We start from the raw sequence: 72,089 nt of genomic DNA on the forward strand, positions 1-72,089 counted from the left end.
TATGTCATGTATGTCCTATCTGTGAAATTTAAACGTTAGCAGTGTCCTCATATTCAAATTATGCAAGGAAACCCATTTACTTGCTAGACTTCACTGTCAGACACTATTGAGTGACTGACTGGCTTTTTTCTTCTTTGGTTAAAATACATGAAAAGAGTTGTAAAGGGTACATGAGCATTTGTCTACATCAATAACCCACTTCTTGTGATGGCCAAGATTAAACTGATTGAATCTTTGCGCAGCATGAAACGTATTACCATTCAGTACAATTGTCTGAAAATCAAGACTATTACTTTTGGGCTCTATAGCCCTAAAGTCGATTTGACAACCAATAGTCGTTATTTTTCCACTTGAAGACATTTTCAAGCCCCACCTTTTTTTAGGGAAGTTCTAAATTAGTATTATCTTTTAAATGCAGTTGGAATTTAACTTTTTCATTTTTTTGGCCTGCAAATGGGACATAGTACCTTTAACACCAGTATTGAATAATCTTGCACTGAAAACAGTTAAGTATTTTTACAAATTTAAATATACATCATTTTAACATAGTTGTACATGACTATTGTGCAAGACATAGGAAATAGGAAATAGAAAACACACCACAGTTGGAGGTGACACAGGTCAGTTTAATACAGGGTTGAGGAAAACCAGATAAGAGAGAGAGAAGCAAATAGATGTAAATAGGAGAGAAAACTTCGAGAAAATTCAAAACTAATTGATGGTATTGAGAGAAAATTGAAGAGAGTGATACCTAAAGAGGTAAGAAAAATAGAGGTAATAGGAGATGGAAGAGTAAAAAAAATATCACCGTGATGACTCTGTTAAAGGTACTATGTCCCTTTTGCAGCCAACCTCAAATTCTGTAGAACTTTGCGGGAATTATGAATATGTCATGTATGTCCTATCTGTAAAATCTAAACGTTAGCAGTGTCCTAATATTCAAATTATGCAAGGAAACCTGTTTACTTGCTAGACTTCACTGTCAGACACTATTGAGTGACTGACTGTCTTTTTTTCTTCTCTGGTAATAACATACATGAAATGAGCTGTAAAGGGTACATGAGCATTTGTCTACATCAATAACCCACTTCTTGTGATGGCCAAAATTAAACTGATTGAATCTTTGCGCAGCATAAAACGTATGGCCATTCGGTACAATGGTCTGAAAATCAAGACTGTTACTTATTGGCTCTATAGCTCCTAAGTCGATTTGACAACTAATAGTCGTTATTTTCCCATTTGAAGACTTTTTCAAGCCCCACTTTCTTTAGGGCAGTTCTAAATTAGTATTATCGTTCAAATGCCATTGGAATTTAACCTTTTCATTTTTTGGCCTGCAAATGGGACATAGTACCTTTAACCATCCATGCTTTCATTCTCCTTAAATTGAAAGGTTTGTTTCCTTTTCGCCCAATATAGCTCACAAATTTCAAAAGGCGAAAAATGAGAAGGATCTCGTCATATCGTACGAATAAGTCCTCCACTCAGCATCAATTAAAAATCGAGTTCAAATTTGTATAGACATAAAGCTACCAGATACTGTGCATATTTGCGCAAATCATGAAGAATTGTAAGTAAGAAAATCACAGAATGCACTCCTTTCCATATCAAATAACTCAGGGAAGAATTTTATATAGAAAAATGAAGAGGAAAATGAAAGGAGTGAACCTTTCATCATTGAATAAGGAGAAGAAGAAGAAGAAGAAGAAGAAGTCAACTCCGACTGTGTAAGGGTTTTACCCCATTTTTTGAACAGCAAATTGGTCTTCTTCTATACAATATCGATAATTTGATCTATATAGATATCACTACCGGCATACTTTTTTTCTTGGAGGGGAGGGGGGGGGGGGGGGGGGGGGGGTTATGGTTGCTACCGCCTCTAAAGTTCCATGATAATAACAAGAAATTGGAATTAAGGGAAGGGAATGAAGATAGAGAGAAAGAAAGTAAGTAAGAAGGAAAGAAAGGAAGAAAGAAAGAAAGGAAGAAAAAAAGGAAAGAGGAAAGAAAGATAATTTTATTTTACTTTGTTTACCACTGCCACATTCTATCCTCGTGCTTAAGACATAAACAAATCCTTCCTAGATCAGCCACCTTAATTTTCCGGCTCATTACGCCATTGCTATTGTAATTGATATAACACACAGTAGGCCTAACACAATGTGGTACACAATTCAAGAGCAATGCAATTCACTACTTATAACATGTCCAAATCTGTGTTCATTACTCTCCCAGGTACCCGCTCACCTATGCTGTCAAATACTTGGTGCATTATAGTCATCAATTAAGAGGCGATAATGGCTTTAGTACACCTGAGATGTGTCTTTATTAAATTAAGTGTCATTGATTATTCACTGACATTCATCTATCTGATGGCACAGGGTTGTATAACGTTGTTGGGTGCATGCAATGTCATGCAAAATAAACAATGCCAAGTTGCCAACGTCATACTCGATTGTAGATGTCCTTTCGGGGGATATTTAGACAAGATATTACGCCTTCGACAGAAGAGAATGGCTAAGGAAATGATTATGGAGACAATATACAAGAGAAAGAGAGAGAGAAACAAAAAAGGGTAGTTGCACTATCAATTTGTAACATGATTGATGATTTAATAATAAATTGTTCCCTTGTGCATATTTTGTCTGACAATCTTCAGGTGTAAACCAAGGGTGTCGATTTGTATCCGTGGTTGGGGGGGATGATAGGTGCCAAAATATTTTTGGCAATGGATCAAAGCAACCAAGAGGTAGAAGCGTGTGGCAGGTTGCTACCCCTCCCCAAGCGCGTAGCCAGGATTTCATTTTTTTTTTTTTTTTTTTTTTTTTTTGGGGGGGGGGGGGGGGGCGGTAGTGAGCACGCGAAGCGCGCTCCCTAGGGGGTTGGGTGCAGGGATGAAGGAGTTCCCCCTCCTCCCCCGCGAAGCGCGGAAGCTCTGACGTTTTATTAGATTATTAAAGAAAGAAGACGATTCGATGTACCATTCTCGACTCTCAATCCTTGTCTAAATTCAGTTCTCCCCACCCTCCCGCGCGAAACGCGGAAGCTTTGATGTTTCATTATTAAAATTATTAGAGAAAGAAGACGATCCGTTGTACTGTTCTCGACTCTTAATCCTTGTCTGCATTCAGTTCCCCCCACTCCCGCGCGAAGCAGGGAAGCTTTGACGTTTTAAATAATTATTACTCTTATTCCTTGTCTGAATTCATTTTCGCCCATCTCGCGCGAAGCGCGGAAGCTTTCACGTTTCATTGAATTATTAGAAAAAGAAGACGATTCGTTGTATCATGTCCTTGTCTGAGTCAAGTTCCCCCCGCCCTCCCACGCGATGCGCGGAAGCTTTCACGTTTCATTTAATTATTACTCTCAATCCTTGTCTTTATTCATTAACGCCCATCCCTGCGCGGAACGCGGAAGCTTTCGCATTTCATTACATTATTACAGAAAGAAGACAATTCGTCGGATCGTGTCCTTGTCTGAATGCAGTTTTCCCCCTACCGCGCGAAGCGCGGAAGCTTTGACGGTTCAATAAATTATTACTCTTAATCCTTGTCTATATTCATTTTAGCCCATCCCTGCGCGAAGCGCGGAAGCTTTCGCATTTCATTACATTATTAGAGAAAGAAGACGCTCGTCGGCTTCGTGTCCTTGTCTGAATGCAGTTCCCCCCCTACCGCGCGAAGCGCGGAAGCTTTGACGGTTCAATAAATTATTACTCTTAGTCCTTGTTTATATTCATTTTCCCCCTCCCGCGCGAAGCTTTACCGTGTCATTAAATTATTAGAGAAAGATGACGATTCGTTGTACCGTTCTGGACTCTTAATCTTTTTTCTTCCTACGTCCTCTTCCTTTCTTCTCTCTCTCTCTTTTGGCCGGCGTTTTTTTTTTTTTTTTTGGGGGGGGGGGGGGGGGACCGCCCCCATTGCCACCCTGGCTACGCGTCTGTATCCTCTCTGTCTCTCTCTTCCACTCTCTACTGTTTTGCACTTTTTCGCTTCGCGCTTAACATTTAGCTCGTTATTTTTTGACGCTTCGGCTTAGCATTTGGCGCCCTGCATTTCTATGATGCTGTTGATTGAATAAATTGAATAAATTCATCAATTCCTGATGAAGCCGTATGACGAGAATTAAATATATTCTTGTCTCATATACGGTTGTCTCATTTACGTATGTATTATGAAAATGAGATAGCAACATGTGTATATTGATGGTCATCTTGCAAGTAATAACCATTAACTACTCCCATCTGGCTTTCATCATTAATTTTTCTCCTCATTTTTAATTTTTTTTATGGTGAATTATTGGGGGGGGGGATGATTGTACAGGCCATCCCCCACCTGAAATATTTGGGGGGGGGGGGATATATCCCCCATCCCCCCGGGATCGACACCCATGGTGTCAACAACGGATTATGCTAAAATATTCGCTGTTTGTGTCTAATCGGCAAAAAAGGAAAGACATAATGATGGACCCTCTAAACCACCATTTCATTTTTGTTGACAGCTAGCAAGGTGACTTTAGTCTAAAATATAAAAGAAAGAATCGGGATATAAAAAGGGGGAAAGTGCAAACAAGACATTTAGACTAAATGCTCCTTTAGCATATTAGGGAAATTAGCGATTTTCATGATTAAATTGATAGTTCTGTTTTATTTGGTACACATTTTAATGGGTTCTTTTGGTTATATTTTACAAAATTAAACTGGTTGTATTTACCAATCGTTTTGAAAGAGTGCACATAACGGTTGTCTATTTCTGGATTTTGCCTGTCTGAGAGTTTTCAGAAATCAAGGTAATATTTCCATCTCCCTCCCCTCGCCACTTAACAGATGTATGAATCCGTCCTTGCTTCTCTTTTAATAATTAAAATCAATTTATTTGTAAAATTTGGTTTTAATTGGAAAACAGCACATGAAAAAATCCAGAGGACCAATGCTGTCCTATTTGAAATTATACACCACTATAGATGTTTTACAGTGTACTTTACATAAACAGTTCGTAGTAATCAATGATATGTACAAATCTTCGTATGGCTTAAAGGAGAACATCAAACGCCAGACTGGCGATAATTACATATCGTGAAAAAGAACATTCGGATATTTTAACTGTATTTAAAACGATAAAGAAAAACTGGGAAGGTAAAAGAGTCACAGTATTAGAAAATAGAACTAAATGTGTGGAGGTAGGTTAAATCTCAAATGGACCATATTGTATGAATAAGAAATGTATATCTGAGGTACATGTATAATTATGTTGTTGTTGTATTGATCTTGTTGAGTTAAGAGGCGGTTATTCCGCATAGGTTATTAGTGTTTATCAAATCACCTTACCTGTTTTGAGATGGCCTTGAATATGCTGCGGTACATAATGCACATAGCGACAAACGGTGGTATCATACCGACAAAGAACAGGAAGGCCAGGTAGTCCATCCTGACAATCTCGATCAGGACACAAAGATCCTTGGTAGCATCACCGTTGTTCCAACCCATCGGCATGACCAAAGCCATGGAGAGCGGAACAGCCCAAGCCAGGAACACATGGAGTATCACCCGATTCGGGGTGGTGATGGTTGAATAGTGGAAGGGTCGGCAAGTGGCGTAGTACTGGTTGAAGGTGTGTGCCAGGAGAGAGTACATGGAGCACAGGTCGAGCAATAGGACGATGGTCAGAAGCGTCATGCAGAGGCCGTAGTTCCTTGGGTAACCGTTGAGGGCGAGCAGCAGGGAAGGAATACCAACAACACCCATGCAGAAGTCGGTAATTGCCAGTGAGACCAGGTAGGTGTTGGGTATGGTGTGGAGCTTCTTGGTGACAGCTACAGCTAACACTATGGTGGCATTACCAACGGCTGCACAGACCCCTAGGATCACCTCACAGGTGTAGTAAGCAATGGTCATCCATGGCATGGAAGGCACTTCATTGAGGCCTTCCTCAAGATCTCCCGATAAAGTAATCGTTGTAGGAGAAGAAAAACCCGGTAACGTTGTGTTTGCCATTTGATTTTGATATCTTTAACTTTGTGGGTATAATCAAGGTTCTCAACATTTATCTGCAACGCTAAAGCCTTGATTTAAATTGATTATCAAAATCAGTGATGAGTTGTAATCGTAGCGAATTATTTTGAAAGACAACTGGAGTATAAGTTATGTTCAGGGTTGAATGATATTTTGAATTGACCACGAAGTAATAATCAGTCTCCAAACATTCATCAAGCTGACGTATTCAGTTATAGTACCCAAAGTCGATTACAACTTTTGATTGATGAATATCGATGACTGTAATCTACGGCTGATAAGTCCATTGCAGCAGTAGGTATAGAAGACCTAAACCCTACTCAACGTTTTTTTTTTAATCGAATGTCATGCGATGCAGGTTGGCTAAGGATCGCTTTAGTCCCTTCATGTATTCTCCTGAAAACAATGATGGCACAATCTACAAAACGAGGATTTTCCAGTTTAGAATCAGATTAGAATACACTGTATTAGACGATCGCAGGTAACTATACCTTAGTCGTTTAAACCTAATATCAGTTCAGGTTCCTTAAGTTTAAAGGAATGTATCGGGACTATGCCACATGCTTATTGTTGCTTCTACACACCTTGTTTTTCGCTCATGCTCAGTGAGAATGAGTGCAAAAACATCTGTTGGAAAGTGAAAAATCCCACATTTTCTAAAAAATTCTCTTTTTTTTACCTTGTCAGAGTTTTATGACGGGAACTACAGCGTCAAAAAGGCGCCACGAAGGTTGTCGTCCTGAGTTAACCGTATCAACATACACTGGATTCGAGCGTCTTGATGTTTAAGCGAACGTCAAATGTTAGGATCTGGCGCCAGATTAGTAGCCCCAAGTTTGCAAACCAAATCGGTTCCTCCTTTTCGAAGTTTGATATCTCAACGTTGAAGTTTATGAAGCGACAAAAGCGGCGTCGTCATCAAAGCGTTGTGATGAGCCCGTCGGTTTTTGTCAGTCATCTTGTGGATGAACAATCGACTGACAGATGTAAGATAGCTGGCATGGGATTTATATAGCTCGCCAAATGAGCGACAACGCTTGATCACATAATCGGGAGCGCGTGAAATGATTTACAAAATTGGTGCATAGCGGGTATGAGGTACAATTATTTGTGACCTTTGAAGCTTCGAAATATAATTTTCCTTTTCAAAGTTTGAGAGTTGACTTTACATTCATCTTTTAATGAGTCATTCTATTCTTCTTATATCATATGGATTCATTTAATGTACGTTGTATTCTACCTTGAAAGGCTTTGAAAATATTTTAATTTGTTGTATTCATTTGGAGGCTGGAGATCGAAAAGATAATTAAGTTATTATAATTATATGTATTTGAGGTGATTTTTAGTAGAGGCGGATCGGATACTGATCTGTATGGAAAAGGGAGAGGGGGGGGGGGGGGGAGGGGGGCTGGGTGGCACGTTTTTTAACAGAACATTTTATTTTCAAACTAGCAAGCAAACAAATACGGAATCAAGAAAAAAAATATAAAAAACAAACCTAACCAAAGCAGTTTAAGAAATAATCAAAACAAGACTAGAAAACAAACATTCACATTTTTAGGCGGAAAAAAAAAGAGAAAATCACTTAAATTTTAGGAAAGAGGAAGACTGGGGTTGTCAGTTGGAGACTAACTTTGAAAAAGGGGCACGTTATCGCTTAGTGTACTTAGCAGATGCCTGTTTGAGTTTTGAGAGGGGGGGGGGGGGGGGTGGGGGCTAATTTTGCTTCAAAAATATGTCACTGTTCCATTTTCGCGGTGATTGGATGGAATTTAATGTCGCCCCATAATTTCAAAAGCAATTATCCAAGCGGCTTTTAGAGTCACCCGACAAAAGGGATGCCATCGTTTAAGTGTCACTCGACCAGGAGTTTCCTAAACCTTTTAAGAACCCGACATACAAAGGTACGAACTTCGTGCATTACTCTATACAAAGCAAATATAGGTTAATAAACGCGATAAATACATCCGTATTGGTCGAGGAAAATAATCCTTAGCAGCCGTTCGATAATATACCGCAACCCATGTACCTTGACATTTTCCAGCACATGTTGATTGCGAGTAAGATATATATTTGAACAATAATCTATAAAGGGATCAAATAAATATGTTTTCGTGAGAGACTGGGAGAGATAGATTAAGAAAGAGAGACAGTGAGGTAGACAGAAAGAGAGAAAGATATATATATATATATATATATATAGAGAGAGAGAGAGAGAGAGAGAGAGGAGAGAGAGAGAAAGAAGAGAGAGAGAGAGAGAGAGAGAGAGATAGAAAGAAGGGATGCGAAGGTGAAAGAAATAGATAGACAAAAGTTAGATGGGCTTTTATCATCTTAAAATTCATAGAACAAGAAGTTTCCTATAAACACAATAACTTTTTCACGGAAATCCTCCAAGAATGGGAATCTTCAAAAGAAAATACAAATATAAAAAGGAAAGAGGAAACAAACGAATAAACGAGGTTATTCGGGATCGATATGATTGAGAATTTTTTTGTCTTAAAACATCATTATTTGTGCTTTTGTATTCTGAATTTAAATTTGTTAAGTGGGAGCAACTGTTTAGACGTACTCGTGTGATATATTTGAAACTTAAGGTCCAACGCAAATATAATATTTTAGGACAATTTGAGAGTGGAAAAAAAAAATCCAAATTCTCCCACTTCCCCAGAATATCCCGAGACTTTTCATGCGAGGACGATTTCTTCTTCGCTCCAATCAATGTCCAAACCCTCCAATGAGTGAGTCTTGGAGGGCCTAAGCGATTCCTAAACAAAATATCCCACCCCTTCCTTTTCTGACTATTTTGGATCCGCCCCTGAATGGATCAATATTTATGGCATATCATTTAGTATATACTTCAAAGGAATCAGTCGTCAAATTGGACAATAATACTTCCAATTTCAAGTCGTCTATTCAAATGTTTCTGTATAGATACAGGTATCAAACAAGGTTTACTTGTAAAGTCGGCCTTGAGCAGCAATTTTGACGAGGCAGGCTTTGACGATCTGATATCAAGAGGATTTGGTGCTTTACAGATCTTAAAAGGTATTAATTTCAATAGGTATACATGATGTGAATAGAGAGAGCCTAGGATTTTCGTCATTTATGACGTCTTAGAGGAAAACCCATATTTTTAGTTTTAAATTATATGCAATCTTAAGTAGACACACGAAGAATCAAAAGTGTTTTGAATTGATGCAAAACTCATATCATTGCGAAGGGGAAGCCTTACTGATCAAATACAACAACTCTCCTCTTCAAAATATATTTGGGGCCCGCAGTAATCAACTCTCAAAAATGTTAGTTTTGAGATCCAGATTTTCTGCCTTCAGCGGTCCTTTGTAGAGCGTCAATATTTGTGACGTTACGCACGGGACACGGCTGGCTAGCTGCAGACTCCGGTACCGAGCTGTTTGTCCAGTGTGTGACGTCACTATTCAGAGCTCGCTACGCTCGTGTGTTTGGCTTACGTTCGGGGGCGCTTGGGGGTCTAAGAAGGGTCTTGAAAAATTGCATTTTACGCCTTTCCATGATATCTATATGATTTCTCAGCAAGTTATTCGTGTTTTTTAAGAGAAAATCTTTCCATCCATATGTAATTATTAGTTGTTAGTGAATTTTCTTTGTGTAGCTCCTTTAAGAATGCCACATGACACAGGTATCACGACATGGTTTACAAACGCTTAAAGGCACACTGCCATACTTGTAGCTACTTGCTCCCTCTATATAGAAACTTCCCCAATCGGTGCCTGTTGGTCCCCCATGATCCTCTTTTTCTTATGTTAAATGAGAGCTGAGTTAATGAGATAGCCACCTGTCACAGTGACCTCGACGGCTCGCTGTGTGGTCTAATCCCTTCTTGCCCAGTAGTGGTGACGGTCTTTAAAGATAAAGTTGCGTTCTGGTCATACGATTGCAATAATTATGAAAGAAACGGAGTGGAATCGATCAGAAAGGTTGATCACATGATGTAGCATATGAATATTGGTGTGTAATGCAAGGTCCTGGAGCCATCAAAACGATAAGAAAGTTGACCTAGTCTTGGTAAAGTAACAAGCACTGTACATAGACAAATGTATAGGGGATTACACAAACATGTGGCATAAAAATTGGGCCTCATTTTAAAGTTGTTACTTGTCATATTTAGAATATGAAGGCATTTGAAGAGCCTTGCTTTTTAGGGGACATTTTTCATCTGATGTCCTCCACACTTGCATAATAACAATGATAACGCTCACAAATTATTTTTCACCTCTCCCCAGAACTCATTCTTCTCTTTTAAGCTGCAAAAACTGTGTTCTTTTGTCCTTAAGCAAGCCATTTTTATCTACATTGCTTTTTTCCTCCAGGTGTTAAGCGGTACCTGCGAAAGTCATTGTAGTTGGCTCAGCATTGCGAACGTCTCTCCAGGGAGTCGAATATTGTGCGGGCAAGCCTGTATACAATGAACTGGGAATTAATATCTGAAAGCGCTTAGAGACGCAACGTTCTACGGTGTGTTTCTTTTAAAGAAAAGAAACCAAACTCAATCCATCAACCTTTTTGGCAAATAAACATTGGTGATTGTAATATATCATAAAAAGGCAAAATGTCCCCCTTTCATACAATTCAACATTATAGAGCCTGATGGGATCATCGAATTAAGACAATTTTAAACCACCAATATGATTTGTTTTATGTGCACACCAGAGGGGGTTCTATTAATCAACATAAAATTATAAAAAGGCCATTTATTGAAACTCCTTCTTCTTCTATTTCCCTTTTGTTTTTTAATCCTGCAGCCCTGTATAGTGGGGCAAAATATAGACTCTTATTCAAGATTACAAGATTCAAGATCCCTTTTCTTTGCATTGTGTCTTTGCATTTTGTTTTTATATTGAACATGTAAAATATATTATGCCCATGACGATGATATGTTGCTTAAAGACCGTCAATAATACTGGGCCAGAAGGGATTAGACCACACAGCGAGGTTACTGGCAGGTGGCTATCTCATTAACTCAGCTCTCAACTAACATAAGAAAAAGAGGATCATGGGGGACCAACATGCACCGATTGGGGAAGTTTTTTTTATATGGAGGGAGCAAGTAGCTACAAATAGGACAGTGGGGCTTTAAGGCATTGGTGATTTTGTTGACCCTTTCTGGCAGCGTTATCTGTTGTTGTATTTTTGTTGGAGTTAAACCTAGTTAACAATGATTCGAAGGTTCTGTAAATGTTAAAGCGGAAACTGTTTGAAATCCAACTACCACATCATTCTGTGAATATTGATGTGCATCCCCTCTTTCTTTTTTTCTCCTTTTTCTGTCTTCTTCCCCTTTTACCAATATTTTGTTCCTCCATATTTGTATTATTATGTATCCTTTGAGGGTAGTCATACTATCAATCTTTGCTTATTTTGTCAACCCTCCTGTTTGATGTTTTCGATTAGTTACAGCCAGCCTTACTTTATTCTACATATATTCTTTTGTCATGTGTAAATTTGCAATATTTGTTTGTTATATATTTGTAAAAATGCAAAAGAAAAGGAAAATCAAACAGAAATAAATAAATCACATCAAATCAAAATCAAATATAATTATGATAAATGCAATGGGATAAACCAAGAACAATAAGTAGGTAATGCATCTTTTACTTAAATACAGGACCCAATTCACTTTTAATAAAGCAGTCGTTTAAATTAGTTAAATAATATGTACAACCTTGACTTAATTCCAATTGAGATTTTGAGGTAGATCTTATAATTATTCTATAATATTTCTATAGTAATCAAAATTGGTGTATGGTTTTTAGAAACAGTTTCATCCTGACGTCCAGATAATTGTAATTTCAGCAATTTTCCAAATTTCCCTGTTCAATATGACATTAATTTCTTCTTATTTTTTTGTTTGTTGTTACCATCAATTCATTCATGTTGTGCAATTGATTTTCATAATCAAAAGTAAAATAAAAAAACAACATAACAACAACAAAAGTGAAATGGTGAAATACTATTTACAGTATTTTATTTTCTTAATAATATTCGTTAAATTACTTTCATCCAGCAAAAACCGAATCTCTCTTGATATCGTGATGACCAGAAAGGGCAATAGCAATGATTTATATTGATAATTAGTGAAGTAAATGGGAACATGGCAAGAATTAATTCCTTAAAATTCTAAAGCGCCGTATTAAATGATAGCCATGCTATGAAAAGCCAGGTTAATAATCGGGAGTGCCAGGAGTGTCAAGTCTGACAGATAATGTGCGCTATACCAGAAACCACTATTATTATTATTATTATTATTATTATTATTATTATTATTATTATTATTATTATTATTATCATTATTATTATTATTATTATTATTATTATTATTATTATTATTATTATTATTACCATGATATATGATGATAATTACTTTGGTCAATGGACATATTACGAAATAATTCTTTCATTTTGGGGTGAATATAATAGAAACTTGGCATATGTTTAACAGGATATGTATTAATATAAATATGTTTATTTATAAGACACGTTATAAACTCCAATTTATTTCTACTTCAAATTAACAAATCACTCCTAGTAACCATTGGTCAATATGACACTCTCATAGTTCACAAATATACCATGCACTGAGAGGCTCCAGTTGAAATTATGGATCGACGTGGCAGGAATAGTGCTATTTCTGTCGCCGAGGAATTCGTACATTCACTAGTGGCTAGAAGTAGTGCATTATAATTTGTTTTATATTTTTCAAATCAAAATTCATTAAAAAAAAAAAGTTCTGTCACCGATCGATCGCACATCTATGACGTCATCCATACTATACGATGGATGTTGTCACGGTATAGCACATTTTTTAATGGGTAACATCATAGCAATGTTATGTTTGGTCACATGATGTTTTGTTGACCAATCACTGAACAGACAGACCAGGGAATGGAGCTCCTTGAGAAGGCTAGAAACTGAGAGTTGTGGAAAAAGCATGATGGCCAAGTGTCGATGAATAATTATCCAGAGAGAGAGAGGGGGGATAGAAAGAGAGAGAGAAATAGAGATAGAAAGAGAGAGAGAGAGAGAGAGAGTGAGAATCGCTTAGTGTGTGTATAATCATGTTCCCTCTGTGTCTGTCATAGCGTGTCCAATGTCTCCCTTCCCTCCATCTTGGACTCCTGAAAAGGGGAAATAAAAATAACTATGTCTTGTGATCGTAGAACAAGAAAAAGAAGAACAAGAAGAAGTTTACTTCATGATTTCTCTTCAGGAATGTAAATGTACCATGGAAAGGCTAATTCCAAAGATGAAACAGGGTTCATTTTCGGAATTATGAACCTTTTTTCAATTTCGGAATTATGAACCCTTTTCTCACTTTCCGAAATACGAACCTTTACAATTATGAACCTTCGGAACTATGAACCCTAATTCATTTTTTAGGAATTATGAACCTTCGGATAAACGAACCTTCGGGAAAACGAACCTCCGGAATAAAGCAACAAAATTAATGTTCGGAATTATGAACCCCAAGGCACGGGAAATATGAACCTTCGGAAAAAACGAACCTTCGAAAAACAAGTGCCCCCCCCCCCCCAATACATATAAGGTCGTACAAATACAAATATGCTCAAATAGTTTAAATAGTTTAAAATAATCGTTGTTTCAATTAAAGAATTAATGTTTTTAGAGGAATTCAAAAGTGACCCAAAGAAAAGAAAAACACAGAGGCTCTCATTACACGTTCATTGATGTATTTATGACGTGATTAACAACAGGTCATGAAAGCTTAGGGTTTAATTGTTTGATTGTGATGATAGGGGAATTTACAGAGTTTAACAAATTGTTCTGTATTCTTACGATGATTCGAATGGCATCAGGCAAGACATAGGTTATGCATTCAATATTTTTGGTGGAATTTCTCACCTTTTTTGCTTTTCTTTTTCCACATGATTGTGAGCGCTGTATTGAAGCCCAGTGAGACAGCTAAAAGTATTGACAAAGAGGTCAATCCTGCTATGACTGCGGCAGACATATATTCTGGGCAAACACACGGAACATCTGAAATATATATATATAAAAGTTGGACAGACCTATTAAAGACGTCCATTTTGACGAATACTCATAATTTCATGTTTATATTAATGATTGAAAACTATTTGGTTTTCCCAGGGTGTAGCCACATCAGTTACTGTTCTTCCCTGCGACCCTGTAATCATAATCACTATTACCCCTGCAATGGCCAGTTACACATTTACACCTGGGTGAAGAGTGGCACATGCGAATTAATGTCTTGCCGAAGGACATAATTGTGCTGGGCTGGGATCCAGTAAATAAAACATGGTCTAGTCAGATCTTGGGCCCCATTTCACAAAAGTTGTCATCAATGACAAATGATAGTTTTTGTTATAAGCTAGTATCATCCTTGCTTCTGATTGGTTATCAGCAGATTTGTCACTGATTTTTGTCATTTGTCATTGAAATTTTTCTTTTTGTGTAACGGGCCCCTGGTGTGATAGGGTGAAAACTATGTGGAAAATTACTGGTTATGTTGATGAGATAGACAGTACGACTTTCTTAAGAAATAATTGCGAAAGCAAATCATTTTTGTTGGACATCGTGCTGCTGAAGAAATAGCGGGTTGTTTAAAAAATTGAATGTTGCCCATCGGGAGACACCGGTGAGAAAAACGCATGATGGCTCAGTCGTTAGAGCGCCCGCCTCATGAACGGGAGGTCGTGGGTTCGAACCCCGGCTGAGTCATACCAAAGACGTATAACAATGGGACCTTCTGCCTTCTAGCTAGGCGCTCAGCATATTAGATTGGAGAAGGGTAGTAATAACATATTATGTTATGCAGGGCCCGCTGGAAGAACAGTTTCATAACTGAAGTGGCTACCCTGGGTAAATAAAAGTTATTATTATTATTATTATTATTATTACTAGTACATGAGTGATATAGTGTCTTTCTGGCTCTTATCACTTTCCTTAATTATTATTTTGTTGTTGTTTGTATGATTTAATTTCTGCATTGTTCAACATATTAAAGAGTAATGTACAAACTAGGTTCGTATATAGCAAAAGTTAAAAAACATAAATGTAATCGTGTCATAGAATAACTAAAATTGAATAATAATGCCTTTATAAAAAATACATAGTTGACAAATTATTTCAGCTTTAGAAAAAATATCGGTTCCGATTTTAACCAGTCGACTACCGAATTCTCTATTTCCGTAGGCTTAACACGGGGACCACTATGTTCTAGTTTAGATTTGCGTGGACTGATACGTGAGACGTCCATTCAAGGCAGTGTATTAGAAGGACGTCGACCGTAGCAATCCACATTGTCTTCGTGCGAATCTAAAAGTCCCTAATTACTCTATCGTGGAGAACAAAGGGGAGAATATTCTTACATGAATCCAAGGTATAATTGTTGTTGAAGATCGGCAGGATCCAGTCCTCGAAGCGAGTTACTCTGGTATAGACACCGGGGGAGTCTGCGTCGCCACACCCTTCACCCCAGCTTACAATCCCAACTAGGTAGTACTGGTCGCTGTTACCCTCTCCCAGTGCTACCAGTGGGCCTCCACTGTCCCCCTTTACAAAGAAATAAACATAGAGAATGATATCAAAGGACAAAAATGTATTAATGTGTGCATGGAAAAGTATGTGATATTGAAATGTGCAGGCGCGTAAATAGGCTCAGTGGTAGAGCAGTGGTCTCGTGGGCGGGAGATCCCTCGTTCGAAACGAAGTCAACGCGCTCGTGCCTTTCGCAAGGCATTAACCCTCAAAACCAAGTCTATCAGAGTGGACCTGCTAGGTGTGACTGCTATGCCTTAAAAGGACGTCACACGTAGCACTCCACGCAAACCTAAAAGTCCCTACTGTTGCGGCCCACTGACACAATAATGTTTTTGTATTCATATTTAATCATCTTTTCGATTTTCCCTTGTTAGTTTAAATAAAAAGTGAAATATTAAAGATATTTCATGGTAAAAAAAAATCACTACTAACTCAAGCTTTCCAATGATATTGGTGGCATCGAACCTCTGACATCAAAGGTAACAGCACACCTGTAGATTCTATTGTGGAACATTAGAAAACGGCAAACAATTTGTTGGCAGTTGGGGCTCCAGCTCTTAAAACTCCTTGGTCAAACAAATGACGTCTTATGTGCAGCACTGCAGGGGCGGATCCAGGGGGGGGGGGGGGGTTGGGGGGGTTGCAACCCCCCCCCCCCCAAAAAAAAAATCCGGGGACCATTTTTTTAAATCTTATCTTTTTTTTAAAACTTGTAATTTTATTTTATTCTATTTCTATGTATTTATTTCATTTATTATTATTATTATTATTATTATTATTTCTTTTTGGGGGAGGGGGGGGGGGGGGGGGGTTGGGCGAACAAATGTCACAGAGTCCCTTGCCCCCCCCCCCCCCCATCAGCTTTTTTGAGGACACGGGCCACCGCCGAAGTGACAAGCTAGGCCAGCGTTGCCGATTCTCATCCCCAAAATCCCCACATTTAAAAAAAAAAAAATTGGGGGATTGTTGAAGTATTTGGGGATGAAAAATAAATATTTGGGAATGAAAATAATATTGAGTTTTATGAAAAACGAATTTGGGGATTTTCTGTCAAAATTTGGCAACTTTGGGGATATTTTAAGTGTCGTTTGGGTGGGGATTTTGTGAAGATTTAACCTGGCAACGCACGCTGAGCTGGGCTGCTCATTTCCTGGATTACTTGTTCAAGTTGCTCACTTTTTTATCAGTCTGGTCTGAGTGTAGTGACAAGCAATACATGATAACTCTGGATATAACTGTGTATTTAACTGTTACTTGATTTAAAAAGACGTTATCATGCACTGCTTTTTATGGTCTCCATTGTGTTAATAGATGCCAGGAAAACATCACTTACGGGGTTCAAATAAACACCCCCCAAAAAATCGGCTCGCCGCTTCGCGGCTCGTGGACGATGCTCTGCATCGTCATTATTGGTCAACCCCCCCCCTTAGCAAAAAGCTAGATCCGCCCTGAGCAGTGATTTACCTGACAAGCATCGCCTCCTCCCTCTGGCAGGCCAGCGCACAGCATGTTGTCCGTGATTTCACCGTTGAGGGACTTGTTACACTGCTCCTGGTCGTAGATGGGGACGTTCACCTGGTACATCGTGTCAGGGAAATCGGATTCTGGAGCACAGGGGAGAAGTATTGATCAGCTTTGAAGAGGGTCGCAAAGACTTTCGAAAGTCAACCAAAGGCATTAGACCTTCAATTTGCAATCAATTTGTTCACCGAAATGCCCTTTATTTGGTTTCTCTAAAGTCTTTGCGAGAGTGTCGTTCTTATCTTTTTAAATATTAAATATCAAACTTATGTATTTCCAAACGAACGACATGATAAACTGTTTCAAACATGAAAATATAAGCGTTATTGCTATAAAAGGCACAACACAGATTACTTAAAATACTGAATAAATATCGTTACCAGGCGCGTACGCAGGGGGGGGGGGGGGAGGGTGGGGGTGGTGGGGGGTTAACCGCCCCTTTGGTATTTTAATGTGTGTTTTTTGTTATTTTTTTATTATTAAAAAAAAAAAATTATGCCTAGGCTGACCTAAAAAAGGTGACCTCACCCCCCCCCCCCCCGCCATGATATATGTTCATTGTTTGACACGGCCCCAATGGAATCCTGTCATGTCACTGTTTAGAAATATTATCGTGTTTATATTAATAAATCAAAATCAATTGACAATAAATAATCATTTCGATGAATATATAGATAAATGAATTAAAAACAAATATAATGATTTCATTTTATTTGCTCACTTCCACTCTGAAGGGTACCCCAGCCTGTGACCGTAGCGACCTTTTCAGCACCGAACTCATCATCCATATCCTCCGTCGGAAGACAGACCGTATTCACGCGATAATCGTGGGTGAGATTAAAGGGCTGCGACATCCTGAACAAGGCGATGTCGTGGTCATCCTCCTCGTCATCGAGGAGATCGTACTCGGGATGGGTGAAGATTCTGGATGCGCGACGGACCTGGGTGACGTCGGTTTTCGATGTGAGGCTGATGGAGCCGACTCGGAACTCAAAGACGTGCGGCGTGCAGAGGTAACACGGGTCCCTGAGAGGCAAAGAAATGATAAAGATGACGACGATGACGACGACGATGATGACGACGACGATGATGATGATAATGATTAAATGCTATTTATAAATACAAGTTAAATGAGCAATCAAATTTTCAAATAAATAGTTGAATGAAACAATCAATTAATATTAATAAGTGAATAAATTATACATGAATACAAATAAAATAACTTTGAATAAATCTTTGAATAAAAGAATAAATGAATGTATAGATAAATAAATGCTACATAATTTAATACAAAATGAATTTAAACAGATGATTAGATTAACAGGCAAAATTAATTGATCTGGCAAAGGAAATGGTATAAAACTAAAAATTGCATCAATTGAAAAAGAACCAAGATATCGACGTTCATGAAGAACACATTTTCAACAACAAAATATGGAATTATAAACGTGTAACTGACGTAACGTTGTCATACTTACACACAATGAGCAGCAGTAATGACCGTAACGTTGTCATACTTACACACAATGAGCAGCAGTAATGACCGTAACGTTGTCATACTTACACACAATGAGCAGCAGTAATGACCGTAACATTGTCATACTTACACACAATGAGCAGCAGTAATGACCGTAACGTTGTCATACTTACACACAATGAGCAGCAGTAATGACCGTAACATTGTCATACGTACACACAATGAGCAGCAGTAAAGACCGTAACGTTGTCATACTTACACAATGAGCAGCAGTAAAGACCGTAACATTGTCATACTTACACACAATGAGCAGCAGTAATGATCCACCACGGGTCGATCAATGACGCCCCACATATATGTTCTCCATTCTCAAGCATTGCAACCTGCCAGGGCCAGGCATATTCCTCTGCGGGCTCACCCCCTACGATCTGCGTGCTAATCCCAGCATGTTTTCTACCACATTCGTCGGGTCTTGCTATATGAAAATGAAAGGGTGAGTCCGAAAAATCAACTGAATCCTTTAAAGGAATTATATTCTACTAGCTGATACTACTTCAGATTTACTTTTACTGCCATGATTTCATCTGCTGCTCATAATGTCCCAATTTGTCGACACGAAAGTCCCACAATGCATTATCATAATACCCTCATATATATATATATATATATATATATATATATATATATATATATATATATATATATATATATATAATACCTTTTGGGTTTGTGTAATTATGTATACACAATAAAATAACTATGAGGTGAAAAGAAGAGGAGGAGAAAGGAAATAAATGATCGAGATTGGAAAGTTGCGAGGAGATCACAGAGGACGTATTTGTTCATGATGATGATAATAGTGATGATAATGATTGGTGACATTAATGAGGATAGTCGGATGGTGTTGATGGCGTTGATGATAATAATGATGTTGATGGTGATCAGTGCCGTACGCAGGATTTTTTTAAGGGAGAGGGGGGGGGGGGGGGGGGGTTAAAATCGGGCAAAAAATTTCGGGGGGGGGGGGGGGTTAGAGGACACTTTTTTTTTTTTTTTTTTGTCTCGAAATTTGAAAAATTGACATTTTGTTCCGTTGGGGGGGGGGGGGGGGGGTAAGTAGGACACCTTTTTTTAGGTCAGCCATTGGCATAATGTTTTTGTTTTTGTTTTATTATTATTATAAAAAAAATACAAAAAACAAAACAAAAAACAAACTCAAAAGGGGGGGGGGGGTTTTAAAAAAACATACACAAAACATACACTTACAAAAAACTCAAGGGGGGGGGGGGGGGTTAAACCCCAAAACCACCCCCCGCGTACATGCGCCTGATGGTGATAATGCAAATATTGAAGACGATGACTATGATACGGTTGATGATGATAATCATCATAATCATGCTGACGAAGAATGTTCCTGATGATGAAAAAGATATCGATGACGACGATGATGATAAGGACAACGTGAGCTTACCCTGCCAGTTCTGAGTGAGAACAGGAGAAATCACCGCCAGCAAACACACCAGACATAGCCGTGTCAGCATAGTCTTGCCTTTTTCAAATGGAGTGCATTCGTTTTCTCGAAGTTCCGAAGAGAAAATTTCGGATAGAAGGGGATTTCGAAAATGAAGTTGGGTTCTGTGTCCCAAACGTTAGTTATTCCAAAAAATAATACAAGGTTCGATGTGACGGAATGACGAACCTATTTCATTTTTAATTAATCCTATTTTCCATTCGGATACACGAACTTTCAGAATTACGCACTTTTTGGAATTATGAATCTTCGGAATAATCAACCTTCAGAATGAACCTTCGGAAAAACGAGTTTCAAAGATAATCACAGGAAAATCCAATCTTGATAGACAACTGCTATATAAAAGGAAGCATACAATTCAGAGAAACAGACTGGTGAAAGGTGTGAATGCAATCGGATAAATAGAAAGTTATGATTAAACAAACAAAAAACTACTATAATTATGATTAAAAGTTTCCCCATTGCGATCCAGAGGGTTTCTTTGAGAATTGCAGCATGACAAGAACTCGGCTTTTAATAGCTTAGAGTTTGCATGCAGTCAAACTAAGGAAGCAAATGCATTGAGTATACTAATAAGCACCTTGGCCCATTGGTATAATAATACATTACCGGGTCAACTTGAAAAAAGCTGGTCATTCTTTCATACAAATGGACATGAATTAATGTATTCTCATACCTTTAATCAAATTTATTTTTAAGTTTCTAAGTTTAGCGAGGGAGGAAAGCGATTGAGTAAAATTGAGTCTATTTGTTGTTGTTGTCGTTTTTGTATAACTGAGACACTTAAATAAGTACATAATGTATATCTGAAACGTTCAAATTAATTTTGAAATTTAAGTTTGGCAGTGCATTAGGCATAATATGGAAGATGAAAAGGAACATTATACATTACAGAGACCATGGCGCTGCCGGAATAGGTCAATGTTTTCCGAATAATGGTAATTTCAAAGTATTCAATGAGCCTCGTTTCAACCAATGAATTTTGTTACTAACAATTCGAAAGAGGAGATTAAAGAGGAGACATGACATCAGCATCGGGTTTTTGTTGGTAGAATAATAATACTCACATGCACATAATTGTGGATATAGTTTCCTTTTACGTTACCATTTATTCCGTACTATGCAAAATCTCGTACAGTCATGTATGTATGTTAATCCAATTTTAATCTTCCATACATTATGCGCAAACTCTCATGTCCTCCTATAGTAATTAGACATGCATGAACAAGAATAAAAACGTATCGTAGTCAGTCCACTTTAAAACTGTAAGTCTGTTGATAAGCTACACAATGAATCATGTACGTATCGTGGACATCGTGTGTTTCTTAAAACGCGAAGTAAGGTATCATGCATCAATATTTACTTAAAGGTTGATAACCCTGTGATCTTGACGAATGAACTGGTTACAATGTAATGCTAATGAAGAGAAAATTTATAATGGTCCTGTTAATCGTTGACAGGGCTGTTGTGCGTCCCATCAAGAAGATGATGTGTATTGGAATCAGGCGCGTACGCAGGATTTTTTCAAAGGGGGGGGGGGGGTTTAACATTTATAAATCGGGCCGAAAATTTCGCAACGGCTCAGCCAGCCGCTGAATAAGCGGGGGGGGGGGGGGGGGGGGTAAGAAAAAAAAATCCAAAGGGGGTTATGGGGGGGGGGGGGGTTTACACACAGAAAAATACCAAAGGGGGGGGGGGGGGTTAACCCCCAACCCCCCTGTGTACGCGCCTGATTGGAATGGTGTGTATCAGCATTGAGGGGTTATTTTCTTGTTATTTGTTAGCCAAAGTGAAATCAATATCTTAAGTTTACATTGAACAAAGATGATGATGACATATTATCGTTGTGTATTTTGTGTTTATGTTACCAGCAGTAAATACATAAATACCGCGCGCACACACACACACACACACACACACACACACAAAGGAAGCTTGTTAGTTCGATCACTGCAATTTATGTGACACTAAATTTTTTCATTATATTTCTTATGATGTTGATGTTGTATAATTCCCAAAATAACGTAAATACACCTTATTCTTAACAACTAAAAATATACATGCCAATTAAAGACTCATATTAATTGTCTATCGTCAAGATATTGATAAATGTGAATGTTATAGAGCTTCTATATCTATCATCTATCATAAATAAAAAGTTTTTTAAGTCTAATTTGTCAGTTATAATTAAGTAGATCGAAATCCTCAAACTCCTTTTTAAGGATAACAATTGTAACAACAGCATATACAGTGTGAGTCAAAAAAAATTTTACATCTAATTATATAAAAAAATCATCTATGAAAAGTAAATTAGTATACAGCTTATGAAAGAGAGTTTTATCCCAAATCATTTAGAATCATTTTGTGTGGTATGTGTTCACGCTTGAATGAACATGAGGCATAGACTTGCGCCAAAGTTGCTTAGGTGACTGATGTTTGAATAAAACAATTGGGATTTGGGTATTAATTCGGTCTTTGCAGATCCAAATAACACCCCTAACAAAATTAATCATATGCCACACATATCAAATATCTAATATCAAATATCAACCAACATTAATTTGTGCGCGCGCGTGTGTGTTTGTGTAACTTTGCTTCTGCAAAAAGCAAAAAGCATATGCAATGCATTTCATTTGATACATATTCTCTCACTCCGCTAATCCCAACATGATACATACTAGGCTGTAGGCAGACACTGTATAGACACGAGTCATTCCTTTAATTCAAGGCCTATATATTCATCCTTAACAATTAAAGAATATTCTTATTAGTAAGTTTTAGGCATGGAGTTTGTCACAGTTTAGGGAATAAGGAAATAGTGATATGCTTTGTACAGGCAGGCTCAGCCCTTGCATTAAAATTCACATGAGAATTGCTATTGAAGATGACTATATAAAGAAGGACTCTGACAAGACGAGTGACAGATTTTAGAGATTTGCCTTTTTGTTATGGGGCACCTATATAGATCTATCCTACTACAAAGCATATTTAGTTACACCTATCTAGTATCCGATGTCGAAAATACGGTCTCAAATGCTAACTGAATGTGCTTCGTAGTAGGATAGATATATAGGTGCCGGATACTAGTAGTGAGTTGGTTGAAGAACGAAGCCACGTACAAAAGTATAATCGATTACAACAGTTGTGGGGCCGATATTCATAGAATATAGGTTTTAAATAAAATATTCACTTCTACTTTCAAAAGGGCTGGCCCATTTGCTTTAAAAAAATGTAGAGAGTTATTATTATGTAATTTCTAGAAAAAATGTCTACTACATGATTTACCGAGTTGCTTCCTTTTATCAAATCTATACACGTAAAACAATATGAGGACAGACTGTGCGGATAGCAAACCGCACGGATCGTCCCTCGGACGATCCGGTCACACCGGTCACACCGGCCTCAGCTCATAACCAAAGAAAACAAAAAGGCAAATCTCTGAACTCTAGCTTCATGCACTCGTCTGGTATACTTTTGGGTTTTCCTTTTCTTACAATTTATATGATGTTTAGTTCTAGTTTTGTTCAAAAGGAAACGTTAATTCAACAAGCAATATTCAGCCGTATGAGGAAAATCACCCCCTGGACATGCAATCACCCCCAGAAAATTACCCGGAAAATGACCCCCCCCCCCCCCCCCCCCCCCCCCCCCCCCCACCCTCCCATGACACTTACCCCCGGAAATTACCCCTTATAAGGACAACCACCCCGAGGACAATTACCTTCCTGAAAATTGCCCCCTAAGATAATTATTGTCGAGTATAAATTTGTGTGACAACCAATTTCAATGATAAAAAAAAAGATATTTGATCCAGGGATGTCTCGCCTCCATGGGTGATCCAAAGGCATCCTCGGAGCGGCTGCTCAATTTTTAGTATCGCCAGGCCATCGCAGAGCTAGATCGAGCACCGAGCCGATCGACCTCGGCGGCGGCTGTAGCCGCGCCGCTGTACTGTTACGCTAACGTCCTGGCAAGCTAAGAATGGACACGTTGATATGTCGAGAAACTTACGGATCTAAGTCAGATCCAAGAGACTATTTGTGTAAAAATGATGGCACAATATCAGAGTCACGATCCGGTAACAGAGGGCTGTCATCTATTCTGCACTTCTTACGGGTAAGGCTGACATTTTGATATCAATCATTGTCAATTTTCAATGCTCAGCCCCACATGTGGTTATATTTGTTAGTTTTAATGTAACGGGTGATACGATAATGTTATTTTCTACAGTAGACCTACAGTCTACCGCTCGGTATTTTCCCTCTTTTTTAGATTAAGCATTTTCAACGATTAGGTTGACTAGCAGTGAAGAGACCTCTAATTGTGGGAAATTGTGGTAATGTTATGAGCTGAAGTTATGCAGCACTCCTAATTTGAATATAACTTACAAACCTGTAGGCTGTAGATCTATGTGCTCATTGTTAAACAGCCATGCACATTCATTCAGAAGCAACCATGCAGAAAGCACTCTTCAATACAATACTCTTGGCACACAGAGTGTGTGATGTATTTAATGAGTAATTAGCCATGCACACATTCAACCCTCATAGCATGCCTTATGTACTGGACATGTGAGAGTGGTAAGTTGCACTTGACCACTAGCATGCACAGCATAAGCATGATGTTTTAGTTACACCAATAAACTCCTGAACCTCAAGCAAAGATATGTGGAGTTTTATTACTTTCTTGACCCAGCTACATTTAGTAAAGTACTAACCAAGAAGTCAACATAACAAACCCACTATTTTTGACATGGTGGCAAGCGGTGAGTGCAGGTCACCAACATGCCAGTTTTTTGTGCCAGTCTACCAAGTACCAGTACAGTACCATGTGCTACACAGCAGCAGCCATCTTGGATTTTGCAACACAGCAGCAGCCATTTTGGATTTTTCCTTGTTCAGGAGAAACACACAGGAATTTGTTAGACACCATAATTCCATGAACAGTTAGTTTGTTTGATGCCTAAGGGTTAGTGGCGACACATTCCAGCATTTTGTTCCTTATTCTGAAGCACAGCATTGAAGTAACATTAACATGGCTGATCATATACCACGAATGGATTGGGGTGCACCAAACCTTGCTGAAGCTTTTCGTATGTTCAGACAGAGATTGAGCCTATACTTTTTGGCTAAGCATACGCCTAAGGAGGATGAAGTACCTATCATTCTACTTGCTGCGGGTTAAGAGGGCCTTCATCGATACAATTGTTGGACATTATCAGAGTCTGAACAAACAGCAAAGATCATCCTAGATCGTTTTGAGGAGCAATTAGAACCTCAAGACAATTTTCGAGTATGTCGGCTGAAGCTGTCGAGGACCATGCAGAGGCCAGATGAAAAGCTGGACGATTTCATAAACAGATGTCGACAGATAGCTCGTAAATGCGATTTTGATCACAAGGAGTTGGATGAGCGAATCCTTGAACAGATTATTGCCAGCACACCCATTGCAGATTTCCGGAAAGACCTACTTACTACAAAGAAGGACTTTACACTACAGGGTGCTCTACAGCTAGGAAGGACATATGAAGCATCAAAGTCACATGTCCAAACCCTCCAGTCTCTGTATCATCCAACACAGAGCATAGATGCAGTGCAACGGCAGAAACAACCTAAGAGTTTATGTAAGAACTGTGGGAGACAACATAGATTCGGCAAGGAGTATTGTCCAGCAGCGAGTGTTACATGCTTCTCGTGCAATAAGCAAGGACATTATGCTCAATTGTGCCTATCAACCAAGCTCAAACCATCACAGAAGTATCATACATCGTATGCATCTTCCCGGAAGAAGAGGGGAGTGGGTGAACGCGAACGCCCATCACAACGTTCCAAACAGGTGGATAACGTGCGAGAGGAACACACCGAATCTGAAAGTGAACTGGGTACGTTACCACAACGATTTGACAGATTTCATTTTGACACGATTGTCATTGACTCGGTGAAGAGGAATGAAGCTATTGCACACTTGGACATTAAATTGAAAGACGAACCAGGTGTCCATGACCTGAAAGTAAAGGTGGATACAGGAGCAGAAGCGAATACACTGCCACTTCGAACTTTCAGAAACATGTATCCAGAGCAGCTTGATCGTCAAGGCTTTCCACGAAATTTACCAGATGCAGGCACAATCCTTTCAGCTTACAATGAAACGCTGATTGGTCAGTATGGAACAGTTGTTATTCCCTGCAAGTATAGAGACACAGCATGGACTGATACCTTATTCTACGTGGTTCAGTCCAACGGCCCAGTGATACTTGGTCTCCAGTCATCTGTGGAGTTTGGACTTGTTACTCTCCATTGCTCTTTGAACATTGGAACGCAAGTCAGTGGTGTCCAGGCTCTAGTACAACTCTTTCCACAGCAGTTCGATAGGATTGGAGAATTTCGTACCACACATCACTTGACAGTTGACCCCAACGTTCCAAGTCATGTTGACGCTCCTAGAAAGATGCCTATTGCCTTGAAAGACAAAGTCAAGGCAGAACTGGACAGTATGGAGAGCCAGGGTGTCATCAAGCAAATCATCGAACCAACCGAATGGGTGAACTCAATCACATATGTCACCAAGAAGGATGGAAGCATTCGCATTTGCTTAGACCCTCGCAGATTGAACAAGGCACTTATCAGACCTCACTACAAACAGCAGACCTTGGAGGAGTTGAATCACAAGTTTCACAACATGCAGCACTTCTCCAAGTTAGATGCAAAGTGCGGCTACTGGTCAGTTAAGTTAGATGAGGCCAGCCAAAGACTTACCACATTCCAGACACCTTTTGGAAGATATGTCTTCTGTCGCCTACCATTTGGACTCAGTGTAAGTCAGGACATTTTCCAGTTGGAGATGGACAGAGTTCTAGAAGGCTGTAAAGGGGCAGAATGCATAGCAGATGATATCGTAATCTTTGGACGTACAGTAGAAGAGCATGACCGCAATCTTCTCGACTTCATGCAAGTAGCAGCAAAGAGAGGCCTCACACTGAACTCAAACAAGTGCCATATCAGGCAAACGAGTATCAACTTCTTTGGTAATCGATACTCAAAGGATGGTATCCAGCCAGATCCCCAGAAGGTAGCTGACCTCGCAGGAATGCCGACTCCGAGCACCAAGGCTGAGTTGCAGCATTTCCTAGGTTTCATTACCTACCTGTCTCACTTCATCCCAGATTTCAGCACAAAGACTGCAGTTCTGAGAGATCTCCTTAAGAAAGAGGCTGATTTCATCTGGGAACCACATCATCAAGCAGCCATGGAGAAACTCAAGCAAGAAGTTTCAGAGAAATCACTACTCCAGTTCTTCGACACAACATCCCCAGTGTATTTGCAGTGCGATGCAAGTCTTCAAGGGTTAGGAGTTGCACTCCTACAGCATGACCAGGAAGGTAGACTCCGCCCAGTAGCTTACGCAAGCAAAGCCCTATCTTCAACTGAAACACGCTATTCGTGTATTGAACGAGAGCTGCTTGCTATTGTGTTTGGAGTAGAACGTTTTCACACATATCTCTATGGCAGGCTATTCCATGTAATCACAGACCATAAGCCACTTCTGATGATTATGGACAAACCTCTCACAGCAGCCCCTCCAAGGCTACAAAGGATGTTGATTCGACTACAGGGATACAACTTCCAGATCACACACCGTCCAGGACTAGACAACCTGCTCGCAGACAGTCTCTCACGATTACCAAGCACTCACAACAATGAAACAGTTGAACTTGATCTGAGAGTAGATCTGGTGCAGTTCTCGTCAAGGAAAGTAGATGAACTGAAACACGCTACAAGCCAAGACAAAGTCCTAAGTGCACTGATGGAAGTTATTGTGACGGGCTGGCCTGATACGGTGAAGCAAGTGCAACCAGAGTTGAGAGAGTTCTGGAGTTACCGAGATGAGTTAACAGTAAGCGACGGTATAATTCTCAAGGGAAGCAGAGTTGTAATTCCCAAGCAGATGCAACCAGACATCTTGGAGATGCTCCATACCAGTCATCTAGGCCAACAAAAAACCAAGTTGCTGGCCAGAGGAAAGGTGTTCTGGAGTAACATGAACAAAGACATTGACAGAGTGGTGCAGTCATGTGTGAGATGCCAGGAACATCAACCAGCACAAACGCCAGAGCCACTCCAGCCACACGACATTCCCACGATGCCCTGGAACACGGTGGCAACCGACATGTTTGAATTCAAAGGCAAACAATGGTTAATTGTGGTGGACTACTACAGCAAGTACCCAGTGGTTCGCCAGTTACCAGACCAAGCAACAAGCAGTGCTGTAATCACTATGATGCAACAAGTGTTTGCAGAGCATGGCATACCAGCAAAGGTGGTGAGCGACAATGGACCCCAGTATGCCAGTTACCAGTTCAAGTCATTTGCAGAATCATGGGGTTTTGAACATGCTACATCGTCCCCAAGACGACCACAAGGCAACGGATTTGTAGAGAGACAAATCAGAACCATCAAGGGTATCATGAAGAAGACTTCAGACATTCAGCTAGCACTACTTCTTTGGTGTACAACTCCCATATCAGAGAAACTACCAAGTCCAGCTGAAGTTCTCATGAATCGCCAGTTGAGAACTACACTCCCAGCCAAGTTGCAGAGAACACAGCCAGATGCTGATGACATCTACAATCAGCTGCAGGAAAGACAGAAAAGTCAAAAATTCTATTTTGACAAACATGCCAGAAGAGCTGACTTGCCAGAGCTTTACCTTGGGCAAGATGTAAGATATCGCGACCCAGTGTCCAGACGGTGGTGTCCTGCGACAGTAGATACCAGGGCCGAGGGACAGCGCTCCTACATTCTCCAGAGCCCTGAGGGAAGTTACCTACGAAGAAACAGGCAGCACATAAGACCTGACCATACCGACCAGTCTACAACTGAGGTTCCCAGGGGTGATGATAGCAACGGCCAAGGTGATGAAGGTGCCTCATCCACTGACCACGATGAGCAGTTGAGCACTCCACATCGTGCATTCCCCGAACCTCGAAGCAGCCCAGGACGGGAGGAGGCTCCACCTCGAAGCCCAGGACGGGAGGAGACTCCACCTCGAAGACAACGTTCATCGCGAAACACTCAACGCCCTAAAAAGTATGATGATTTTGAGATGTAACTGATGAAGAAGCACAAATTCAGACTGAACTTGAACTTTTAAGACAATAATGACTCAGTTGACATTCAGTTATCAACCAATTTCAACATTGGATCACATCAATGTAGGGACACGGGTGGTAAAGACCTGTGATCGAAGGTGAAGTTCTGGAACCTCTCCCTTCTTAGTCGCGAAGAAAGTATATATTTATATATATATGTTGTTGTTGTTTTTTTACTATTTATTTCAGTACAATATATTGTTCCATTGTTTTCATACAACTAAAAATATTGAAAACTGTTGTCTATTATTGTGCAAACTCACACAGGAGATAAATGCATCAAATGTTAAGGTAAATCTTAATTGTGCAAAATATGTTCACACTAACATCATTTGAAAGTGGTATTAAGTAACGTACAAAAATACCAAAGTTCACATGGATTAACTGTGAACTGTATACTAAAAAGAAGTAACTTTATTTGTTTTAATCTTCATGAATGCTAACGGATTTTCATTGATTTATACAGTTTGGTATACAATGTGACAAACCAGTCGTTAGAAAATGATATTGTTTTGAAGAATAATGAGAAAAACTGTATTTCTGCTGATGATCAAGGTAACCCTTTCCAAGTGAAAAGCATCATTTTTGTTTTCCGACTTGTATACTGGATGTGTAAAACCAGTTGATAGGTATCATCCTCACTCTTTTGAGGATTCTAGTTTTTTTAAATTTGTTTAAATGGGGAGTAGGGGAAAGGTTGAACAGAATTTATTTTCAAGACATTTGTCAAGTGCTAAACTTGTAAGTAAAACAAGAAGCAAAGATGGACGGGATGAGAGGATGAAAAGTTTTTAACTTTCAAGAGTAAAAACTTGTATTGTTATTTTGAAGAAAGGGAGATGTAATGTTATGAGCTGAAGTTATGCAGCACTCCTAATTTGAATATAACTTACACCTGTATGTGCTCATTGTTAAACAGCCATGCACATTCATTCAGAAGCAACCATGCAGAAAGCACTCTTCAATACAATACTCTTGGCACACAGAGTGTGTGATGTATTTAATGAGTAATTAGCCATGCACACATTCAACCCTCATACACTGCCTTATGTACTGGACATGTGAGAGTGGTAAGTTGCACTTGACCACTAGCATGCACAGCATAAGCATGATGTTTTAGTTACACCAATAAACTCCTGAACCTCAAGCAAAGATATGTGGAGTTTTATTACTTTCTTGACCCAGCTACATTTAGTAAAGTACTAACCAAGAAGTCAACATAACAAACCCACTATTTTTGACAGTTATATTTGTTAGTTTTAATGTAACGGGTGATACGATAATGTTATTTTCTACAGTAGACCTACAGTCTACCGCTCGGTATTTTCCCTCTTTTTTAGATTAAGCATTTTCAACGATTAGGTTGACTAGCAGTGAAGAGACCTCTAATTGTGGGAAATTGGGGTTACAGTCTAGCTACTGTCGAAATGTCAAAGCAATTTAGAGTCTATTTAGATCTATTTTATCTATTTTTGTAGAATTTTTAACAACAAAAAAATAAAGCTTCTAGTTGGCCTGATTAGAACGTCACATGAATAAGGGTTGTAGGTTGTAGAGAAGGAAGTATACTGATTTTTTTTTCAGTCCCGAAAAATGGAGAGGGAGAAACATTGAATGAGAGAGAGAGAAAGAGACGGGGGGGGGGGGGGGGGGAAGAGGAAGGGAGCATGAGAATTGAGAAGGGAGGGAGAAAAATGGAAAACATACGGCTGAATTTGGATCGAGAGAAGGGTGAATAGGAGTGAAAAAGAGAATGGAAAAAAGGAAAACTTGAAAGAGAGAGAGAGAGAGAGAGAGAGAGTGGAGATGAGATGGAAAGGGAGGGGGAGAAAGCACTCCTACAGGAGGTCTAACCGTAAACAGTATTGACCAGTCTATGTAACTGATTTTTATGCTTTCCTCTAGAGTAGTTTGCCATCAGGTTTGATTTTCTTTTAATATATCTAGACCTACATGTATATTCTAGAACTAGAACTATTCTAGAACATTCTTCACTCAATTGTTTTTGATTGATCTGCTGGAATCCTTCTTTTCCTTGTCATCCTATTATTATTGCAGGTTGTATTTCTACCCCAAGGGTATCCAGACAGTGTGAGCAAGGACTACCTAGAATACCAGATATGGGACACTGTACAGGTAATACTCTTCTGGCTCTCTGCACTATAGATGACAACCTTGTTTCTCGTACAAAGCTGTACCTGTGAAATTTTCTACATTAGCTGTAGTGTAGAATGGTACAAGAAATAGATGTATACATGTATGTACTAAATCCAAGAGGAAGGAGGAAAATATTCATTTAGATAATTAATTTTCATCTTGGAAACTCCAAATTTTATAACAAAAAATAGTATTTCAAAGGACCCTGACTCAAGTCATCTGACAAATGTATGTAAATTCAATCCTACATTGATTTCAATGTTTCTTTTACTAGTGCAGCAGCGATTCTGTTCTACATACATTATTGCATGAAATAAGTAGACACTCTCACACTGTGTCACGTGTGACTGCATGTATTCCATAGAATTTGTAACCATGAGCCTTCAACAGTTTTCTTCAAAAGTCTGATGCTGCTCCCGAATGGATTTCTTTGCATACAGCATCAATTTCTAACAGGGTCATTATGGTTTCAAATTAAAAACAAATATTAATGATAATAATAATAATAGAAGTAGAAGATTAATATCACGATCCTTATCTCCTTTTCTGTCTGTGATTTGTAGGCTTTCAGTAGCAGCATCACAGGGACCCTGTCAACCCATGCCATGCTGAAGGGTGTAGGAGTAGGAGATGAGTCTGCCTCCGCTGCTGCTGCTACCATCACATGGCTACTCAGGGGTAAGGCATGGGACTTGGTATAGGGCAATGGTTCTTAAGTTAGGGGAGGGGAGTGGGGAGGGGGGGGGGGGGGTTGGATGATGGTTGGGGAAGGGGAAGGAGAGGGAATTTGGAATTCTCTCAGCTATGGGGAGTGGTAAGAAGACTTTTGAATTCTTTGTGAAGTGAATAATTCTCACAATATTGATGATGTATAATGGTAGAGGAAGAGGTCTCCTTTATAAGGGTACAGGGACGTCTCTAGGCCGTTGTGGCGTGCGCCTGTAATCCAAATAACAATGGAAGTTACAAACTGATTTAGCCGAGGACGCAGGTTCGAATCTGAGTCACGTCTTTCGGATGGTGACGTTTAAAGTTCAGTCCCCAGACGTAAATAATCATATCTGATTGATACACGTCTGTAAAAACCAAATACACACACACACACACACACTCTCAAAATGATACGATTGCTTTTCACTTCTGTCAGTACCGGTTGATAGTTGTTCACCAAGTATAGCATGATTGCAATTTAGTGCAGATTAACGCTTTTCTGTGCCGGGAAGTCTCACAGCACCCTACATTTTCAATTTTACTGTTCATAAGCTGGTCTCTGACCTTCATCAGGAAATATTTATAGATTTTGAAATTCCATGTATACATGTACAGTGTAATCCTATTTCATTGTCTCTTTCAAAACCCAATTATAGTTGGGTCTTATTTATTGGTAGCTCTATGAGATAATACAGAAGCATTTGTTCAGAATAACAATGAAAGTATTGATTATATGAAGTATTTTGAATTTGATAATGTTTCTCTTTCATAGATGGCACAAGTATGACTGGCAGAATCGCATTTGCTTGGTACCAAGGGTCAGTTACATTCTTCTTTCGTACATACCTCATTCTAAGACAAATTTATGAATAATTCAATAATTTCATGACTATGTCAGAATGTTAAATAGTATATGTGACAATTTGAATACTGAGTCTGAGATAAATCAGGCTTGAGTCGATGGGAAATGTGTGGTATATATATCCAAATCAAATTATTATATCCATTCGGGTGAATTAATCAGGCAGTATTCACTAGTGTCAACCAAGACATTTTGAGATGTCCTGTATGGATTCTCATTGACAAGTCTCTCTTTTCTCTTTTCCATAATACTTATTCCTTTTCGATGCAGTGCACAACATATCTGATGTGAGAAATGATTCAAATATGTAGAATAAACAATGATGCATTCTACCCCCCTTTTGTCTTGATAGGTCAAGCCTGGATAGTGATGCAAAAAGATGGAGGTAAGCATTTTTTTTTTTTTTTTTTTTTTTGGGGGGGGGGGGGGAGGAGGGGGGGGGGGTGGGGAGTTTTTTTCTTTTTCAGTTTTATTCTTATCATCTCTATCTCTATTTTCCTATCTGGTTTTCAATGGTTTCTTGAGATCCCCCATTTCTATACTCCATCTGACCCTCTCTCTCACTCTCATGAATAGCCAGTTGTATCCATAGGGTTGAAGAGTAACTAAAAGGGTGAATTTATCAAAAAGAGGTAAAACTATATCAAATTATGATTAAAGGTATTACAAAGTTTTGGGAAATTTTGAAAATGGGTGGATAGTGAATCTTTACAATTTTGATACATTTGGATGCCCCTGTGGATGTATTAAAAGCACTAGAAACTTTAGCCCCTAAAACACTTCTGCTTTCGAGAAAAATTGAATATAAAGATTTACCGGTGCTCCCGGTAAATTTTGATAAATTTAAAAAAGCTCCCACGGCCGTACAATGGTAGCTGCGACCATGAAAATTTCAGAATATGTAGTTGTGGTATATGATTTCCGAACGGGAATATCTAATCGGTCGATTTTAGTCAATAAACATTGTTTTATAGCTTAATTAATATATTGACCTTGAGAGGGAGCTATGCAACATAAAGTGTTTATTATTTACAATTTCATAACTTTAGAGTCGATTTCGACTGCGACAACGATCACTGAATATTGTAGGATCGCATATGCTTCCAATATGTTTATTTGAACCAAATTCATGACCCCATACCAAAACTTTGTATTACCTTTAAAATTATAAGTAGACATCATAGTGCTCTTACAAAATGTGTCTTCGTGTTATAATAGCAAAGTTGTATTTGCGCTCATTGATTTTATCAATTTTAAGACTACTTTTTTCTTTCTTCCATGCAGATTGTTTGCAGACATCATGAATGATGCGGCAATGTGTATAGAGCTTATCTCCGTTTTCTTTCCGCAGTACTTTGTCATCATTGCATGTGTGTCATCACTTTTCAAAGTAAGTATACTGCCCTCTCTGGGAGTATTGAAACAGTTTAATGTGGTTCACTTCTTCTGCCTTCCTATTTCCTTTGTACTAAAAAATCTGAAATGTCTATTTTTGCCCTCAAGAAAGATTTCAAGGCACGCATACACCCTAAATATATTTGTTGGAAGTATGTTTTTATACAGCCCCTGTATGAAACAAATCCATCTTGTTATCAATAATAAGAAATTAAGAAATAATTAGAGTTTTTGAAATTGTCTGTACAGAGCAAATGGGAGGGGAGCTTGCAAGGTACATATATGTCCCAAAGTTGCCAATTTGATTGCAACTTCAAAAACTCATAACTTGCTTATTTTGAAATCTGATTTTGCTTAAAATTTCACTGATTGATCCTCTCCTTCTGCTTCTATTTAAACCAATCCTATATCAGGGTGGACTTCCTTATAACTAGAGCGACATGATATTATATGGATTATGTTTTCTTAACTTTCAGTCGATGGTAGGGGTCGCCGGGGGCGCAACGAGAGCCGCTCTCACCATGCATCAGGCTCGGAGGAACAACATGGCTGATGTGTCTGCCAAGGATGGTAGCCAGGTAAGCTTGCAGGGGGAATTCCCTTCCTCGTAGAGGGGATTCCCCATTCTTATTCAAGGTATTATCGCAATCCATGGTAGGGCTAGGGGTTACAGGGAATGACAAAAGAGGAACCATGGCCTGCCAAGGATGGTAGTCAGGTAAGCATGCAGGGGAATTCCCTAAAGAGTGTATCTCACTGAGCGGCGAATGCTTACGAACGTTTCAAATTTTGGATTCGCCAACTTTTCTGACGAATGTTGACGAAAATCAGAGTACGCCTCTGCAACATAGTGACTTTTAGCGATGTTAAGCAGCACTTAGCAACATTTGAGCAAATGTTTGCGAAATTTTTTGCGAACGGCAGCTGGCGTCTATTAGCAACTGTAAGCAAATGTTTTTCAAAGATTAGCAACTATTTTAGAATCTTTTGCCACTATTTGTAAATGTTTGGGACCTTTTACTAACTCCTGGTACTTGATGGGTCGATTTTATATAGGGACCATATTGTCACAAGGTTGCTAGCATTTGCGAATCAAAAGAACTTCAGCACACTGTCTTACAACCATTTGCAAAGGCTTACAACAGTTTTGCAAATGCTTGCAACTGTTTGTGGAAAAATAAATTTGCAAAGAAATTTTTAACATGTTCAAAATAATAATTTCAACGAGAAAAACTGGTTGCGACAATGCAAACTGTTTGCAAACTATCTTGCAACCTTTTACAAACCTTTTGCAACATTTTACAAACCCTGGCGAAACCCTGAATTCGCTAAGTTTGCAAGCATTCGCCACTCAGTGAGATACCCCCTTAAAAGACTTGATCAGATGAGATGGCAAAATCGTGGCATTGTTTTTTATTTTGCTTAAGTTATTAGATGGATAATGTGTCTTGAAATGTTATTTTACGACTCTGTTTGAGAAAGTTGCCTTCAATTATTCATATATTTATGCTTAGAGATACTAAGTTAGTCTTTATCTCTTTCTCTCTATCTGTTTTTTTTCAGGAAACATTGGTGAATTTAGCAGCTCTTTGTGTAGGCCTCATCATAACTCCAATAGCTTCAAAAAACATTCTGTAAGTCACTGTAGAACTTTTAATGTACTTTCTGCAGTGTTAAAACTGTGGCACAACTCCTTGTCTTTCTTCTAGCATGTGTTGGTGCCCATCTGCGTTAAAGGTATAGACCAGTTTTGGAAATGCCCCCCTCTCAAAAAATGAAATGGAAGCTTTTATTAAGGCGAGGCGTCAAAAATATCGATACCAGCAGGCTGCCGCCTCACGTATTGGCGCATCGAGGCTGCAATTACGGCCGAAGCCTGGCTGGGGCAATTATTTTTCACTTATTAGCCCAGCCGGCTTGCGCCAGGCCGGGATCTGAGGCTCGGTTTCCATTCGAAAGGCGGCAGTCGGCGCATGCTTTTGAATGCCATTTCCTACCGCCAGCGGTAGCCGGCTGAGCTAATTTAAAAAATGCAGCCAGGACGCACAAGTGCAGTGCTGCCGCTGGCTGGTATATTTATTTTTGACGCCTCGCCTAACAATCATGTGAAAGAATATGTTTTGACTAATACGTGATGATACAAATTTTGCCGGGAAACTGCAAAAATTTAATGTAAAAGATACATAAATTAGATTACATTGATAAAATTGTAATATAAAGCATATAAAAAAAATTGTAAAAAAAAGCATTATCATCGCATACAATTAGCTTGCAGTTCTTGATGAAAAATATTGCACGATAGTAAAAAAAGGTCTAGGAAAAGGAAGGAGTGTGTTTCTAGACAGGTAAGTACTGGCACTGTAAGCTTTATTCAAATTTTTAAAGATCTTCTTTTCGAGTCACTACACAAGTCCCGTCAGTGGTCCACACAGGCTTTGGCACTGCAATTAACGGCCAAAACATGTGATGGATCAACTTCTCATCGCATGACCGTACAATACGCACATTAAAAGATTGGCAGTTTGTGGATCCAATTCATGCAGACACAGAGGTGAACATTGATATCTTTCTTTTTTCCTTTTCAGACTGACATGGTCTCTTTTCTTTCTCTGCACCTGTCTCCATCTCTACGCCAATTACCGGGCGGTGACGTGCGTCGTCATGGAAACGCTGAATCAGAACAGGTTCCACATCCTGGTCCAGGACTACCTCCACAGTTCTCATTTCAGCATGTCTGGACCTGATGCCGTGAATAGTAGAGAACCTGTTATATGGAGTAAAGTTTTAACAACGTGTATAATTCATCTCCCTTTCAGTAAAAAATGAATCAATGTGCTATATTAAAAAGATATCCTGGGGATTGTTTCACAAAGACTGAGATCGACTTTAAGTTGGACCTAACTATGGCAGGCCATTCATGCCACTGGTTGCTCTCCCTATTGGTCTCTTAGTCATGATCTTTAGACAATATTTTTTCCTTCAATAATGAACGATCACAAAAATGTAAATTCTTTAGATTTGTGACCATGATTTTCTACGTCCCTTGAGAAACCAGTGCCAGGAATGGTCAGAGGAACTAGTGGCATGAACGGCCTGCCATAGTTAAGTCCAACTTAAAGTTGATCTTAGTCTTTGTGAAACACTCCCCAGGTCCTCTGCCAGAAGAAGAAAATGATTGGAGCAATGTAAATATTTGCTCATTTGATGACTAACAAATTTTCATATGATAAACAAAATTTTTGGGTTGAACTATATGTAATTTACAGAAATCATAAATATTTGCATACTGTTGTAGATATAAATGCCATTATCAGATACCATTGTGATAAAACTGATTAGATTCTCTATTATTTTTTTGATAATTTTTGTTTTTCTCTTTCTTATTCAAATCTTTTTTCAGTCAGAGTAAAGTCAGGTAATTTTGAAGAAAAAAAGAGACTGAAATCAGGGAATTTTCTTTGCCTCCAAAGTATTTAAATAGTCATAATACCTTCATTACCTTGTCCCTTGTTTATCCAGCGGATAATTGCCTATGTTAGCATCTTTACACTTCACTTGCTTTCGTCGCCTCTGCACAGTCCCTCGTTTACCACCTGTGTAATTTTGCACAAAACAGTAGGCACCAATTGACGGAAAGATTGCTTTGTGCAACACAATTGCTATGCAAAATTACCCATTTCCGGTCTTGAATAGCTCCATGACGATTAATCTTACACTAGTGGAAATATCGATGGTGTCTTTGGTATGCATGTATCTTTGCCATGATGCATACAATGCGGCGTAGGGAGATTCTCAGTTTAGTTTGTAATGAGTTAAACTGGAAACAAGTTTCAATTGTGATCCAGGAATTTGGAACTCCATCAGGGAAAAACTCATAGAAAAATCAGGGATTTTGTTTTCACAAAATGATTGGAAACCTGATATCTGATTGTCCTGTGTATATTTGACATTGGCCATGGCTTTGACACAATTATGAGTACCGGTATTCAAGACAAGACAGTCGTCAAAGAAAAAACAATAGAGTAACATCACTTATGCCGTTAGTGCAAATTACATTAACCCTTTACCTACAGGCACTGGGTGGAACTGTATTAAGCCTATGGGAATGATAGAATCAGTAGTCAATGGGTTAAACTTAAACGAGCATATTTTCACTTGTTTGACCCACTTGTTTCTTTATACAGGGCTCTCAAGACCTCTGAAGCTCAATCTTGGTGTGCCATTCCGTACAGTAGCCAAAAGGTAAGTACACCGATATGTCAATAGCACATTCCAATATTCATGTTAAAGTGACTCGGTAACATTGTCTCAGATTCTGAAACAAAATCCTGGATTTAGCTCATGCTGCAATGATAATTATAAACCTTAAGGTCAGACAGGAATCCCATGATTTTTACAAGCCGATCGCCTGTCTGATTATCAAGATATTTATGATTGGAAATCGAAATCTAATTTTGCATTTTCCTAACAATTTTGATAACACTACAGTCTATAAGGGAGAATGAGTATGGCTCTGGCTCCTAATGGTTAGGAGCCAGAGCATATAACACTGAGTTCCTATAGGAAATATATTCATTCAGATGGTCATATCTCAGCCAATACTCCACATATTCAATTGGTTTTCAACATTTTGACATTATTTTTGATGCTCTTTCGGAAAATGAAGAAAAAAATTGAGAAATTCTAAAAATAGATTTTTTATGACATCACACTTCATCACTCTATTTGACACACTTGATGGATTGTTTTAAAACTAGTTTTTAACAAATCATGATTTTGCTATATAGAAGTGAAGTACGTGTAAAGTATATATGTAAAATGCTTGCCACTTGCATCAGTTATTGACTTGTCTTTATCAAATAAGATACAAATTCCTGATTTTGCTAGATAGATAGAAATTATGAGGAATGTGTTTATATTCAAAATACTTGCCAATATCCATGCAGTATTTTTAATGAAATGCTTTGCATTTTTTTTGGTCAATAATAAACTCATTTTTATTTGATTCATTTATTCATTTTTTTGTTTTGTTTGTTTCAGCATGAGGGACATTGAGATGTGTTTACAAAGCAATGGACAGGAAAAGTTTTTGTTGAGTTTGGATGTGAAAAAAGGTAAGCCCTTGTTTCTACATGTATCTAGTTGCTTTATCTTTCATTGGTGGGTCAATTTGTCAAAACGAATGTATCTATCGATCCGTGGAATTCATGAATACATTGTGACTTCTTGTAGCTAAACAGTTGTGAAAATTGCTATTTTCTCATCATGCTATTCGTTTCTAGTCACTTTGGTATAAATCTTTTTCTGAATAATTGATACTGGCCATGGGTTGTAAGAACCCATCTATATTACTTCATTGAATGACCCTACTCTCTTTTCCTGTTGTCTTTATTTTTATTATTTTTTTTATTACATTTTAATTTATCTCTTTTATTATCTCTTTCTCCTCCTCATAGAGGTATTTGAAATATGGGGAATGCAAAATGACTGTTGTTATTTATTGGTGCTGAAAAAGAAATATAAACAAAAGCTGAAATAAACTAGTTTCCAGTGCTTATTAAATGTTTTTGAATTGGATAGATGTATTTGAAATGTGGGGAATGCAAAATGAAGGTTTTTAGTTATTGGTGCTGAAAAAAAATCCTGATTTAATCTAGTTTTCAGTGCTTATTTATGTTTTTGTATGCCTTTATTTCCTAGGTTGTATTGATATTGTAATACATCATGATAGTACATCAGAGGATTTTATCAAAGCATGTCTACAGGCTGAAATCATCATGTATACTACATTCCATCTCCATGACAACAGGGTAAATATTCTCCCTTCATTACATGATATTACATCTTCAGTGAAAGGGCATTGCACTGTGTAGATAGTACTACTATCTACACAGTGCAACAAACTTTTCTTCTCCCATCAATGATGGGCGAACCATCTTTCATCACATGATCTACTTTTGACCCAGCTTAGAGCAAGATTCTTAGTATGTGGAATATAATGACAGAAAACTCCTGCACAACTGCTGAGAACAATAAACCAATGAGTTGGTTTTCCGCTTGGTTATTGTTAAAGGGAATTAAGGTAAATTTTAATCGGGTAGTTTTTTTTTTTTTTGGGGGGGGGGGGTGGGGTGGGGGGAGAAGAGGAAGGGACTGTTCCTATGGGGTAGTTGTCCTGATATGCTATTGAACAGATGGATAGGAAAGTAATCATTGTATTCATATAGTATTCAGTTGACCTTATGGGACACTTAGAAACTAGAATATGACACCTGGCCGGGACCCGTTTCAGAAAGCCTTCTTTCAATGACAAATGACAAAAGTCAGTGACAAATCTCCTGATAACCAATCAGATGCAAGGATTTCAGTAGCTTATAACAAGAACTGTCATTTGTCACTGATGAAAAGTTTTGTGAAATGCCCCCTTGATCCAGTCAATTAAAGAGGAGAAACATGTGCTCTCCATACTCATGTTGTTAAAGACACCAATATATTAAGCACTCATAAGATGAACCCTTGTAGCCAGTAAAATTAATATTTGCAATACTTTTAAGCTATATATTCCTTTCTTTTCTTTTGATTTGTGTGGTACTTTCAGGCGCATGGTGACAATTTGTCTAGAGAACTGACAGATATCTTAGAAAGAGGTAAGATATGAAATGATAATAAAAATATGATCTTATTTACCTAGGGTTGCCTTATCAGTAATAGAGGGGAAATCCATCCTGCCAATTACCTGATATTGATAAAAGGAGAGGAGCAGGTCAGTGAAAGTTTTGAGTAAAATCCAATTAAAAATTAGAAAGTAATGAATTTTTGAAGTTGTGATCAATCAAACAGTCTTCGACGTATCTTACAAGGTTTTCTTCAGTTTGCTGTGTACAGAAAATGTGTAAAATTTCATTTTCTTAGTTATTGATGACGGAATAATTATGTTTCGTTCAGGGGTTGTATAAAAACACAATTGTAATAATTGTATTAAACTAGTGTGCATGTATGACCGGAAAATTTCTTTAGGGAACATAGAAATTCCATGACGAGGCACCATTTAGGAAATTCTTTGTACAGTGTACCCATATGTCTTGCCAAAGGACACTAATGGCAAGGCAGGGATTAGAACCCTATAACATGTGCTTCATACATCTATGATTTGTCATCTAAACCACTTCACCTCCAAATGATATACACATTGAAGTTTTGATATTTATTATTTTGTTTTCCTTGTTTCCATGGTAATCTATCTAGGTGTGTACATGAACAGAGACGATGCCTGGCAAGCAGTCAAGGTGTCCGGCCAGATATGCAACAAACTCTTCCCAAGGTTCCTTCATGACCTAGGTCAAGCTGGCTGGGTCAAAGGTCATTCACAGCTGGGCGCCGATGAATGGAGAGCAACGTGGAGTATCAGTGGGGTCGATGCCAGGAAAGTGTTCTAAAGTACAGATCGTAGGTCAACACAAGGCAATGTCACAGGGTTCATGAATATTCATGAGAATATAGGCAGGCATTGTTGAACTTTGTAAACAGTTTTGATTTCTGGGTACGGGGGCGTGAAGTCATGTGACCCCTATCTCACGTTACTCCTTTTGGTATCTCATTCCATATGCATTTCCTTGTATATTTTTCCTTTCTTAATCTTTTTGTTATCTTTGTTATCCTTTATTTCATCCTTCTATCATATTTTCCCTGTTTTTCCTTATGTTATACTTATGTTATATATATATATATATATATGTTATGTTTTTTTTTATGGTATCGTCCTCTTTGCTTTCCCTACCGTTTTAGAAAGCTCACTATTTTACCTTGATAGAACACAGTGTAGTATATCATGTGCCCATTAGAAGGTTTTAGCAATGGTTATCCTAATGTAGTGGAGGGTATTCCTGTACTATTTGAAATTGCTATGCCAACATGCACCTTCTGGCAAAGCTCATAATGACTTGAACAACTCAGCACTGGAATGTTCATAGAATACTTGTGCAGTGTACAGTCTACAACTAGATTATTCATACGCCTGGTAAACGTGATGTTTTTTCTTCTTTTTTTCCCCCGTAACTCAAGATTGAAAGGTGGACTGGTTGAACTAGGCCTTTTTAGATATGTCACATTCTCAAGAAAAATAGATCGAGACAAATCTGTTTTTCACATACTTAAAAATCCTACAAAACCTGGTAAGGATATGAATAATTTTTGTATTAACTGTGTTAATGTACATGCACTGTATTTATTGCATTTTAAAACCAATAATATCTCTGTACAAAAGATAAATAAATAAAAAAGACTGTTTTGTTCACATCATCAGATGTACATATCATTTTCAATTGTCACTCCAGTGTATTTCAAAATGTATTTTGCTGAAATTATGTACACTTAATTTTGTATCACATGACCATATAGAGAGAAATACCTATTAAAGTTACTAAATACAACCAAATACATAACAATGTGTATCTGTTCATGGTGTATATGTACACTCAATTCTGGTTGAAAGTTTGTGGCTGGGATTCACAGAGAAAATATTTTCCTACCCATTTCAAGACAACATTTTTGGAAAGAGCTAAATTGATCTCAACCTCTTCATATTAGCAACAGTGATATTATTTTTTCTTTTATTGCTACATCGTTCTAATGATATTTCATGTCTCTGAAAGCAGTATGCAAGTTCATGAACTATGCTGAAGAAAAAAAACTGTCAATTTTGTTTAAAAATAGTAATTTTGAACTTTTCACCGTGTTGCCAATATAAGGAATTTTGATGCTTATCTCCTTATTTAAAGGTAAAGACCAGTATTGGAAACGCCCCAATTTCAAAAAATGAAATGGAAGCTCTCATTACCAATCATGTGAAAGAATATGTTTTGACTAATACATGATGATAAAAAATTTGCCGGGAAACCGCCTACTAATTCATATATTTGGTAAATTTATTTCTCTCTTGGTCTGTGAGAGATATAGGGTAGTCCCATATACATCTTCCTGTGTATAGTGCTTGTAACTTTACGAAGAATGGGCCAAATTTCTTATCATTTTGATGACTCCAGAACCTTGCAGATGATCAACCTTTTCTGATCGATTCCACAACGTTTCTTTCACAATGCAATCGCATGACCATAACTGGTCTTTACCTTTAAAATTCATGGCATAAAATGTGGCCATGCAGGAAAAATGGATGCAATGTGTGCATGAATATTTCCCTTTCTTTACGTGCATCTGCTATGCACATTATTTCTCTAGAAATTGAACTGAACTGAACTGAAAAACCTTTGTTTAAAAAGTATGCACACAATTTGAATATGTTAGTAAACCAGACTATTGCCTTGGGTTTAATTTTTTTCGAAAGCCTCTGCAATCATGTAGTTCGTTTTATGATTTTGTCTATATCTCTCTATATCTCTTACCCCCTCCCCTGCTTCCATATCCACTCCATATCATTCATCTGTCCCCTACTTCCCCGTTAAGCTGCATCAGCTCTCTCTCTCTCTCTCTCTCTCTCTCTCTTTTTTTTCTTCTCTCTCTCTCTCTCTCTCTCTCTATCGCTCTTTCCATATTACTCTGTGTCAATTAAACTAGCTCTTTAAGCTCATAATATCGAGAATGTTGTTATGACAATAAAACATTCCACCCATTAAAACAAACTAGACTAATTAACCACCGTCGCCCTAGCTCCCTTGTCATCTCCAGACCAATTAAAACACTGTATTGTATTGGCTCATGAGTGACTGTTGTACTTATAAGGCGTATGCATGTTCAAACCACTTTAACTACCATTGTCAATTAATCAACGCTATCAGAATGTACACAAGGCAAAGTCTACAGGGCAAAGTACTCTATTGCCGATGCACAAAACGCCTATTCCTCTTAAGCATGAAGCAATACCCTGAAATGGATACCGAATGCAATGGTGTGTTACAACTTTTAATGAGAAAGAGTTTCCGTTCAAAACCGGTTTATGATGTTATTACTTTAAATATTAAAGACACTCAGCCCTGAAAAAAAAATATTTAACTCATTTAGTTAGTACCACAGGAGCGGGACATCCAGTGTAGATTAAATCTGAAATGATTAATTTTTAAACTGTAAAGTAACACGGAAATAAACAGTCATTTAGTTCAAATTTTGAATGGAACATTCTCACATATAAAAGAGGGGGGGGGGGGGTCGTTTTTCCCGAAAAGGTAGTGTCACGGTTGGAATTCTGCTTTGTGTTTACGATAAGGTTTTTATATATTTCCGATACAGGGTTGAAGTTGGTTTTTCAGAACCATTTCCACTTCTAACATTCATAACGACCCTTCCCCAAAACGGGGGGGGGGGGGGGGGGGGGGGGGGGGGGGGGGGGAGGGGGAAAGAAGACTTTTTAAGATTAAGGCTATTTTCGTTTTTCTTTCATTTGAAGAAAAAAATGTTTTTCCTCTCGTTCTTTGAAATTTGAGCACCCATACTAAAGCCAGGATTATAACTAGTGCAGCTTCAGTAGTTTCAAGTAGACAGACATGATAATGATCGCTATATAAGAACCTATCATTATTATTATTAACATAACGTTTATTATATAGTTATTAATACTGTTATTACTATTATCATCTTCATCATTAATATTATCATCATTGTCATGATGATGATCATCATAGTAATTATTATTATCATCATTTTTAAAAGTGTGTCCATCATGATGATCTGATACGCCACTATGCAGGAGAGATTGATTGCCTTAATTATAACAAAAGTTCATATGATATCCATCTAATGAAAATGTCATTATGATAATTGAAAGAACTCAGAGTCTCGGAGATAGAATTCAAGTAATGGAGAGAGGAAGAGGATCAGAAGGAGAGATCTTGGAAAGAGAGAGTGAGAGAGAGAGAGAGAGAGAGAGAGAGATAGAAATAGAGAGAGAGAGAGAGAGAGTGTGAGAGAGAGCGTGAGAGAGAGAGAGAGAGAGAGAGAGAGAGAGAGAGAGAGAGAGAGAGAGAGAGAAAAAAAAAGATGTATAATGTATAAAGGTAGTGATTCAGAAGGATAGAGGGAATGAGAGAGAAAGAGAGAGAGAGAGAGAGAGAGAGAGAAATAGGAAGAGAAGTTGTACCTAATGCATACTTTACCCATAATTTCTTCTCAACGATTTACTAGTTATCCTAAAGCATCGTTTCTTATTTCCTATTCTTGAATACCATTTTTTTTCTAAACTCGTCTCCCCGTTTTCTTTTTCACTCTCTCGTCGGACATTCAATTTTGATAATTTGTTTGTGCTCGTGTTTTTCGGATGGCATCGCACAGGCGGCTGGGGAGGGGTGGGGGGGGGGCAGTCTCACTACGCTCAACTCTCTACAGGTGTTTTTTTTTTGGAGGGGGGGGGGGGGCATGTCCCCTGATCCCCCAAGAATTGGAACATTCACCTATTCGACCAATCATTCCAGGTGCATGATTGTGACACGACATGAATATGTTTTCCCGGGACTCTTCAGCTCTCAAGTCTGCAATCAATGCCAGAAAACAGAATAAAAAGCCCAGCACCTCTCACTATAACGCCGCGGAGCTCGGGGCGACGAATCCGTTTCCCATTTTCTAGCATCCCAATCCACCCCTGCATCGTATAATTACTATTTTCCACGCTCCTCTCTTTCTTCGCTGCCTTCGCTGCCAGCCAGCTGACTTGCAGAGTCGCTTTGCATATAAATTATTGCCCCATATTGGCGGCAATTTAGGACTTGCCAAGAGCTGTTTTTCTCGCTGGTTGGATGGATGATGAAACACCCTTTTCAGATGCGGGATTTTATCCGCGAGCAATGCATGGTGCATTTATTGATTTTAACGCTTTATTTGTGAACAAGTCACAACTTATGAAACGTGATTTTGTCCGGGTACATTATTGGAACGTAAGAATCATTTAGAAAATCTATACCAAGCATGCATTGATCGCTGTATTTTGTTTACGTTCTCAGCAAAAGATTGATTTATTCGTGTGTCCCGCCGAAAAAATAACGTGTCCCGTGTTGAGGCCTGCGTCATGTGACACGTCTGATTCTTCTTAATTTAATCTATTTAAGATTTCTCTTTCGTTGACCTAAATATTAAGCGGTATGAAAACTGAAGAAAAACAACAAAACTCTTCCTAAAAGTGTACTTACACATTGTAGATCATACATTTGTACTCTATAATCACCCTCTCTCTTTCTTTCTGTTTGTCTCTTGTACCGCTCTTAATTTTGTATTATTATTAGAAAAACAACTTTATTTGTCTTTACCCAATCTGACCCGTTCTTTCTTTCTTTTCTGTTACTTCCGTAGGACTAGGAATTAAATTGAAATAAAGGTTTTATCTGCCTCACCGTCACAGGCAGCGGCTGAATCGAGAAAGATGTACAATAACAAAAACATAGGCCTAATAAAATATTGAAAATATACATATATACTTAACTTAATCATTATAAGGGTATAACATGAAACAAAAATTAACTTAGATGAAAAATGTGTTTACATGTATAGATTTAATAGAATATACATTTACGAGTTGTCCTATACGACAAAATAATATCACATTTAATATGTATTGAATTAATCTGTCTAAAACGGAGAAATGGCTTCCAAAGAAAAATACAAGCATTCGAGTTATGATCACCGGTTATGAACCATGGAGAGAGAGAAGAGAGAGAGAGAGAGAGAGAGAGAGAGAAAGAAATAATGTACGAGTAGTAATGTGGTTGTTGTTGGAAATATTAATACATGACATGAATAATAATAGTAATTGACAGAATTCAGCCCTGTCCCTCGAAATAAAGATAATAAAACAATTCATCATAAGTCTAAACATAACATCAATATGGAATACTGGTTTAATTAAATGATCTGGCATTTCTTCGTGATTAAATTGGTTTTAGGTATTATTGATTGTGAATACTTAAAAAGGGTTTGAAAATAGGAAGCGTAAATACAGTCGAATGAAACGTGTGGTTGGCAGTAAAATAAATATACGGCATGCAAGTATGAAATCGGCATGCAATTTTGGGATTGGTAAACTGAAGAAAAATCATAGAGAAATTATGGGGAAACTAATCAAAAACACAATCATAATGCTTTTAGCCTGTAGTACAATTGGGTTCAACCAACCACAGAGACAATTGAGAAAATAATAGCATATTCAGATAAAAACAATATAATTAAAAGTATGAATGACTGGGTTGAACTTAGATAGGCGTCTTTTTCATTCGAAATTACCAACGAATCTCTTTTTAAATGTTTAGTGTCGGTGTGATCACATACCCTGTAAAGGCAACCCTAATTTTTTTTTACCCCACCCCCGTTTTCTGAAACACTCATGGAATTTAGGACTGTGGAAATGATGGCATTTGTTCGGACTTGTTTTCTGGTACGCAATACCAGTACCTGTTGTTCTCGCAAATTCTTTCCCTTCGTATAAATCCAAATTAACTGGATGTCGCCTTTTCTATCTATCTATCTATATTTCCTGTTTAAACAGTATATCTTAATAAGTTGTTTCATATGTTCAAATAACAGTCTTATTAAAATCGCAAATTTAAGAGCTATACAAAACTCCCTGCTATGAAAGAAATGAATTTACCTCTGTTTTACCATACAATGCCTTCTGTTAGCTAGTCATATTATTTTGTTTGTTGCAGGCAGCGGGGTTATTTGAAGTGAGGAAACAGAATTCATCCATCGAGAAATAACGAAAAAAGAAAAGGAAACGACAAATTGATAATGCGAGAGTTGACAAATTGAGCGACGTAGAGAAGAGTTTTTATGACACATTCTCCTCGCCTCTTGTCAGACCTCCGAGAGTTCTCACTTGCTGATTGTGTTCGAGAAATGGAATGCTGAAACTTATACCAGATATACTGTCGACTGGCGGAACTCAGGACGACGATTTGAGATGCTTTAAGAGCAAGCCTCAAGGGATGTCGTGTGAAACTTCGACCTATTCCTTTTTAAGGCCCCTCTCGTTGCGGTACTGTTTACTGTTTTGTGGAAAAGTCACAGGATCACACGCCTGTCACAACACTAGGCCTAAAAAAAGATGTTGTATTGCCCTTTAGGTGTCAGAACATGGGTCGGTCGGTTGGATTCTCCCCCCCTCAAAACAGCGACCATCGCCCCCAAAACTCAAAACCGAGAATTAACGTTGCCCAAATCTTGCTGTTTTCTAGCTAGTTTCAAGACGTATGCCTCGTCAGTATATAGCACTGTATTCTTCCACTGTCCCAGCGAAATCTTCCGGCATTTGAGTTCGGAGACTTTTTTGTGTGTAAACGTTCGTACGATGGTAAATCATCATCTGGGATTATGATCGAAAAAGCAACATGACAGCGTTACCCTTTATTTGAATAACAAATTATTCTGCAACGGTCGCCAAAACTAATCGGGGAGTACTGACTTCTGTCTCTCTCTGTCGGTCTTTCTCTCTCTTCTCTCATTTCACTGTCTCTGCATATGCCCCTCTCTCACTCACTGTATGTATTCTCTCCTCTCTGCCGCCCCCCCCCCCCCCCCCCCCCCCCCCCGTTTGTCCCATTCTCTCTCTCTGTGCACATCTTTCCTCCTAATCAGGCCAATCTCGCTGTGATTATAGCAATCATTGTAGCGGCGGTTTATTAGTCTGAGTGGGTGAAAGTGTACAAATGTATGCTTTGCTGTAGAAAATAGAGGACACGACACTGATTTCAGGAACGAGGCCATGGACTACGTGTAGAATATGCTACAATCACTTGTGAAGGATAAACTAACGGGAAAAGAAATAGAAAAAGAGAAAGAGGGAGAGAGAGAGAGAGAGAGAGAGAGGAGAGAGAGAGAGAGAGAGAGAGAGATACATAGAGAGAGAGAGATACATAGAGAGAGAGAGAGATACATAGAGAGAGAGAGAGAGAGAGAGAGAGAGAGAGAGGGGGGGGGGGGGGCGAAGGAGACCCCGAATAAATCGAGAGAGAGGCAAATAGAAAGGCAGAAAGAATAAAGGTAGGGGGCACTGGAGGGGAGAGAGGAGGATATAGATGATATTAGTGAATGCCAACAAATTATATGAAGAAGTGCCAGAAAATGATGTGAATAATAACAGGGGAAAAGAAAGCGCAGAGATCGAGAATATAACAGAGTGAAGCTTGAATAGGAGGCCGTTGTAGGGTTTAAACTTCGGATCGGGAAGAGTGGTGGGGGGGGGGGGTGGGGGGGGGGGGGGGGGGGTAGAGAGAAAAAGAAGAAAAAAGGAAAAATGGAGAAGAGAGAAAACGAGATGGAGGAAGAGGTAGAGAAGTTGACATAATAATAGTAGATGCAAGGAGAAGAAATGATATTTGACAAATGCCCTCGTTGCCCGAACCACTCATAATCATTAGTGTGTCTCGCGCTCAGTGTAATTGGCAATTAGTATAATATGCTAAATAGCAGGTTCGTCGGTCATGCACTTCGCCAAGCCTGTATATATACAAACCACCATTGCATTAGCGCTTCTAAACTGTACGAGTAATTTCTAATGCTCTAGTTTTCCCGGGTATATAAGGCACAATGAAATGAGTACGGCAGTGCACATCTTTTAAGGATGCGTTTATGAGCGGGGGTGTGGATAAGATGCTGCCATCCAAAAATAACAACAAAAACAGATATATATTTATTATATTTTGAATGATGGTTTTGTTTTTAAAATCAGCCTCCCCTACTTCGCTTTTTTGTCAAAATCCATAATTTTGAACTTGCTTACATTATATGACATAACATAATTTCAATTTTTTTTAACCCGAAGTTCCTTTAAAAATAAAATACGTCTTGTATGATGTTAACTTTAGCTCTGTCATTGTATCTCTATCCGCCCCCCTCTCTCTTTCCCCTGTCTACTTTGCTTCTCACTCAGTATCCATCTCTCTTCCCCTCCATTCGCCCCCTCTCTCTGTGTCTCTCCTCCTTTCTCTGTCTTTGTCTCTCCGTCTCCCTATCGATCCCTTTCTCCCAATTTATTCACACCTACTACAACTACTACGGCTACTACGGCTACTACTATTACTTTTGCTATTACTATTCCTACACCACAATAATGACGATGGTAATGATAATGATATTATATACTATTCATACTACTTCTACTACTCCTTCTACAACTACTAAATTTCATTTCGTATATTTCAAGATTTCAAGATTTCAAATTTATTCATGTTTCCAACAAAACATTACAAATCAATTATAAGCATTTAAAACAAATTTAAGAAATACATGTTGGAAACAGAGGGGTCCACTAAAAAGCATTGCTTGTACAAGTGTGAACACCTCTAATGAAACTTAGGAATAATGAGTAATTAAATTAACTAATCTGTAACTACAAAAGGAACTACAAAATAGGGGAAAGAAAAAGGGGGATGCCAACGGAGACGAGAAAGGGACAACACAATACTTTACACGGCAAAGATAGAAGAACACGGTCATAATACAAAGAGTAGACAATGACAAAAAGAAGTGAGAGATCGAGGGTACAGAAAAAAATACCAAATGATGAGCTGCATTGGGGTTGAGAAGAAGATCAGGAAAGAGAAATGCGCGTTAGAAAGGAAATAAGCATGAGAAGGAACAATATAATATATAAAATTACATCTTGAGTAACAACGACTACACGACTATGATGATGATCATCATCATTCATCAATTAGTGGGCGTCGAGCTGTAATTTATAACTATTGTTCTGGGGGATCTATTTATTCATCCCCTGAACAATATGTATCAAAAAAGGATCGACGCCCATGATCATCATCAGTATCATATTAATTACGTGTCTTTCTTCAGTCAAAGCGTAACTAATTCGCTCGTCAGCATAAGATATGAAATCACTTTGTCTGCACGTTCAATGTAAAATTGCATTTTTAAAGGTAATTTCAGTAACATCATACACAGACAGATTTTTAGCACGAGGTAAAATACCTAAAGTAAAGTAGTCTATATAACATGTATGGGTATACGAATAGCACAGCAATATTTATTAAATTTATTTATTCATGTCTTCTTTAAAAAAACAGGGTACGTCATCCAGTTATAAATAACTGCATTACCAGGACGCCCTGCTGCAACATACAAAAATAATAAAACAAGTTTAACATGACGTACTGAAGCTTACTATAAGGAATAATGAACACGCTTCTCGGAGAAATATAATTTTCCCTCACGAATCTCGTGTCGATTGATTCTGTTTGCGGTTTGAATCTTCAGTCCTTAATTCAAGCATGAATTCATGATTTCAATTGTGTGGAAACGGTACTGACAACCGTTGATTTGCAGATGAAAGGCAAATTTTTTCTTTTTGTCACTTCTGTTTCCAATCCAGCATTGTATTTCCTGCACAATTATCTTTCTCCGTCAATTCATCTGTAACTTCTTACCTCATATACTTGCTCCTGTTTTTCTCGCCCTCTCTGTAATTCTCTCTGTATTTGTTTCCACCTCCCTTCATATTTTCATCTCTCTCTCTATTTTTTTTCTCTCTCTCTTTCGTTCTCTCTCTCTCTCTCTCTCTCTTTCTCTCTCTCCTTATCCTCCGTATCTCTCTCTCTCTCTATCTCTCTCTCTCTTTCCGTTTATTTCCTCTGTCTCTTTTTCTCTCTCTTTTCCTCTTTTCATTCTCTCGCTATTGTTAAACGTCCACAAATCTTTACAAATATTAGCACGCGAGTATAAATGGAAAAACGGATAATTTGTATTAACAATCGCCATTCGAAACATATTCCATTCTAATAATGTGAATTTTATATATTCTCATTCATTTTGTATTTTGGTTGGATATGAATTTTACTGAAAGAATGCGCGTAATAATTACTTAAGGAATTCATTGATATATCCAAAAGCTCGATATTCAGCAAAGGTCTCAGTAAAGGTAACATGACAGGTATGATTTGGGACCCGTTTCACAAAGCCTTTATCAAAGACAAATGACAAAAATCAGTGACAAATCTGCTGATAACCAATCAGGAGCAAGGATTTCATTAGCTTATAACAAAAAACTGTCGCTTGTCATCGATGACAAGTGTTGTGAACTGGGGCCCTGAACCATGGCAAGACTTGACCTTTAATACCGAGAGACATGAGAGTATTCAACAAAAAAGTATGGTTAACGGTGTCAAAGGCGGAAGACAGATCGAGGAGCAGCATAGCGATCACCTTTCCCACAACCATTTCGTGACGAATGAAGTCAGACACATTAACGAGGAGGGTTTCTATGCTACGATACGCTACAGTGTAATACATGACAACAGAGACATCGCATTCTTACACAATTTAATTGTACGTACAGTTATCTAAACGACTATGACTAAATGAGTTCATATATAACTGAATAAGATAAAATGAAAACGAGAAAAAAAGAGAAACTTATAAAAGACCAAAGGGTCCTTGTCAACTAAGTCCTCAGAATACTCTAATCATTCACTTCCTGAGAGTTAGAAGGTCAAGGTAGAGACTCTCTGCAGCTCAACCTCTCATCATCACCAAATCCTCCTTAATTACGTAATCACCTAGGTCATAGCCTTATGTAAGAAGGCATGGAAGGTCGTCTTTTGATGATCGGTTCCACGTTACCGGTCACGTCTTTTTAGCTGACGAACTTATCAGCCTTTGTAAAAAGCACAATTTATATAATTGCTCCCGTTCGTAGATAAGTTTGGCATTGGAATTATCCTGATTGTCAAGTAGTAGAGGAAGAAACTCCTCCTTTCTATCATTATTAAGTGATAAAATACGTCCGCTTCTCAAGTCACCTCCACATTATAATTCTACATCTTTATACGTTTAGTTGCTCTGATTTATATGTAGTAATCTCGTCGTCATCGTCGTTAGTTTGTATCTTAATTTTATTTTTATTTATTGTACCTCAAATGGATTCATGGGATACCGAATTTAATACTGAATTAATCAAGCTTTTCTCAATATGCGAAATCAATTACCATTTACAAAAAAAGTAATTTGATATCTATAGAGATGCGTTATTCATGAAATTTGATTAATTGAATTAGATTGAATTTGAAATCTTATTAAGTTTATTTTCATGAGGAAATGACATTGTCACTAATAAAATTGTCCAAGTCTTCTTAACTCACTATGCTTTCTCGCAAGGTAAGAAACAGACGAGTTTATAATGTACATGTATGCAAGGGGACGTCAGCACACCTTCCTGTATTCCTTTTGATGATTCCGCCTCTTGATAAGTGCATATAGGGCCCTAGTACGAGTCACGTTGAATGGTGTTTGCACTAGAGTATTTGAAAGGGGCAAGGGGTGGTTTGCCCCCGACCCTACTTACAAAAAATTCGACCAAGAAATCCCCTGAAAATTTGATAAAGCGAGGAAGTTATTTTAATGTAAGTAATTGTTAAACTGCTCATGGCCATTTTCTCAGGAATTTCAACTCGGCTGCAATGCAAACTCCGGAAACGACACAGATGTCTGTGCATTATTATAAACCGATTGCGTTCCTAACGTATTTCTTTCCTCTTTCTTGGAAGCCATCAGCAACAGAACATCATATCCGCCATTCACTTTCATACATATTCAATATTCCTAGAAAAGGGGATACTTTACGCGAGTGATCCTCGATGAATATTGCATGAACCGTGTCCAATTATTGATCGGAGAAGGAAGTTTTTATCAGAAACGGAGAGCTAGTAATCCATTCACGATCCGCGTGGAGATGGAAATGCAAATTTGCGAGCACGATGACGGAGCGGTATGATTATTTTAATATAATTTAATATAATCCATCTTAAATGAAATCTTGCTATAATTGTGCGAAATTCTAGAAATTAATCATCGGCAACTATAATATTTATTTTGTTGTACGCACCTAGTATGATAAATGATAAAGGAATGACAATGGGTCTCTCGAAAGAAAATCCCCTCACAACTTGCGTAATAAATAATTAATTGGTTGTATTTATTTTCCTTCTGTATTGGAATGGACGGGAAAAATCACAGTCGTGATGATTTATGCGTAGGTTTCATGGCAATACAAAAAAATAACTTCTAGGATTTCTAGGCTTTGTAATTTTGAAAATGAATTAAGGGGTAATAATATGGAAAATGCCTCTATTTCCAATTAAGTATTATGAACACTTTTTCATTTTCGGAATTATAAACCTTTAGAAATACGAACCTTTGGAAAATGGAACTTCGGAATAACGAACGTTTGGAAAAATGGACAAACGAACCTTTACGTTTGGGAAACGAACGTTCGGAAATATATTAACCTTCGGGGAAAAAACGAATTGTAACCATGCTACTATGTATATGTTCTATCGATTTGAGTCATGACGAAAATGATGGTGTGACACGACAACGGAACAATGCTCTTAGGGACATCTAGGATCATAAAAAGGGAACATTAAACCATCGACAGTGCAAGTATATTCTCCGGATGATTTATTAAAGATATATAAATGCCAAAGATAAAGTTGAGTTCTGGTCATGCGATTGCATAGTGAAAGTAAAGGTGTGGAATGGATCAGAAAAAGTTGATCATGTAGCATGTAAGTATTGGTGTGTACTGCAAGGTTCTGGAGTCATCAAAATCATAATAAATTTGGTCCAGTCTTGGTAAAGTAACAAGCACTGTACACAGAAAGATGTATATGGGACTACACAAATGGTGTCGGGGCTAGTACTACCTTGATTTTCTTATCTATAGTATGATTAATACTCAGCCAGTATACATTTTCTACCAAAATTGTTTGGCAAATGACATTCATTTGTAATCTTGAACATCCAGTGTAAGTTTCATTTAATTCTGACAGAAATAATTTTTTTAATATTTTTTTTTACCAGACTCAAGTTTATCTTTAATAGATGAATACCCTGCTTTTCGTTTGTTCTATATGAAAGGATATAGTTTTTTTTTAAATCCCTCCTCTCATGTCTTATTAAGACTTATTATTTTGTTCGGGGAAGATTAGGGGAGGGGGGGGGGGGGGGGGGAGGGGAACAGGTACGTGTACTCTGCGCCAGCTGCGATTTTCAATTGTCAAGGCCAGACCGTGTCATATTCATGAAATACTATGAGAGATATGATGATATATGGTAATCTAGAAAAAAAGGAACGTCACCTGTACTGTTCAGGTGCATTTTATTCAAGGATTATTCAGACAATCATCGAGTGTCCTTCAGTATTCATCCGAGGAGCTTCCGAGAATCAGGGGCCCATTTCACAAAGCCCTTGTTCAATGACAAATGACAAAAAGCAGTGACAAATCTGCTGATAACCAATCAGAAGCAAGGATTTCAATAGCTTATAACAAAAATTGGCATTTGTCACTGATCGCAAGTTTTGTGAAACGCCCCCTGGTCTTTGAGAGAGCATCAATGAGAAGGAAAGATCGAGGATTGACAGCCAGGAGGACCGTTTACAACGCAGAAAAGACAAATTATTTGAAAACCATCAGTTTTTTTCACCACTGGGGAAACCGACAAAAAATCAACAACCTTTTTGGTGGAGAATTTCATACGCGCCTCTTGTCACTACTCTGTATGCGATAGCACGGAAGCGAGAAAAGTCACGCGATATAATCCAATATTTTACTGGTGTTTTCTTAGAGCAAGCAAACCGATATTTTGTTCATGTTTGTAGTGTAAATGCTTCTAGGGACAGTCCCTTTCCACCTTTGAAAAGAAAAGGGACTTCTTGTAGTAGCATAAACGATGAAAACGAATGTCCACTTCAAAGCTTTACTCAAAACTCAGTACTCATCCGAGGAGCATCCGAGAATCTGGTCTTTGAGAGAGAATCAATGAGAAGGAAAGATCGAGGGTTGACAACCAGGAGGACCGTTTACAACGCAGAAATACAGAAAAGTAATTTGAAAACCATCGTTTTTTTCACCACTGGTAAAATCCACAAAAAACAACAACCATTGGTTTCTTCTAATTCTTTTTGGGGGTGAATTGGGTATGCGCCACTTGTAGCTATAGTTTGTATGCGATAGCATGGAAGCGAGAAGAGTCACGTGATCGATATAATCAAATAATTCACTGGTATTTTTCTTAGAGCAAGCAAACCGATGTTTATTTTGCTTGCAGTGTGAATGCTCCTAGGGACAGTCCCTTTTTACCCTTTAAAAGAGATTTCTTGAAGCAGCATAAACGATGGCAAAATGATTACAGCAAGATTGTACGGCATAATTGGATACTTAAAATGTTGGATTTACGAATGTATCAGGACTTGCCGTGAAACGGAAATTGCGATCTTAGTTTAATTTGTATTTATAGTTAATTCCCAAGAAATGCATTACTAGGTGTGTGTGAGATATTGTGGGAGAAGGGAGGTGGGGGGGGGGGTGGTTACAAAGGGGAGATTCTATAGGATAAGGTTTAAAAGGAGAAGCTTGATCAAGGTCTTGTTTTTTTAAAATTCATATGGAAGATTCTAGATGAGAAACGTAGACGGGTCGATTTTTCTACTCTACTTATTAATAATAATATATATATTTCTATAGCGCATTATACAAGGTATGTCTCTATGCGCTTTTCATTGTATTATATAAAAGCTTGATAATAAATAATAAATAAAAATAAATAATAGATGATAAAATATCTTTTTATTCTATTATTGAACTATCCTCAAACAAAAATTCTGACAAGATCTTAACTGAAATAGTACAACATACTAGATAGAACAACATTATAATTCATTCTGAAATAATGATACAACAATTATGATGCAAGATTTTATTCATATATTACAAGTTATAAACATATACAATTTTAATTGAAATTATAGATAACAAAGCATGAAAATAATTAATTCTTAAAAAGGTAGATCTTAAGTGCAGTCTTGAAGGTTTGGGTGGAAGGTGCAGTTCTAATGGCGAGCGGGAGAGAGTTCCAGAGGGTGTGAGCATTGAAGGTGAAGGAGCTAGGTCTTAAAAAACGAGGAACCTGGAGAAGATGTTTGTTCTGGGATCTGAGAGCACGGGAGGGTGTGTAGGTATGAATGAGTTCAGACAGATAAGAAGGAGTAGAGTTAGAGAGAGACTTGTAGATGAGAAGTAGGATCTTAAAGTGAATCCGCTTGTTGATTGGGAGCCAGTGGAGGTTACGGAGAAGGGATGTGGTAGAAGTGAGACCAGTTACTCTCTCTGTGATTCTGGCTGCGATGTTTTGTACTTCATCAGTTTCTCTGACGATTCCCACGCCCCTCTCCGTTCCCCATAAGTTTTGCCTTTATGCACCCATATATGGGTGCATAATACAATAGACGAATTAATACAAATCTGTCCTGCCACTTTTGTATAATATGCTCTTTTTTCTATACTTATACAACGATATATTGTATTTCATTAAGTTTGACGACAATGCCTTTTAAACGCGACTGTTTGTGGCTTTTTAATGAATCTTCATCGATATAATTATTGTACAACGTTTTTCTCCCTTTCATAAACACAAGTGTAAAGGGGTATGTATTAATCACATAAAAATGAAAGTAAATGCAAGTAATATGAACAATGGAAAAACGACTCTCGAGAAATGAACTCAGGGAAAATTCAATACCCATAATAGGCCTGTATGTTATAGAAATCATGCTTAGATTACCTAAAACGTCATAACAATGTTCACACAATTCCAATGGTGATGGACGGTTCGATTTCAATTTCCTTAGGTTGATATTGCGAAAGTCCTCCCGATAATTTATAATCAGCAAATATAGCGCCATGAGTGTCCCTGGACGGTGTGTGCGCTCTATAAGTTTACACTATAATATATCTCTTCACATTTTCCTACGATGCGCTGCCTTCATTAAAACGCCGAACACATCTCTGATTACATAACACCGTAGCCATGCAGGGGGGACAAGGGGTGATAATCCCCTTCTCATCCTCATCCTTAGAACTTAGAAGTCAAGAATCCAACCCAATACCCACTATGAACATGACGGACAAAGTAAGAGGACAAAATATACAGTTCCTCAGGTAGATAAAGGAACATCCCTTCACTGCTATTATGTAAAAATGTGTAGAACAGGTGTCACCTGCATATACCGGCCCCCAACTCAGAGTTATTTAGGGTACGCGTATGCTTGTTCCCTCTTTTTGAAAGCACCCCCTATCTGAGGACTGCCAACATTTCCGAACCCCCCTTTCGCGGGCTTTTCGCGGGCTTTTCCTGCCTTGGAGATCCCCCTAAATACGAAAAGAATGCTCAATGTACCCCACTAAATTCGGGATTATTTCTCAGGAGTCCAAAGAGATGAGAGAAAAAAGGAAAAAACACCCCCTTTTTAAAGAAATCTCTGGGTGAAAAGTAAAAAACACCCCTTTTTTTTTTTTTTTTACAATTCTCGGGCCGGACTTTGTCGCACGAAAAGTACCCCTTTACCGGACATTTTGGTAACACGCATGCGGTCATTCCGACCCCGGAGTAAGGGGGGGGGGGGATGCATATTAACCTGTTCTACACATTTTTACATAATAGCAGTGAAGGGATGTTCCTTTGTCTACCTGATGAACTGTTTATTTTGTCCTCTTTCTTTGTCCGTCATGTTCATCGTGACCACTATCCTTTGTAGCTATGTCATTCCAAGTCTGCCCCCTCTTATTTATCAAGTCTGATAACGCCATTTTCGCTTATCGCACGCTAGAACTGCTGTGTTCATATCTGCTTTAGATCGATCATTCATAGGTGGATTATTGGACATCAGGTAGAGAAAACAAGGGGGTACCTTTTCACCTAAGGGAGGAATTTCCTTTGATTGCGGACGGCCTCAATAGGAATATTCCCGTGGGTTGACTATTCATTATTTTGTCTTCTATTTTTAGTATCATTATTATCTTTTGAATGGGGGAGGGGGGGGGGGTGATGGAAAGGATTTCATACACGTGCATAGCCTATTAGCATTAAGGGGGTAAAAACATGCTAGAAGTCTAGAATGACGTGTCGTCTTTGTTATTGCTATCGTCGTTGCTGTTTTTGATGTGTGTGTGTGTGTGTGTGTGTGTGTGTGAGGGTGTCTGTGGGGAGGGAAATAAATTTAACGTTAAAGGGTGCAAGCTAGCCACCCACCCCCCCCCCCCCCCCCCCCCCCCCCCCCGCCGCCCCACCTCCGCCTCCCAGCTCTATCCCGTTTATAACGCCAACACTGTTGTGATGCTCTTCGACATGCCAAATGTTTGTAAATATCCACGCTAAAGGTCACTGCTTTTCGTAAAAGGCAACACTTCGACTTCACCTGAACACACACCTGCTTCTTGTACCGGAAGCCCGCCTTGCATGAGATCGGATCTACGCTCTACAGAATAACAACAATCATAAAGGTCGAAGGTCACAGGAAACGTTCACTGTATATGAAAGCCAATTTACTTACGTCGGGTGAGTCAATGCCAAAATACTCGTGCGTAGAGAGGCCGTCATTAGATAACGTTGCCATTTAGCATGGGTTACATGACTGTAATTGAATAGTGGAATTATTAATTCAAGGTTGTGATTAGATTATAGGATAGAATAATGTCAATGTTCGAAGAAGAGATGGAGGGGAGAGAAAGAGAGGACGAGATAGATAGAGAGAGAGAGAGAGAGAGAGAGAGAGAGGGGGGGGGGGAGAGTTAGTGGGGGAGCGAGTAAGAAAAATAGAGAGAAACATATGACAACGGCAAGAAAATATGATTACTCTGAAATAGTAACTCTCGTCCTTTTGAGAACAAAATAGATAGATAAACCAGACAGACCCCCCCCCCGAATTTGCACCTTTGAATGTCTTTTGAAACATTATAGCGCAATATAAATGCTGTGAATCATCATCATCTTCATCTTCATCATAACAACAGCAACAAACAAACAACAAACAACTGGTGGAGCATTCAAGTCTCATAATAGTCATGTGATGTATTCCAACTGTTCGTGACATTTCAATTTGAATTTATTTGTCTGTTCTGGAAGGTGTAATGATAAATGTACAATCATCGAAAATCGTAGCAAGAAATAGAACATCTTGCTCCGAAGCTTTTTATTAGTCATTGAGAAAGAATGAAAGATATATATTATATTCGGAAATACTTTTTATCGGTGAGTGTCTTTTCATGAGGAATAATCCTTAAGTTTAAAATGCTCTTCAGCCCGTGTGGATCCAGGATTATTCAGAAGGGGGTACGGCAGGAATCCGAAAATACAAGAGGAGGGGGGGGGGGGGAGCAAGACGATTAGGGGGTCATACTTATCCTTCGTTTACTGTAGGTGTGTCAGGTGAATATGAAAAACAAAAGGGGCGTGCCCCTCCGCCCCCTTGCGCCCCTGGACCCGCCACTACTCTACCAGCGTTGATCAGATACAATATCAGTCGAGGAATCTTAAAGGTGATATGTCGCCTTAGGGGTCGTATGCATACCGCATGCTTATCCATAACCAGGCATAACATACAATTTGGGTTTAATTATGGATCTATTTGCCACGGCGCGGCGGCACGATATTCTTGCACGCGAAGATCGGAATATGCTGTTAGTTCGGGTAATATCATTTTATCGATTATAATACAATGATATTCTGCCCCAAAAACAAATAGGACTAATTATTCCTTATTACTGTGGGCGATGTAAACAACAGAGCCTTCACAAGTCATGTGTATGCATACAGAATGTTCTAAAGTGACATTATTCTAACACAACGTGTTGTAATAGCCGCCCATGGGAATCAACGCCAATGTAAATACAATTTCCAGACATCCACATACGAATTATGGGATACAATTGAATAAGAAAAATCATCGGATTTACGTAAGTATTGACAATCATGCCGCCATACAGACTGATTCGTTGCTAGGCAACGGGCCAACCTATTGCGGCGGCGGGAAAGAGAGGCAGTGGAAATTTCATTAAAATCGATCGCCTGCCTAAGTAGGTGATTCTAGGGGGCTTGTTTGCGATTCATGAGTCCTGAAGAGCGATTGTGAGTGCGTATTGCTGGCTCCTACAGTTATTATCTTGGGCATGTCTCCATGACAAGTATTGTCCCTGATCTGAGTAGCACAAGTAAACAAAAAATTCAGAAGCCCTCACTTGTTCCACGTAATCCGTATAACGGTGAGATTGTTATGATCGATATGTTATTACGCTGCTGATTTTGTAGACAGGGGGACGACAAGATGTGATCTGCGTTAAGGGCTCTCCAAAATAGTTGAAGGCACTCTGTAATTTCGGTTGAACTCATTGTCGAAGATTGAAATGCCATTTTATAATATTTCAAGATTATGCTTAATCCTGGTCGAGCAAGTAAAATTACAATTGTGAACGGAAATGTCCAGAAAATTACAAACCTTACAAAGCACGGCTTGATCACAGAATCGGGTACATGGGACTACGTTAGCCCGAGTTTTTAAAATTTGGTCTAAAGTAAGAAATCGTTTGTTGTCGTATTTGGGAGTCTGTTTATCTTTGCTGGAAAAATGACTGAAAGTTTCAATCATTTGGGAATCGCAGAAAAAAAGCACTGTATGGTGTCAGCGCTTGCGAAAATAAATTTGAACACGTAAAGTAATGGGGATCTGAGCACAATTGATTTATGCGGCCTGTTACCCGAGGCAACGGGCATCTTTAAAAAGACTATTGACCAGAAAGTGGGTATGAGGGCACTTTTCAAAAGACTATCGACTGGTAGGCGATAATGAGGGGAATGGCTAAAATCACGACTGCAATTTCGACCAATCAGATGCCTAGATTTCTAAAGAGAGGCATATAACATGCATTATTTACCCTCATTCTTTGTGGAATATATGAATCTGTTGAATCGAAACTAATTAATTAAAAATGCTTTTTTCGTGGGATAATAATATAAGTATCATACTATACAGATATCAGGCACCGTTCAAGCATCGCTTTGCAAGCATGCCCTCGCGTTCCAATGGAAACATTTAGGTCAATAATGTTCCGGTATTATTTTCGCTTTCCAAATTGTCTTATAAACTAAATTAGTGCATTGTCTTATGTCAATATTATTGCATTTGTATGTATCATATCAAATACAAAATGTCATGATAAAGTCCAAACCTCCAGGCTTGACTGTCAAAACAGTAATTTGATTTCCATGCACTGTTGCTCTAATTCAATAATCAGATGATACATAATTACGAATTACAGACTCTCTCTTTATATATATATTTTTTTTTGGTGCCGCTTCGTAGAAGGGGCATATGACCCCGTGCCCCTAGCTACAACACTACACACTGCAATATTGGTTCATCCCATGCATGGAACATCTAAATGTATCCACAATTTCACTCACATTGTTACATTTTTGTCTTTAAAAAGCATTATTGTTAGCCTTGTGGATATTTTTGCATTTAATGGCTATCTAAGATAATTCATTTCTTGAATTTTTTTAAAAGCTTCATTCTGAACCACTTTGCATCCGGCAGATGGTTTCCACTATGTCTATCAAATCAAATAAACAAAGGAAAGTACCCTTTACAAATGTTCTTTTCTAAAATGATAATTCCTGTTTCTGTTGTTGGGGGGGGGGGGCGGAGCGGGGCAGTATACCACCTGTGTAAATGCATACTTGATGCAAGTCTTATGAAGACGTCCTTAATTATTTTTTTTAAATTAAAAAAATGTTTTAATATTTATAAAAACCCGTATTTCATGTATATCCTTTATATTTATATCATATTCCAGCATATTTTATCATATCTATGAAGTGGTTAAAATTCTTTGATATTTCTATACAATATGTGTTTTAAAACCAACTTATAACATACTTTATTTTTATGTATACATGTATTCGAACTCATGTAATTTATCTCTACTCGGTGTGTCATCAGTAATTCTACTATTTTGTTATTCTTGATATGATATATGGTTTCTTATGTTTACTTTGAATTTTTATTGTATATGTACGGCTCCATTGTAAAACAGCTTTAACAGCTGAACTGGGCTTTTACCGTGAATAAATAAATGCATCAAATCAAATCAAATCAAATTGATCTAGGCAAAGATGCACGAGTTCGGCTCAGACCCGCAAGAGGTATATTGCCCTCATTTCTCTCTCTAGTTATCGGGGACAATTTCCTCTCACATTCTTCTCATCGCCTTGATTGGGTTTCTTCGCATGACATCTTTGATCAACCTCAACTTACACTTCAGAATACTCAATGCGAACTTCACCCCACATTCAAAGAAAACGAGAGAAGAGATTGCGACAAAACAGGAAGACGGGGAATAGCAGAAGGGCCTATAGGGGGAGAGATTAGGGGATGGGCTGAAGAGGGACCGACGAGTGTGAGATGGATGGATGGAGGTAGGGAGAGAAGGAGGGGAGAGAAGGAGGGAGAGAGGGAGGGAAAGGGAAGGGAGAGGAAGGTAGGGAGATGGGGGATGGAGGGAGAAAAAGAGAGAGAGAGAGAGAGAGAGAGAGAGAGAGAGAGAGAGAGAGAGAAAAGGGTACGGGGAGAGACAGAGAGAGTGGCATGAGATGGAGAGAGGGCGGAAGAGATAGATATATCGATAGAGAGAGAGAGAGAGAGAGAGAGAGAGAGTGAGAAGGGAGGGAAAGGGAAAGGGAAGGGAGAGGAAGGTAGGGAGAAAGGGGGATGGAGGGAGAATAAAAGGAGAGAGAGAGGGAGGAAAGGGGACGGAGAGAGACAGAGAGAGTGACGTGAGATGGAGAGAGGGCGGAAGAGATAGATTAGATAGATAGAGAGAGAGAGAGAGAGGGGAGAGAGCAAGAGAGAGAGAGAGAGAGAGAGAAAAAAAAAGGAAAAAAAAAGAAGAAGAATAAGGGGAAAAAAAAGAAAAAAAAAAGGAGGAAATGGAGTGGAGAAAGAGGCATTTTGTTGTTGTTGTTGTTGTTGATGTTGGGTTTTAAGGCTGTCCAATCTGAAAAGAGCATCAGACGACTAGCCGAAAGCGGGAAATGGTATAAGAGGGATCACCGGAAAGAGAGAGAGAGAGAAAGAAAGAGGGATGAAGGGAAAGAGAGAGAGAGAGAGAGAGAGAGTTAGTTAATCATGCAGAGAGGATACTTATTTGAATGCTTATCACGTCTGTCTCTCGAAACCAAATAAGATGCTATCCGATGGAAATCGAGGGCCCGTACGTGGGTAGTAGGACGGCAGTAATTCCAAGAAGCGAACTCTAATCGATCCGTCAGTTTCATCTTATCAATGCCGAATTGCTAATGGGAACGTTTCACAATCATGAACCTCGTTTTGATTACGGCCTTTGTAGCATTATTGTAGGAAGAAGAAAGAGGAGAAAAAGAGGAAAAGGGCGTATTTGAGAGAAAGAGAGAGAGAGAGAGAGAGAGAGAGAGAGAGAGAGTCGGTTGTCAGCCAAGCAATAGTGTCTGGCAGTGAAGTCTTAAAAGTAAACGGATTTCCTTGCATAATTTGACACTGCTAATGTTTAAATTCCACAGATAGGACATACGTGACATAATTCATAATTCCTGCAAAGTTCTACAGAAACTGCAAAAGGAATACACTACCTTTACAGAGCGGGACGGTGCCAGGATGACGACATTTCGAATCCACTTGCCTGTCCATTCTTACCCAGCCATGCTGAATAAATAAGACAGTACCATGGGATCTGTAAATAATACCTGTTGTTTTGGCATTCGTATGTATTTGCAGGTGGATGCCTGCTGCCGAGTCGCATGGGGTCGCGAAAGATCTTGAAAAGATTGTATCTGTTCATCTTCATCTCATCCATTCTTCCTTTTCTCTCTCTCTCTCTCTCTAACGCACACACGCGCACACACACTCTCACGCACACACGCGCACACCCCTCCTCTCTCTCTTTCTCTCTTTCTCTCTCTCTCAACGCTTGGGCCTTCTCTTTCTGTGTGTGCCTCCATTTCTGTCTGCCTGTCTAAACCCCTATTTCTTTGATTTTCTGTTTTCCTGTATTCCCTTATATTAGACTCTCATTTAAACGGCCTCTTCCTCTATCTTCACTCTTTCCCCTCTTTCTGTTTATCTGACTCTCACATTCTTTCCGTCTCCTTTTCTTAGTGTTTCTCTTTTGGTTCATTCGATTTTGTGGCACATACTCTCTATCTTCATTAATATCTGCTGTTTCAGCATTCCTATGCACATTCAGGTGAACGCGTGCCGCTGAATTGCACGATAAAGTGAAATAAGACCTCATATATTTTATCTGTCCCTCGTTGTCTCTTCCAGTCTACCTATCGTCCCCCATGTTTTCTCACTTTGTCTTCATGTCTGCTCCCTTATATTTTTGATTCTCAGACCAAATCCTCAGCCCCCTCCCCTGTTAAACTTTTTTTCTCTTTTAATATATATATTTTCATGATTGTTTTGATGTGACAATGTGTTTCTTTGTAAGATACATTTTAGCCGATGTACCGATGTTTCTCAAATTGCTCAATAATTTTTCTGTATTGGCTTATATATGCTTTAGCCATGTTAGCCGAGTCGCCTGCTCATTAATATTTGGATCTCCATCAAGCTAATATGAAATCTAAACATGTTTATTTGTAATATGTTTCTCCTATAAACACTAATTCTCTCTATTTCTCTCTCTCACTCTCTTTATCTCTCTCACTCCCTCCCTCCCTCCTTCCACATTCTTTCTATACTCCCCCATCTCCCTTTCTTTATTTTCTGTCTCTATGTGTCTCTTTCTTTATCGCTCTCCCACTCACTCACTCCCTCCCTCCCCCACTCTTGATATACTCCCCAACTCCCTTCCTTTCTCTACTGTCTCTCCGTGTCTCTTTCTTTATCTCTCTCCCACTCACTCCCTCCCTCCCTCCCTCACTCCCCACTCTTTCTATACTCCCCCACCTCCCTCTCTTTCTGTTCTGTCTCTCTATGTCTCTTTCTTTATCGCTCATACCACTTTACTTTAATCAATGACACGTATGGATGGGGGGGGGGGGGGTAAATAATGACGAGGCAGAAAGTACGAGAAACCCAGGCTCTAGCGTGGATGACGGTAAGTACACATTTTAAAGTCACGAGGCGAGGATGAGCTCCATAGCGTGTCTTTGAGGACGAAGGATATATATTTAAAAAAAACTTTTTTTAATATATTTATTTATAAATTTATATAGATAGAGAGATATATAGATACATACATTTGATTTGATATGGTTTAGGTGATTCAATAATCTTCGCAGTCATATAAAGCTGAATTGTATTTTTCTACCGTGAATCGATATCAATATATATAAGTAACAAATGTAATAAATACAATAATCATACATATTCCTCATAATTTTGAACTTGAATTTTGATTACGGTAGAAATTTAAAAGACAACAAAAATTATAAGCATCTTTTTATGAATTATCAATGGTAACGGGTCATCCTGGGAATATTGTCAATGGGATTTAAGGTATAATTAATAAGTATTCATTAATATGTTTTGTGATTCATATTCCAGAGAAAATAACAACGATGAAGAACAATTTCCATCAAAATTCGAAGATTTAAAAAGGTAAATACGTAATCAGATTTCCAAAGTGTTCCAGAACGCGAGGATGTTGAGCTCTTTATATGGTGTATTTGAGAACAAGAGAATAAAACATGAAGAGTGGAAGGAATATATGAGAGACAGACAGAGAGAGAGAGAGAGAGAGAGAGACAGAGAAAGAGAGACATAGACAGAGAGAGAGAGAGAGAGAGAGAGAGAGAGGGGAGGGAGCGAGACAGAGAGAAAGGGGAAGATGGTAAGACAGTTCATTGTGATCATATCAGACGACTAGCCAAATGTGATAAATTTGTGCTCCAGTTACTCCCATTTTTTAATATTCAGGCATCTAATCAAATTTGAATGGATTTATCAACTCAGTACACATCCGGAGCTGAGAGAGAATGAGGATTTTCTTTCCGAGTATTTTACGGTGCCTAGCTACTAGCCCTATGCACGGGTGTGTGGGTGGGTGGGTGGGTGTGAGGGTGTGTTGGGTGTATGGAGTGTGCATGCGTGCGTGCGTGCGTGTGGGTGTGTGGGTGTGTGGGTATCGGCAAAGTATATGGATAGTGAACTCTTAATAGCAAATCTCGTCACTTTACCATACTTATATTTACATGGAAACACGATTAGGCCGATATATGTTTAGTAACGGGTTCCAGCCCTCTAGAACAAGGAACATACCCACAGTTTCGGTCCCCCCCCCTTCGAGAAAGGGAGAGAGAGAGAGAGAGAGAGGGAGGGAGAGAGAGAGAGAGAGAGAGAGAGTGGAGAGAAAAAGAGAAACACGTATCGGTTTGGAGAAGGTGTTTTCTTCTTCATATTTTCAACCATTCTAACTAATCTAGAGGGTATGAACAAAGAATTTTCCATTCCTTTATCGTTCGTTGGGAAGAGAATCTCTTTGCCAAAGAAATTGATGAAAGCGATTATTTCCTTAGAGAAGAAACAAAATAAGGATGCAGATCGGTGAAACCAGCACACGTTCATGGATCTAGAAGCAGTGTCATTCAGACGAAGATGTGCTCAATGTCTCTATCGATCCCTTCTTGACATCATAAGGAAAGAAATATTCAGTTTGTTGGGCATATGAGAGAAGAAGGGGCATGGAAAATGGAGGAAACGAGATGCAGAGGGAGATCGAATACATGGATAAGATTATTGGGCTGAGTGGTAACAGATCGAAGTAACGTCACATCATATAACCAGAGATAGAAGTAGATGGAAAGCCTTGATCGCCAATGTCTGGAACAGACAAGGCACCTAGCTAGCAGGCAAGTTCTTCAGTAGTACATGTTGCCATGGTAACTGGTCACCCAAGGATGATGCCCACGTAAGATATTTGGATTTTACTTCCAGGGAGGCGATGTAAGGTCACAATAACCTTCAGTATAACGAACCAATTCACTATCTTCAACAAGTAGTCTGCATACTTGAGTACTTAATCTTACTGGCAAAAAAATTAACAAAGGACAATTACCGCCACTCCTCTGTATAAAAGAAATATGTATACACAAATTAGCAATACCAAAACAACATCAACATCGTGACTCTACAGAATCATGAACATTTTCTTTATGGTCAAGATTGATTACCATTGCTCTCTTGTTCTTAAAAAAAGACAAAACTACTCCTACTACTACTACTACTACTTCTACTACACCGGAATGTTGGCTCAGTCAGTAGAGCGTCCGCCTCACAACCAGGAGGTCGTGGGTTCGATCCCCGGGCGCGTCATACCAAAAGACGTTAACAGATGGGAGATGCTGCTACGTTGTTTGGCGTTCAACAATAAAGGACAGAGTAACATCGATCTGGCGCTGCTAAGTGGCTGCCGGGCTCACGATCAATTGGGCAAAAAGAATTTCCGTTTCGGTTTAATAAAATTTGGAGTGGACTATTAGGCTATTATTATTATTATTATTATTGTTCTTAAAAAAAGAAAAATCTGCTCCTACTCCTACTACTCCTACTTCTACCACTTCTTCTACTACTACTGCTACTATTACTCCTACTACTACTACTACTATTACAACTACTACTACTTCTACTACTAATACTATTTTTACTACTACTTCTACTACTTCTACTACTACTACTACTACCACTACAATTTTAATACTACTTCTACTACTTCTACTACTCAATTGTACTGTATAACATATCCGGAGGGATTAATCAAATCAGGCAGGAGTAACTGACGTGAATTCAACGTGTGGCTCGCATAAATGTGATTATTTCAGCAAAAATGAATTTCAAAGGTAACGTTAGGTCGTAAAAAGAAAGAAGGATAAATGCGCACTCATCAAAGGAAATAGTAGACACATAGGTGTAGAGTTTCAGCATGGAGCAGACCGGGGGGGGGGGGGGGGACTGGCCTTTTTTTGGGGGGGGGGGGCGGCACTGCTGTTATTATGAATTGAATGAGAATTCACATGGCCGACGATTGGAGCGGCAGGAGGGGTCCTATTATCTGCATCCCTCTTTCATTTACCTCTTTCTTTCTGTATCACTTTTTGTATTTCTTTTATTTGCCAGTAACGGGGTGGGGGGGGGGGGCAATTGCGACTTACCAACACTCCTACGGTAGCGATACCGCTGAGTCTCAGAATCGATTGTCTGGTATTATTCTGAATTAACTTCAATCTCCAAATGAACACGTGCCACGTACACGCTATGCTTATATTTTTGTCACGCCACGAAGCGGAAGAGCTCGGCCCCATTTCGGTCGGTTACAATATTTATTGTGCAATGATGCTTTCCAAATCCATGCAAACAGGTAATTATCAGGCTTACTACTAATTCCAATAATATTTTTAAATGTAGATGTTATTCCATTGGTTATGTGTCCGTAAAGAGGAGGCACGATGGCTCAGTGGTCGAGCAGTGGTCTAGTAACCGAAAGGTCCCGTGTTCGAAACCAAGTCGATGCGCGCAATACCTTTGGGGAGGCAATAATCCTTATTACCAAAGTTGTCGGTGACAGTCGGTACCCTGATCACTTTCAGCCGTACAATGTTTCCTGGCAGTCAATTAATCAAACAACTTAACTCCAAGGAGTTTCTCTCCAAATTGCTGTGGAGTAAATTGATATGGTCAGAATAGTAGCTAGGTTAAAACGAATCTTTGGGTTATCATATTTATGCTGTAGTTTTTATCTTCCACTCTTCACAGTAAAGTGTATGAACAAGCCGCTGCAGCATACTTCAACAGAACCAAATAAAAACACTCGTGTGAACATGAAATGTTATTTCGGCAATTTTATAATGATAAAAAGGAATGCGTTTAAATAATTACAGAACCCAAATTAAGATCGTCCATTACAGTATAAACTGTGCAACGGTTATAATTTGAAGGGTAGAAAATATTTGTTTAAAACCATTCCGGTAACAATTTAAACATTGTTATTATTTTCCTCGTTTCGTGCAATGTATAGAGCGCTCATTAATCCCATTTAATACAAAATGATCTAGACGATGATCCAGAAAATGATTGGGGCTAATATGCGTGCGCAAGTAATCTCATAAGTCAATTGATAAAACTCTGTCCTTCTGCATTACTTAATCCTCCTTCCATTTCATTAACGAACACAGAAGAGAAGGGTCCCCTCTCAATTAGGAGAGAGAGAGAGAGAGAGAGAGAGAGAGAGAGAGAGGGGGGGGGGGGGGTGAAAAGAAGAATAAGAAGAAGATAGATAGATAGCTACCTAGCTAGATATATAAATACTGCAGATGGCAAATAGAGTGAGTGAGAGAGAGAGAGAGAGAGAGGGGGGGGGGGGGGGGAGGAGAGAGAGAAGATTTTTCATCAATAATATTAATTCAAGAAGTTATATTGGGTATGAAATGTTGATGAATTTCAGCAATTTACTGATTTCATCGATAATCTTATAATAAGGTGGACAAGAAAAGAACTGAAGGGGAAGAAGAAGAATAGGAAGAAGAAAATAAAAAGGTATAGGAAAAGAAAGGAGGATCTCCCCCACGCCTTTAAGTGAGCACCTGTTTGTTTTATCTCTATCTCTCTCTCTCTCTCTCTCCCTCTCTCTCTCTCTCTCTCTCCTCTAACTTACAATGACGTACAACTCCCTCAAAAATCATTATACAAATAATCACGTATTTTCACCGGTAAATCGATTTTAAATCGCTGCAAAGATGCAATCAATTATCATTTTCCAGTTCGGGTCAATGCAAAGTACGGATTTCTGTTGCGCAATGACAAAAAAAGAAAAAAATCATGGACAGTGATGACGTCACAATGAGGACAGTACTGGCTTGGGATGATGACCGGTGAACACCCATTCGACGCGTGTTCACTACACTCGATTCAGTCACGTCATCTAATGACAGATTGTCCCAAAGAAGCCTCGAGTCAAAATAGTTCGATTGAAATTTTCTTTAAATAAATATTTCGTAATGTTATCAATGCATTTCATCCATTACATAATTCGTCTCATGTAATTATCGACGCTGTTTTCTTGAACAATGGAGGCGCCTCGAGCATCCTTCTTAGAACAATGCAATATCCATTTTCCAGCTTTTCCTCCTTCTTCTTTTCCCTTTCATATATTGCATTTTCTAGTTTCATGTCATCAGAGATTCCCCCACTCCTGCAATGTGATAGCGTAGAGATGATACACAACTCGTCATTTTCCAAATGTTATTTATTGCCGATTGAATCGTTTCTTTCATTCTGTTTAAATAGGTGTATGAGACAGGCATTCATCTTTAATTTACATTACAATATCAAACGTCTACGTCGGCAAAGCCTTTCAATGTCAATTAAAAATAAAGACTGGAAGAAGATTTTTCTGCCTTTCCTGCTTCTTATAAATGCTTCGGAATTGCAAGTGAATACCAATCTGGATCTGTTATTGGATTAATAACAGTATAATACTTCAAATAATCATTACGACTAAATACATAAAGTCTATTACTCAGACACATTTCTGATACGAATAACGTGTTTCATAAACTTAGGTAAACAGTCCTATGGCACAAGGGAATTCACAAGAGATAATATCAAAGTACGACTTTTATCTTTTGACAACAATAAGACATGCTAAAGAGCTAATGCTATATATATACATCATGTCCTCTAAAAGATCAAAATCCATTACGAATTCGGTCAGAAGATTAAGTTGATAACGAGTAATTAATACAATTATCTAATTGTTTGTAGCTGTTTGATTTGATTGGAGAAGTCACTCATTACGATGATCTAATTGTTTGTAGCTGTTTGATTTGATTGGAGAAGTCACTCATTACGATGGTTTAATTTGAACCATCCTCAACCTTTCATTCGACATCATAACCAATTGACATGGT

At 38.6% G+C, this 72,089-nt stretch overlaps 4 protein-coding genes across 4 annotated transcripts in view; 2 read left to right on the forward strand and 2 right to left on the reverse strand.

The window, feature by feature from the left end:
• Positions 1-5,995, reverse strand: part of LOC100890905 (adenosine receptor A3-like) — a 9,834-nt gene extending 3,839 nt beyond the window's left edge. The window contains exon 1 of the mRNA XM_030991241.1: positions 5,330-5,995. Coding sequence (XP_030847101.1) covers positions 5,330-5,995 — 666 coding nt within the window. The remainder of the gene's footprint in view (positions 1-5,329) is intronic.
• A 7,064-nt stretch (positions 5,996-13,059) lies between these two features.
• On the reverse strand, positions 13,060-20,115 carry LOC100889227 (trypsin-2). The gene is made up of 7 exons (XM_030991351.1): positions 20,044-20,115; positions 18,873-19,047; positions 17,817-18,121; positions 17,039-17,178; positions 15,403-15,586; positions 13,916-14,050; positions 13,060-13,170 (listed from the first exon to the last, which is right to left on the reverse strand). The coding sequence occupies exons 1-7, from the start codon at positions 20,111-20,113 to the stop codon at positions 13,109-13,111; spliced, it is 1,071 nt and encodes a 356-aa protein (XP_030847211.1). The 5' UTR covers positions 20,114-20,115; the 3' UTR covers positions 13,060-13,108.
• Positions 20,116-24,086: 3,971 nt separating this feature from the next.
• LOC590967 (RUS1 family protein C16orf58 homolog) lies at positions 24,087-42,051 on the forward strand. The gene is made up of 14 exons (XM_030992245.1): positions 24,087-24,219; positions 31,310-31,387; positions 31,972-32,086; positions 32,892-32,937; positions 33,334-33,366; positions 34,266-34,371; positions 34,853-34,954; positions 35,940-36,010; positions 36,962-37,152; positions 38,561-38,618; positions 39,417-39,490; positions 40,077-40,186; positions 40,975-41,023; positions 41,622-42,051. The coding sequence occupies exons 3-14, from the start codon at positions 32,014-32,016 to the stop codon at positions 41,810-41,812; spliced, it is 1,104 nt and encodes a 367-aa protein (XP_030848105.1). The 5' UTR covers positions 24,087-24,219; positions 31,310-31,387; positions 31,972-32,013; the 3' UTR covers positions 41,813-42,051.
• On the forward strand, positions 24,856-29,211 carry LOC115926487 (uncharacterized protein K02A2.6-like). Its single transcript, XM_030991242.1, has 2 exons — positions 24,856-24,868; positions 25,325-29,211. The coding sequence occupies exons 1-2, from the start codon at positions 24,856-24,858 to the stop codon at positions 29,209-29,211; spliced, it is 3,900 nt and encodes a 1,299-aa protein (XP_030847102.1).
• Positions 42,052-72,089: the final 30,038 nt, after the last annotated feature.

This window comes from Strongylocentrotus purpuratus, unplaced genomic scaffold, assembly GCF_000002235.5.
Source record: "Strongylocentrotus purpuratus isolate Spur 01 unplaced genomic scaffold, Spur_5.0 spur5_scaffold_2, whole genome shotgun sequence".
Classification (NCBI taxonomy): domain Eukaryota; kingdom Metazoa; phylum Echinodermata; class Echinoidea; order Camarodonta; family Strongylocentrotidae; genus Strongylocentrotus; species Strongylocentrotus purpuratus.

Excerpts from the sequence above, each read along its gene's own strand:
- LOC100889227 (XM_030991351.1), bottom strand. The coding sequence starts at position 20,113 with ATGCTGACACGGCTATGTCTGGTGTGTTTGCTGGCGGTGATTTCTCCT. Across the intron at positions 17,179-17,816 it reads GGGTACCCTTCAGAGTGGAA|AATCCGATTTCCCTGACACG; the intron begins GTGAGCAAATAA and ends CCTGTGCTCCAG. Across the intron at positions 14,051-15,402 it reads CAATTATACCTTGGATTCAT|ATGTTCCGTGTGTTTGCCCA; the intron begins GTAAGAATATTC and ends TATATATTTCAG.
- LOC590967 (XM_030992245.1), top strand. The coding sequence starts at position 32,014 with ATGCTGAAGGGTGTAGGAGTAGGAGATGAGTCTGCCTCCGCTGCTGCT. Across the intron at positions 32,087-32,891 it reads CATCACATGGCTACTCAGGG|ATGGCACAAGTATGACTGGC; the intron begins GTAAGGCATGGG and ends TCTCTTTCATAG. Across the intron at positions 34,372-34,852 it reads GTGTGTCATCACTTTTCAAA|TCGATGGTAGGGGTCGCCGG; the intron begins GTAAGTATACTG and ends CTTAACTTTCAG.